Raw genomic sequence first — 72,089 nt, 5'->3', positions numbered from 1 at the left:
TCAGAATGAAGGAATCCAAAAATGTACATTGAGAGATGTAGATGAGGATTTTACATGGGGTGGAGAAAAAAAACTGGCCTGAGTGGAGAGAAAGAGAGAAAGAGAAATACTCGAGGGAAGAGTAATTGAAAAGCCTGAGCATCTGGAGGTATATTTGAGGAGAGCTTAAGAGTAATTGAAAAAATTTCAGGCAAATGGATTAAACAATTATGGTAACATTTTAGGGGGAAAAGTCTTTAGTTTTGAATGTCATCAACCTCAGAAATGAAAAAACTAGAATAGGAGAAAGAGTGAAAGAAATTGTAAAGATATTAAAGAATTGAGGTTTATCCACATTTATTCAGTCAGCTCCTAAGGTAACAGCTTGAGTCTTTCTGCAGGGTCAGTTCAGTTTACACTTGGTGATACAGAATGCATCTGCCAAAAACACTGGAGAATGAATGAAAAGATAGATGAATGAAAAGGAAGAAAAATATTCTGGAGCGGTTATACAGGAAGAATCTACAGTATTTGTCCAGATACTGGATGTACAGATTTGAAGAACAATGGGAGGAAGGTACTGGAATTCTTAAGCCTGGGGTGGCAGACAGAAGAAATTCTGGCCTGGTTCAGTGGCCCACACCTGAAATGCTAGCACTCTGGGAGGCTGAAGCAGGTGGATTGCTTGAGCTCAGGATTTCCAGACCATCTGAGCAAGAGAGAGACCCATCTCTACTAAAAATAGAAAAACTAGCAAGAGTTGTGGTCCGTGCCTGGGGAAGCTAAGGCAAGAGGATTGCTCAATCCCAAGAGTTTGAGGTTACTGTGAGCTAAGACGCCAGGCATTCTACACCAGGGTGACAAAGTGAGATTCTGTCTCAAAAATAAAAAAAAAAAAGACTCTGAATCAATGTCTGATGAAAGGAAGAATAAATCCACTCCTTTACAGGTATTTCTAATGAGAATGAAAGAATGTATAAATGAGTGGGTGAGTGTGGAGAAAACAGGTGGTAAGACTATGTGTTATGGTAAAGCAAAAGCTCAGGCTTTTCATGTTAGGAAGATTTTTTTTCATACCCTGCTTTTGCTCTTTACAGCTGTGTGATCTGAGGAAAATAATTGAACTCCTCAGAGATTCAGTGTCATTTGTAAAGTTGGGATGGTGATACTTAGGTTAATTGAAAAGCTATTATCAACCAACTCAGGTAAAAATACATTCAGTATAACTGCTAACAAATAATGCTGAAAAAGTCCTTGCATGTAGAGTATTATGTACCTTTAAAGAAATGTCTCTCAACATCTTATGTTGTTACAGCTCTGATTCTATTAATTTCCTCATTCAGTTGGTAGCAACAGGCTTCTTTGTGAACGTGAAAACAAATTAGATGGAGAAATAGAATATGAATATGTATTAAGGTCCAATTTTTCAGGCCAAATGAATTTGTACAAACGACTCTAGTAGAGGATTTATCTGGGATTCTTTTTTATTCCTTTTGAATCTTTCTTAGTCTGAATTTCAAGAACCTAATTATTGTCTTCTTCCCTCTTAGAGACTCAGGAAATGCCAAGAGAGGACATCCTAGCAACTGCCAGCCTGCAGATGCCGCTCTTTATTCAGATTTTAAGGGGAGCAATTACACTATCCTTTCCACAGAGAGCAAGTTCTAAGAAGCTAATCTTCAGAAAGCTATCTCTGGGATTATTTTGATACCATGTAAATGAGAAATGAGCATATCATCTTCCTTCTACCACTGAAAAGAAAAGAAAATTGAGGAAACAATTTCCTACAACCCAATCAGATATGTTATTATTTTATCACTGGTGCCACAAAGAATGAGGTGTTTTGAAGGATAGTTGACTTTCCTAAAAAGACTACTGTGCTGTTTACACTGTTGGGATTCTCAGTGTGACCACTATCTCCTCTTCCTCCCTCACACTGTTCATTTTCAGTTTTCAGGCTCACAGAACATTAAAGATTTGTGCTCTTCATAGTGTAAGCATCCTCACAAGCTTCACTAGTCAAATCCTGAAGCCCACTTCATCCTGGTGCTCCCTAGAAGGAACAGAAGATAGGGGTACTACTTTAGGGCCTCAGCTGTGGAAAGCAGAAAGAAACTGGAAATCAAGGACATGTGCAGAAGGAAATGGTTATAGGAAAATGCTTGCAAAGGGCACTAGGCTCTTCATTCTGCTCTAGTTTTACCCAACATTCAAATTACAGCTATGATAGAATTATAAAGGGGAGTCCTAAAAATCTGTGGTCCCTTATGCCTTTTTTGTTATTCAAAAATTAAAAAATTTTGCTGGGAAAATTCAATTCAAATTCAATTCAAATTCTGTAAAATTCAAACTATTGGTTAAAGCTCAAAAAGAGAAAAATGAATTAACAGGTATAGAAATTAATATTTTGGAAGTGTGATAGGATAATTGGGTTATTAACTTTTATTTGACTTACCTGTTCCTTATCGTTATCTATTATGTATGTTTCAAGGTGGTAATTGTATTTTATGACTTAACTCTAGGCACTGAGGATAAAGTGAGGCCCAACAGTGATTTGAGTCTAAAGAACCTCACATTCCAAAGGAGAGAGAAAATTTAAAAGAATAAAACTTTGTAAGGCACCTTCTAAAACACACAGTGTTTATCAGGGATATGCCCACGTGATGGGCAGAAATCATGACTAAGTGGCTTTAGTTAGGGAGAGAGCCTCTCAAATAAAGTGACATTTCATTTGGTGACTAGTGCCAAGAAATCAGCACCTTATTAAGTCTGAGACTAGCCTAGAGGATATATTAGTCAGGAGCTGGCAGCTGTAGAAAGGGCCCTGTGGACAGTTGAAAAATCAACCTGCATAGAATCCCAGTTACCACAGAGCCAAAAACGGAAGAGTTATCACTTGCCATTTTTGAAGACCAGCCCCAAATTATGCCATGAGTTCCCTCTCAGTGGCTGGCAGAGATGACAGGATGAGGGAAAAATGAAAAGTGAAGGCACTAAAGAAAGTTTTACAAAGAGCAGCTGGGTCTGTCCACCTTCAAACATGAGGACCATGGATAGCCCCTTGCTCCAGGCTAGCAATGTTTTTATTGCATACACCATTATTTTAATCAGCAATCTAATGGGGAAAGGCTAGCCCTTATGTCATGATTCTTGCTGGGCTTGAATTTTCTAACCAAACTATTTCTTTAAAATTAGACTGATTTACCTTTTTACTATTATTGCTTTAAGTTATTTATGATCTTAACACAAACAGAGCATGGGACAGGGAACATAGTTTAGGAGTATGTCAAAGCAGACCCCAATTAGGCCACACACACAAATTTTCACGGGAGTGGAAATTAACACTCAAGAAGCCTTGTGCTCAGAAAGACTGATTGCTACTGACCACACTAAGGTGATGAAAGAGATATTTTTATCCTTATCTTGTCCTGAGAGACCCTTTCTCTCTTCAATGACGTTTAAATGTTCTACTTTTGTAGAGGAAGGGACACCATGCTTGCAAAGGACAGTTACTGATTCTTATCACATTAAAAGGAAACGCTGAGAACAGGACAGTCTCCTGGCAAGCCTAGAGACGTTTTGCAACTTGAGGGCAATCCCCCAAGTAACTCAGTGTTCCAAATGAGATAAAATTGGTCACTCACTAGTAAGCCTGCGTTAAACACTGATGCTTAGTACTTCTTCATGGGGGTTGTGGGGAAAGAACAGGTGAGGAAAGAGCATGTGGCAATCCTTATGCATGCAGCCCTCATATGTAATTACCTTAACTCTCCACACCTGTTGTGTATAACCTTAATAAATAGCCATTGCACGGGGGGCTCTGGACTACCCTGCACTCAATGTTAGCCCACCTCCCGCAAGCTTGTATTTCTAATCTGTGTCGTGCCTGGTTCCTTCCTGCGGTGACCTCCTTAGGGGTCACTACATACTTTCCCTAACTCCCCAAAAGCACTCACTTCTCCCTGAGAGGGTAGCCCAGTCTAGGTGAGCCTTGCCTGCTCAGTGACCTGGCAGGGGAGTTGTGCCGGGGGAGGGGTGAAGTTTCAGCAAGATATAGCCTCTTCATCTTAAAGGGGCCAGGCTTCCAGGCAGTGAATTTTGCACCAGATTTCGGGTTTCTCTAATTCACTTCTCTCCTGTCTCTGTTCACTTTTGATGATCATCTGCAATCATTTTCTTAATTCATTTCCTGGCCTACTTATAACAAACAAGCTTAAAATCAATATTCAATTATTAAATCATTACTAGCAATGCAAGCACATCAAGATATGACTCTTCCCTTAAGTACTCATATGTGCATCACACCCTGCACCTCTAGGCTCACCAAATCTTGGGTTTACTGAAGGACTAGCCATTTACAGTCTTTAAGAAAATCATCCATAGGATGCATGCATCTAAGAGGCTTTAGCTCAAGTTGAAGGAGAGAAAAGTTTGCCAGTGAATGGTTAAGGTTTGTCCCACTACTCAACACAGCAAAATCACAACCCTGTCTCTCTCCTCTTCACATTTCTGGCTCTCATTAAGTTCTGATAAACAATGAGGATTAAATACACTTACAGCATTAACTGCCAGGATTTTCCCCATATTGTAATAAAATTTCAGCTATCTCTGAAAAGAGGAAAACAATTCATCTCAGGCTCTACATGAGGAAATTTAAAACCATTCTGGTGGTTTCATAAATTTACACCCATTTCTGAAGGTTTTGATCTGGGCTGTCATTACAGGTTCTGTGGTGTTAGGGTCCTAGACTCAACTGAGGGCAGAGCATCTCCAACATAAGCTCAGGCAAAAGCACGATGAAAACCTGTTATTTCTGTCAGAGAATGACTGGAAAATGAAGACCTATAGTATTTTGCCATGAAAACAATCTAGTTCTGACACAATTTCACTTTCTTGAAATGGCAGAAGGAAAGCAAAAGGCCTAGTAGGGTAGTAGGATATATATTTGACATTATAGCCATGTTATCTTGCTTTTAAAATGGGGCTGGAAAGTGGCCAGAAACTTCTAACCCCCTGAACCCCTTTTGGAGTGGGGAACCTGACTGTGGTCCCTGATAGGCTGATGCCCCTTTTTGACAGCAAGAAGTAGCCAAGTGAGGTCATTGTCCATCCACTTTTTCCTTCAAGCTTTCTCAAGCATAGCTCCCTAGCGATGGGAGGAAAGCCCGGCCTGCTGAACAATGAAGTCTAGAAAACCTATAGGAACATTCACCACTCAGCAGTTCTTGCCAAAAATGGTAGAAGAATGTGGGCATGAGCTAACCCAGGTGACCAATAGAAAAGGACAATAATGACCAATAGAAAAGAGCAATAATTCCTGGAGGAATTGCAGAGACACCAATGAAAGATTCCCGACTAATTTCAAACACAGAAAGAGGGTATTTATGCCTCTGCACTGCCTTTGCACCTCCATCTCTCTCACCTCTTATACTTCATGAGAGGGACCCACTTCAACCCTCTTTGGAAGTACTTTCTCTTTGTTCTTAAATAAAATCTCTTTGTTACACTGAAAAGAATAAAAATGGAACTAGGATTGTAACTTAAATCTTGAAATTGAGTCATATAGGTGGAAGAGGTGGGGTGGGTCCATAGGATCTTACATCTGCCCTATGGTCCACCAAAATATGGCCCTGGTCATTTTATAGGATTTGATCCCTCCCCTTACCCAACAAAGGAAAGATAAGATTGGCATAAGCAGACTCTAGGATGCTGGGACAAGGGTAAGAGAGAAGAAAAAAAAGAATTTTAAGATGCCATTGAAGATGTATGGAAAACAGAGCGTCTACTCAGCATTTAATTTTAAGGAAAGTAAACAGACACATTAATGCTCTGGGTGTCAGAATTCCTTCCCATCCTACTCACCTACATGAATTTTGAGTCAGATATAATGGGGAGGGTTTTTCCTCCAAGATGAAAGAAATAACTTTTAGTTCATTTCCTTTAAGAGGCCAATAGACAAGAATTCTGGGTCATATGTTGTTCAAATTGAAGGGCAGATGTATTTCTCTGGACTTGAAATGTGAACAAGAAAACAAGATTTTTCTCTCCACTGTGGATATTCTAGTCAGATTTGTTGCTTAACCCTCTTGACCTCCTGAGTATTGGTCTCAGCATTGGTCTGTACTCAAATGATGCCACTCCATGGCAAGGCTTCCTATTTTTCCAATATAGCATTCCACTTCTCAGCCCCATTTAGGGCTCTTTTCTCACCCAGAGACTATGTGAAACCTTTGAAGGAAACTAGTATACTAGTATACTAACCAGGAAGAGAACCCTAATAGGTTCTGACCTCCATCTGTAAATCCATTAGTCGCCCCCTAAGGAGCACCTATGACACAACTTTATGTGAGAAGCCAGCAATTCACAGGGAGAAGACAACTGAAGCAAAGGGTAGTGCTTACTGAGCAGTTCCTACTGCTGCTCAGACTCTTCTCTGGGTTCTGTGAATCCACTCAGAGAACTACACAATCCTCATTTTGAACGTGAAGAAGAAACAAGGGAAGGATTTACTGCCTCCCACCCCCAGTCTTCATAAAAGCTGAAAGTGCCAGTTGGACACTCCAACACCTTTACCGCTTACAGATTGTCCCACTGTTGACATGGTCACATAAATTCATAGGTATTTTCTTGTTTTCTTCCTGTTTGTTTCTGTCCACGCCTCCCAGGGAGGGTGTGATTTCATAAGGGCAGGTTTTATTTACTCTCCAATGGCTGCACCTCAGTCTCTAAACAAGATTTGTGCTCTAGAAATAGTTGTTGGATGATCAAGAGAATGAATTACTTTGTCTACCCATAATTTTTGTTGGGTGACCTTGAGAGCCAGAAGTTAGAATAGAAATTTCTCCTGCTTCCTTTGTCAGCTGGAGAGGAAGAGCAATTGTCTAACACAACAGTTTATGGCATAATCAAAATCTCCCTACTGTCAGGGCCCAGGACTGGCCAGGTCTCGGGCCCAGCTTAGGTAGGTTCTGGACACGGACCACTAAGCTACCTTGCTCAGGAACAGTTTCTCTTAGGTGCCTGAGGGCTATCTACTTTAGCTAGAGAGAGAGAGAGACAGTATCTTAGAGAGAGTAACAGTCTTCTTAAACAGATAGATCTTAGTCTTTAGCAGAGCTTGGTAATCTTCAGCAGAGAGACGCCGTGCTGGCGTTCTGCAGGCAGGAGAGGAGACAGAGTCAGAGTAAGCGCGTCCGTGATAGAATGCGCAAGCTTTTTGACTGCCTCCTCCTCCAGCTTAATATAAGGCTGAGCTCGTGCTTCTCAACACCACAGGTGTAGAGACTGCCGATTCACCAATGTTCTCATCTCTCAAGCTCTCTCATGGTAGTTAGAACCAAATCTCTCTCCATGCCCTTTTCACCAAGGTGTTCCATTACAGGTATTTCCTATAACTCTCACTCCTCCTAGCCATAGGCTATACGGGCTGCTACATTTCCCCTTTTTATATACAAACAAAATAACTTTTAATGTGGTAAGGGCGGTTCTTCCTGTTACCTAGCTCTTTTCTTTCTAGGCAAAAGATGGTAATTATCAGAGTTCAGAATTCCAGGTATGGGAATACCTCTTTAAGTGAGGAAGCCCAAGACAGATGTAAACTATTAGCCCTGCTAGAGGAAAATGATTGTGATGTTAATTCCCTTAAAGGTCTTTTTAAATGGAGAAAACTGAAATCTTTCCTGATAGAATTTAATCATTTCTTTAACTGTAGGAACTTTCCTTTGATATTTACTTAATGGACAAACAAAAAATAACACTTTCCTTGCAATCTTTGCAAGCAGAGGATTTTTCTCTCGCTATTCCAAAGGTTTTGCTACTCGAGGTACTGAAATCCACCCTTCACAGATCGCAAAAGACTGTTACTCGTGGATTAACGGTCCACACTTGGCAGTTCCTCTCATGGAACTGTTACTCGTGGTCCAAAAAGTACCACTCTTCACAATTCCTTGATAGCAGAGTTTTTTTCTACTTTCAAGCTGCTTTTCCAGCGAAATTTTTGCTAATTGATTCCAGACTCCTTTTTTTCAAATGGAGTTTCCTAGCACAGAGGTGGTCTAACTTGTACTCTTCCCTCCCTTTGTCCTCACCTCTCATAATCTTCCAAAGGCTTCACTTGCTTCCGAGTGACACTTCCCCTTTGGGCCATGTCTAGTCTCCTTAGCTGGACCCGGTTGTAGTGCACAGACACTGATGAGAGGTCGGTTACCCCTTCACCACGCAGGATTACCTAATATTTCACAAACATTTAATCTAATTATTCTCCATTGTCATCCATTGGTCTGGATTAATTTCACGTTTTACACTAAGGCACCACAGGTCTAACCAAGCTGGCAGAGTGTTCCCACGGCATAGAATTGAATTATACTGTTTTTTCTGAGAATGGTTTGAAATGAAAATATTAAATTGTTTTTTCTTTGATTTACCAGTGGGTCCTGATTCTAGCCCAACTGATAATTTCCCTACAGTAAAGGTGTTCCATCTTCTATCAAGTTGATAACAGCATTTGTTTGGCCCCATGAAAGCTTTTTTTATAGTTGGGACATACACCTGGAGGTTTACATGCTTTTTGTTCCTTTTCTTTAGCATTCTTCTTCTCCCTTTTAAACTCTTTTCTCTTATGGTCTAGCTTCCCACATTTATGGCATTTGATGTTAACTGGGGGATTTACCCTCTGATCTTCCAGCTGCCCAATTTGAGTTGTCATGTCAATATAGCATTTATCTGCTTCTAAGATTCATCTGATTTCTCAACTGTATTTCAACTGCTGTATCTCATTTACCATGATTTTTCTCTACTGGTTTTTTCTTTTGGCCTTTTACTTTTTACAATCTTTCCCTTTCAATTCTTAGAGCCTTTGGCTGCCTTAAAGAGACAGGAGCTCTTTAGCTGTTTTTTTACTCTGGAGTCTTGTTTTACAAAACTTTACTCCCACCAGCCTCAATCTACCTCAATTCTTTTCTTTTTAAACAAAACTCTTAACTGCCAAAAAGGGATTCCGGGCATTGGTCTCTCAAAAGCTGCTTCCTGCTGGCATTGGGCAAAGGTATTAGGGGAAGGCAGTTAGAAGTTCTCTTCCCTAACTTAATAAACTCTTACAACCTATTCCCAAACTTTTCTCTTTGTTGTTTTACTGAAGGCTTTTCTCACCCCTGAGGCTAAAGGCTTGTTTACTAAAGATTCTTATCTCCTTGGTCTAGCCATTCTCTTTCCCTCTTGTTTAGAGGCTTTTTTCTGTTTTTCTCCAGCCATGTCACAGAAGGGGCTAAAGGATTTTACCACCTTTTTCCCCACAGAAGTAGTAGTTAGAATTTGGAAAGAGAAAACATAGGAAAGAAGAGGAAAAACCGAATGAGAAAGGCCTGCCGTTGGCTGTCTTTCTTAAATATTTCCTTTCTAAGCATTTCTATTTCTCTTTTTTTTCTTATTTTGCTAAAGCTTATTTCCCCCTCGGTCCATGTTCACTGAATCCTGCTCAAAGCACCATTTGTCAGTGGCGTTCACTATCCCGCTTCTGACACCACTTGTCAGGGCCCAGGCCTGGCCAGGTCTCGGCCGGGCTTAGGTAGGTTCTGGACACGGACCACTAAGCTACCTTGCTCAGGAGCAGTTTCTCTTAGGTGCCTGAGGGCTATCTACTTTAGCTGGAGAGAGAGAGACAGAGTATCTTAGAGAGAGTAAAGGTCTTCTTAGAACAGATAGATCCTAAGTCTTTAGCAGAGCTTGGTAATCTTCAGCAGAGAGACGCCATGCTGGCGTTCTGCAGGCAGGAGAGGAGACAGAGTCAGAGTAAGCGCGTCCGTGATAGAATGCGCAAGCTTTTTGACTGCCTCCTCCTCCAGCCTAATATAAGGCTGAGCTCGTGCTTCTCAACACCACAGGTGTAGAGACTGCCAATTCACCAATGTTCTCATCTCTCGAGCTCTCTCATGGTAGTTAGAACCAAATCTCTCTCCATGCCCTTTTCACCAAGGTGTTCCATTACAGGTATTTCCTATAACTCACTCCTCCTAGCCATAGGCTATACGAGCTGTTACACCTTACCACTCAATTCCACTGGGAAGCCAAAACAAAATCCAAAAAACCTAGTGATTTCTTTGTTTTGGCTAGATTTCTCTACTTTCCACTAAATGGCAGAATTTGCATTGTGCAGTTTCATTGAGCAGACATTTAATTTGTTTTGTAGAAAGAGTGATCAAAAGGCTGCTCTTTCTGAGGTCCGAAATCAAGACTTGCAGATTATAAAACTGATGCACTCCAGCTGTACTAAGAGAGAGAGAATGTACATATCTTTTGCATTTATCCTATTGAAGGTTGTCACTGCTATATCCATTCCGAGCCTTCAAAGGAAGTGACTAACGTAGCTTGGAAATTATTTTGTATAACAGCCAGTGCTATGCCCAAACGATTCCACACCAGGATTGGTGGAGTCCTCACCTTTCCAGTATTCACCTAATTATAGACCATATCAGTTGCAGGAATCAAGGACAATTATACCTGACTTTGGCTGCTCTTTTCTCTCCTGTGGCCCAACCACCTGGCTTTGCCCTGCCTCAGAAATCTTAGGAAGACCCTTCCATGGTCTCCTTTGCTGACAATAAGCATAATAGGTATTTAGTTAATACTATTTCGCTGACTGACCAACTGAATGAATGAGTGAAGAAATACTTCTCAGATTTGTCTTTTGTCTGTGCCATTCTGTCTTTCTATCTCTACTTGCATCTACATGGCTGGAGGCATTCCCTCTACAAGAACAAACAAATAAACAAACCATAAATAGTATTTACCATAATAACCTCACTTTCTGTGTATTTTTTAAACAATCTTGTGTGTCATTAATTCTACTAAGAGATTGACCTATTTTACTCTGATAACATAAGTAGATATTCATTATAAGAAAAGAAAGTTATAGGGAAAAATCCCTATGAACATAATAAAGACAAAAATTATTTTTAAATATTAACAAATTGGCTAGGCACGGTGGCTCATGCTTGTAATTCTAGCACTCTGGGAAGCCGAGACAGATGGATTGCCTGAGCTCACAAGTTCAAGACCAGCCTGAGCAAAAAGCGAGACCCTGTCTCTACTAAAAATAGAAAAACTGAGGCAAGAGGATCACTTGAGCCCAAGAGTTGGAGGTTGCTGTGAGCTATAACGCTGTGGTACTCTACTTAGGGTGACAGCTTGAGACTGTCTCAAATAAAAAAAAATTAACAAATTGAATTCAGCATTATCTACATTGTGGGGAAGGAATACTCACTACTCGGACAAAAGTTCAACAATTTTGGGAGGACAGCTAGTGAGAAAACACAGGTGAGAACCAAATGGTGTGATCACAGCAGTCCTCCTCCTTACAGTCCTGGATGCTTTAAGACCAGTGTTCCTGAGAAACAACAGAATAGCTAATTCCCTCACCTAGTCCTGGCCAGAATCAGAGACAAACCCTTGGTACAAAAATCAGCACTTCTGCAGAGGGAGGAACTTTGAGATTAGTCTCTGGTATAAAGATCAGTCGTCCTACAAAAGAGAATGACTCTCCTAAAAACCCCTCCACACACACACGTACACACACATTCCAACTACACTAACAAGGCTAATAAAATCTCTTGAAATTGTGTGAGAGTGAGCTGACTATTGGTCAGATTCCTCTATGCTCTTTCCCTCCTATTAAAACCTCTCCTTAATTTCTGACCAGCCTCCTCTTCTTTTGCAGACCATTACCCCATCTCTATCCTTGAACTTTGCAATATAATGCCCCATGAATTACAAAAAGTTATCTCAGAAAGGAAAGATTAGTTTATCACTGGAAAGCAAATCACATGTAATATATCACATTAATTTGACCAAAAATATATACGTATAATAATCTCATTAGATGCACAAAAAATATTTGACCAAATTCATTGCCCATTAATGATCTTTTAAAAATTCTCTGGGGCAGCGCCTGTGGCTCAGTGGGTAGGGCACCAGCCACATACACCGAGGGTAGCAGGTTCAAACCCGCAGCGGCCAAGCTGCAACAACAAAAAAATAGCCGGGCATTGTGGCGGGCACCTGTAGTCCCAGCTACTCGGGAGGCTGAGGCAAGAGAATTGCCTTAAGCCCAAGAGCTGGAGGTTGCTGTGAGCTGTGACGTCACAGCACTCCACCAAGGGCAGTAAAGTGAGACTCTGTCTCTAAAAACAGACAAAAATTCTCAGTAAACAATGAACAAAAGAAAACTTTTTCTGATAAGTAATGGGAACTTAAGAAATTTATATAACCAACAAATTATTTACTGAAAGAAACTAGAGAAAACTTAAACAATTGTCATTTGCTATATTTACGTATTGCAAAATTCAGTATTATTAATATGTCAGTTTTTTCTTTAAATTGATCTATAGATTCAATGAAATCACAATCAATATCACAGCAGGTTTTTTTTTTGAAATTGAAAATATGGTCCTAAAGGACCTATAATAACCAGAATAATTAAAAAAAAAAAAAAAGAAGACTTATACCACATAATTTCAAGGCTTATTGTAAAGCTACGGTAATCAAAATTGTGTGGTTATTCTCTCAAGGATGGCTTTATAGATTAATGGCATATAATAGAGAGTTCAGAAGTTGACTTACATATTAGGTCAATTAATTTATGACAAAGATAAATGTAATTTAATGGGGGGGAGTCTTTTTAACAAATGGCCCTAAATAACTGAATATGGGAAAAAGGATTCTCTTTCCTTATCTCACATATTATATGAAACATAAACCAAAATAGCTTATATACATAATGCTTAATACTAAAATATCAAATCTGTAGAAGAAACCAAGAAAATATGTATGTACACATTTGAGGTAGGCAAAACTGTCCTAGAAGGAACTCAAAAAGTGTAAGCCCTTTAAAAAAAAAAATTGGATTTTTTAATTTTTTTAAATGTGTGCTCTCCAAAAGACAATATTCTCTGAAAGAAATAAGAAGGCAAAACACAGACTTGAAAAAATTTTTCATCTATTTTTATATGTACACATATTTGTTATATACACACATATAACAAAGGACTTATATGGAAACTATGAAACATATTCCTACAACTCAGTGATATGAATGGAGTCATAAGAATATGTGCAAAAAAATAGAGCACATATTTTACAAAATAAGAGGTCCACATGGCTAGTAAGCACATTAAAAGATGTCCAACAACAATCAGTACAAAACTGCAAATTAAATCTAAATGCAAATTAATACTACATATCAACTGGAACAGCAAAGTTAAAATGACTGCCAACATCAAGTGCTAACAGTACATGAAGAAAATGACACTCTCATACAATGATAGTGGTAATGTAAATTTGAGCAATTAGTTTGAAAAAATATTTGGTAGTTTCTTACAAAGGTAGACCTATGCTTAACATATTATTTAGCAATGCTCTTTACACTAGTAAAATAAAATCATATGTTCACTAAAACCTTCTATATGAATTTTTAAGATAGCTTTATTCATACTAGCCAAATGTCTACTAGCAGCTAAATGAATAATAATTTTTCTGGCATACCCATATATATACAATGAAATAGTCAGCAATAAAATAAAGAAACAATTAATACATGTGACAACATGGATAAAGCTTCAAGATATACTGAGTGAAGAAAACAGACATTAAATAGTAAAAACTGTGTGAAATTCAAAAACAGACAAAACTCTACATCCAACTGATCTTTGACAAAGCAAACAACAATGTACACTGGGGGAAAGAAGCCCTATTCAATTAATAGTACTGGGAAAATTGATTCGCCACATGCACAAAAATTAATTCAAGATGGATAAAAGACTTAAATGTAAAGCATGAAACCTAAGAATTCTAGAAAAAAAATGTAGTCTAGCTATTGGCCTAGACAAATGTATGAGTAAGGCTTCAATGGTAATTACAGCAACAACAAAAATAAATAAATAAAATTAAAAAGTTTCTGCATAGCTAAAAAAAATAATCAACAGCATAAATAGACAATCTACAGAACGGGAGAAAAAATTCACAAACTATACATTCAATAAAGGACTAATGTCCAGAATCAACAAATAACAAGAAAAAAACAAACGACCCCATTAAAAAGAGGGCAAAAAACATGAGCGCAAAAGAAAATAGACAAATAGGGACGGCACCTATGACTCAAAGGAGTAAGGTGCCCATGCCCAGAGGTGGTGGGTTCAAACCTGGCCCCAGCCAAAAATAGCAACAACAACAACAAAAAATAGACAAATAGCCAAGAAACATATGAAGAAATGCTCAATGTCACTAATCATCAGGGAAATGTAAATTAAACTCTTACTCCTATTAGAATGGCTCTTATTAAAAAGTTCAAAAACAATAGATGCTGGCGTAGATGCAGAGAGAACACATGCTTGTATACTGTTGATAGGACTACAGATTAGTACAATATCCATGGAAACCAATATGGAGAGCTACCATTTGATCTAGCAATCCCAGTACTGGGTATTTATCCAAAGGAAAGGAAGTCATTTTATCAAAAAGATGCCTGGACTTGAATGTCCATTGCAGCACAATCCACAATCAACCAAGGTGCCCATCAATTTATGAATGGATTAATAAAATGTGGAGTACTATTCATCTGTAAAAAGATAAATTAATGCCTTCTGTAGCAATTTAAAAGGAATTGGATATCACTATCTGAAATGAAGTATCTCAAGAATGCAAAAACTAACACCGTATGTACTCTCTAATAAATTAGAACTGACCAATGGGCACACATGTGTGCAGAAAGATTAAAAGTCATTGGAAATCAAGGGGGGGGCAGACAGGAGGAGAGGAGGGGCAAAAAATCTACGTAATGGGTACAATGAACACCAGTCAGGTGTTGGGCACATCTACAGCCCTGACTTAAGCATTGCAAAAGCACTCCATGTAACAACACATATGTACCCCCTTCACATTTTGAAATAACTTTAAAAAGCTGAAAAAGAAAAAAAGAACAGAGAAAACTCATGGACACAAATCGGTTTAGCAGGTTCATGAAACTGTGGTGCGGGTGTGCTGGGGGAGATTAAATAGTAAAGGATTCTAAGAGAAATCTTTGAAATAATGAATGCTTGGGGTTGAGTTGTGTTCCCTCCCAAAATATGCTGAAGCCCTAACTTCCCGGACCACAGAATATGATCTTATTTTGAAACAGATTCTTTACAAAGGTAATCAAGTTAAAATGAAGTCACTAGGATGGGCCCCTAATCCAATATGACTGGTGTTTTTATAAAAAAGGGAAAATATGGACACAGAGATATATATGGTCAAGAAGAAAGACAAAATGAAAACACAGAGAGAGGACATGGCCTTTGATTGTAGTGATGCATCTACAGAGGAACTCCAAGAATTGCTGGAAAACACAGAAGTGGATTCTTAGAGCCAGCAGAGAAATATTGATTTCAATAAATGTTTGTTGGTTTAAGTCATCCAGTTTGGAGCATTTTGTTATGCCAGCCCAGGAAACTAATACAATGGAAATGCTTTAGTAAAGTTGATTTTTAAAACCTAGTCATCACAATGCCCAGCAGTGTAAAATAAATTAACATAAATGAGTTCCTTGGCCTACTTACTTCTGAAAATAAATAAATAAATAAAACAATTTCTAAATTCAAAGATCAGAAATTCAATAGAGAAGCACTGCACTCTGGACTCAAAGAGGAAATAGGTAACAACAGATTTTAGCTTCCCTAAATGGAGAAAAAATTAGTAACACAAATACTAGATAAAATATAACTTATTTGAGGGCACAATAAATCAAAGGATATCTGGATTTATATCCAAATTTGTAGCATAGGTTAGAGGTGTTATTTAAAAGTGAGGCATTTAACAGAGCATTTGGGTAACCGCTAATTAGGGACTGTACTTGCTTCTCTTTCATCTTACCAGGAGAATGAAATCAAAGTAGACTTAGAGCTTTCCTAGTGAAATCTTTTCTCATTCTCCTTTCTCCCCTTGCCTCCAGCTTAGAGCAGAGGATGAGCACTGTCTTTCAGCCTGAGGCTATCTCTGAAAAGCCTGGCTGTACCCTGATGAAAAAGTTTCCAGAGGTCTGAGAAATCTGGAAACTGGGCTCGGCTCCTGTAGCTCAGCAGCTAGAGTGCCAGCCACATACACTGGGTTTGAACCCAGCCCAGGTCTGCTAAACAACAATGACAACAACAACAACAACAACAACAACAAAATAGCCAGGCATTGTGGCTGGGCCCTGTAGTCCCAGCTACTTGGGAGGCTGAGGCAAGAGAATCACTTAAGCCCAAAAGTTTGAGGTTGCTGTGACCTGTGATGCTACATGACATAGTGAGACTCTGTCTCAAAAAAAAATAAAAATAAAAATAAAAATAAAAATAAACCAGAAAAAGGCACTTGTGAAAGAGGATTAGCTCAAGTGGCAGAGCCAAACGCATTCAAGAGATAGTAGGATCCATGACAGAATTCTCTCCAGCTTTTGTCTCCTCCCTATCCCTGGGCTATCAATGGTATTTGGTAAATACTTTCACCTGATTCACCTCTCTTTATTTAGTTCAGTCACCGTACTCTGTATTTCTGTTGTAGGTTAAAGAAAAATTATATACAGTATTACATACAGCAACAGTAAAGGAAGAGATTAGTCACAAATTACTTTTAAAAATACAGGTTTTGGGGTTTCCACCCAAAGTCAATAAATTTTTTTGTTGTTGAAAAACCAAACTTTTAGGTACAAAGTATGAGAACCAGCCTTGAAATTTTGTCAGGAGGCACAAGCAGAAGAGCCTGAAAATGTGTTGACCTTTTACTTTTATTCACATTGACAATCTGTGGTCAGGTAAAGGATGAAAATTTGTCTACTGTCAGATTATCTAAGACTTGGCCAGTTATTAAGAAGAAATAACAGGAAAGAGAGATTAGAGAAAGGATGGGCGAAGGTGGGAACTAGCATTTACTCTGGTGGTAAAATACGTTCTCACTAAGGAAGGTAGCTTCAATCCTTCAATTCACCTCTCTGCAGAACTATTCTGAGAAGAGTTTTGTGCTCAAAATAAATTACATCATAGATTTTCCTCCAACTTCCAATAAAAGCCATATAAAAATATGCATTTTTGAAATGGCAACACTATCCCCTGCTCAAAGAAACTGCATGAGGTTTTGCATTAATTACACATCACGTGACCAGAGCAGCGCTAAAATGCTGAAGACATCATTTGACCTTTGTATGGGCTGGCTTCAGAAGCCCATGGGTCACTAGGGATACCACCAAGGTCTTCCCCTCTTCTCATCCTTATCCCTTTCTATCACTTAAATCTCTGTTCAGCACCACTTGACTCTCCTTAGTATTGTCTTATATTAATAATAATACAAAAACAATTATATTGATTAAATGTTTTTCTATTTCATCTCCTTATTTGTAAATGATCCCCCCAAATGGTATAAATAATAAAGTATGTTGTCAAATTTGTGTCCCACGTGAGCAGCCTCTCACTTCCTTGGGGTATGCACTCTTCATAAACCAGGACCATGAAGGAAAGCCTTGAAAATGTCCCAAACCACTTGTAGTTCCATGAAGGCGTGCACCCACTGAGCACTCTGAGGACAGTATCCTCTCACTCTTTCCGAACCACATTTGGAACTACGAAGGAATTTCTGTGGGTTTGGATGGCCTTGGCTCAAGCTTCTCATCCTTTGTCTAGTCTTTACTCCCTCTTTTGAGGCTTCTAAATTTCCTATTTAGCATGTCTTCATTCACCAAATATTAGTTAAGCAAAATCCCTACTTGATGCTAGTTATACTCAGAGAAACTAACTCTGTTCCTATCTTAAATGAAAATTGTCGGGAGCCAAATGACGCCAGATGGCTGCCCATCCCCACTGTCTGGAGTATGCTAACCTTTATCAGATAAGGAGCTGCTTTTTCCTTATCAGACAAGGAGCTGTTCTTCCCAGAGAAGCCATAAAATGTTTCAGACACATCGTTTACATTCCCAGCAGGAGATTGATGCAAGCTCTAACTCCTGCATTCCTCTGCCCCCCACCTCTTGTCTTCTCTGAATGCTATAAAAACTGATCTGTTACCCCCATTAAATGAGGGCTTGACAAGAAATCTGCCTGGCCTCCTTCTCTTTCTCGCCTATTCTCTTACAGGCTGGGTCCCCCTCGCCCCCCGAATAACCGTGTCCCGCAGGACGGGACAGAAAATTCCACTAGGGTGAGAAGCAGATTTAGAATCTGCTACAAACTATGAGATAATTGAGCTAATGTAGCCTCTACTAGGATAACAAGGAGAAGCTGACCTGGGGAACTGATGTAGACAGGCATTAAGAAGGACCCAAGAAGAGTGTGGTGCCCAACAGACCAAGATAAATGGGGGATGGGAGAGATGGCAAGAGAAGCATCCAAAGAGCAGACAGCATATAGTCTCCAGCTGTTTCTCCCTTTTGTCTGGGAGATCCTTAGGGTCTGTAGTGATAATATTCCATATGGAAAATGAAGACTATAGACAATTTCTAGGTGTTTTTCCTATATTCATATGTGTGCAACATCTTAAATAGGGCCTACCAGGGGTCCTCAGACTTTTTAAACAGGGGGCCAGTTCACTGTCCTTCAGATCGTTGGAGGGCCGGATTGTGGCCCTGGGACCAATCGGCTGCTAAGCAGGACAGGCAACAGTGGCAAAAATGCAGGGTGGCTGGATAAATGTCCTCGGTGGGCCACATATGGCCGGCAGGAGGTAGTTTTAGGACGCCTGGGCCCTAGACCACAACAATTGCTAAGTAATATTATTTGCTGTTGTTGCAGTTTCTGTAACAGAACTGTTGGCCTCATCCACTGTGCCTTGTACTCAATAAGTGCTTCAGCAATGAATCCACAGATTGAGATTAAAATTCTCAAGCTTCCTATTCCTCAGCCCTCCAAGGTTCTCCATCATTCCCTAAGTACTACAGGAGGAAAGTGCTATGTGTGGCCTCAGGAACTGTGTGTTCTCTGGGAAATCCAAGAATTCTCCACTAGGGTCAAGTGTATCTGGGAAGCACACTGAGGCTTAGATCAAAGATGAGACAGAGGCAAGAAGGTCAAGATCTTTAAATGGAGTACTTGGATCAGAGCTAATGCCCGTAGTAGACAAAACACTAAGGTCGAAAGTGTTGATTCTCTATCCAGTATTGGAAAGGAATATGGAAAATATCCAACCCTCTTATCTGTTAAATTTAGGAAGGAGAAGGAGTTAAAACTTTGACCATTCTTCAGGACAAGGGGAAGTTATTATTTCAGGTTCAATATCTCAACAGATACTCAGGACTGGGAAGGATGGACACCATTGTTTGGTTCTCTACCTTTCCTTACAGCTATTCTTCAGTCCAACGGAGGCAAAGCATTTATTTTCACTTAGGTCAAATGGGCTCTTAAAAATTCTTTCCCAGCCTCTCCTCTTCTCCTTACCATGGGCAACTGGTTTGAGCCTTAGAGGAGAATTAGGTTTTCCAAAACGGGTCTTCTCTGAAAGGCAATGTTAGGAATAGGCTTGCCTGAGACCTGGTCCGCGGGTGCTGTGCATTTGGCTTGAGGCTCTGGGACTGGGAGAAGCTGACTTCCACTATTGGGCGACCATGCAGGTAAGGAGCAAGTGAAGATCACGATCTGGAACAGGGTGGAATAGCTGTGAAATAACTGCCAAGTTCTGGGTGGTGCTTCTACATCAGGAATATGCTCTCTTCCGTAGATCAAAAAAGTGACATTGGGATGTGGGGAGAAAAGTCTCCACTGGGCCTTTCTTTGGCGATCCCTATTCACACTCCAGGTTCAAAGAGCTTTGCGCACTAAGGTAGTTTCTGAAAAGTTCCTTCCTTAATCTTTTGTCCTACCTGGGGCTGGATGGCCCCCAAGCTCCTGGCAACACCCAATAACCGGGAAAGAAGGTGAGGTATGGCATAGCTGCACTCAGTTTCATGGCAGGGAATTAGCTCAAGTGGTAGAGCACCCACTTACTGTGTGAGAGGTAGTGGGATCAATACCTACATTCTCCTATTTCTTGTTTACCTTCTTTCTCTTTGTACCTTTGATTCTTTCTCCTGTTGACAACCGGGGAGCTTCTTACTCCGGAAAAGGTCAAAAAAACCTTAGCCCCTCTATAGTACCCGTCTTACCACTCCCCCCTGAAATCATTGCAGCAGCTTCCAGCCTCCCTTCCTTTCCACTCTTGCCCCAGGTTGGCCCTTGTATGAGATGAGGTAATCACATCTCAACCCTGATTCTCTGTCTTAGGCAAGCCCAACTAAAATGATGCCCACATGATCTCTCTCTGCTCTATCTTCTTCACAAATATTGTCACCTCCAGAAAGTATCTTATTTTATGGATTTACGCGGTACAAATGAAGTTTTGTTTATGTGGATATATTGCGTAGTGGTGAAGTCTGGGGATTTTTGGATACCCGTCAAGCAAATAACTATACCCAATAGGTAATTTTTCACCTCCATCCTCTTCCCATCTAGATACTGGCATATTTTTATATTTATCTCTACTATAAAGTTCAAGGGCATTGTGGCGGGCGTCTGTAGTCCCAGCTACTCTGGAGGCTGAGGCAAGAGAATTGCCTAAGCCCGGGAGCTGGAGGTTGATGTAAGCTGTGATGCCATGGCACTCTACGGACAGCAATAAAGTGAGACTCTGTCTCTACAAAAAAAGAGAGAGAGAGAGAGAGACATGCATGGACATCTTTTCTTTCCAACCATCCCTCCAGTTTACAACTTAGAGCAGTCCACTTGCATGAGATAGTTCTGCTTTCGTAAAAGGCACTTCAATGAAGTCCTCAAAAGTTTACAATTCGTTGGGAACTGTATTCTTTCTTATTTAAGGGATGCATTTTTTGAAATGTTATGTTCCTTTTTTTTCCATGTGAATTGGCTTTTCCCTGGATTTATAAAGCACCATTTAGGTTTTGAATTCTTCGATCTCCTTCAAGTTTCCATCAGTCTTTCTCTAGAGTGTGAACATTCTCTGGTTATGTACTTGGGTCATTTGTCATCTCAAGGTACTTTTGAAATTTCTGTGACCATTCAAACAATGTACATAAATATTTCTGTAAATGTAACCCCTTTCCACAAGGACATTCAGAACTACTACTTTATATCAGTGTTATGCAGTAAAAAAATATGCATTGTATATAATTTTACATGTTCTAGCAGCCACATTAATAAAACAGACACAAGTGGAAATTAATATCAAGACCATATTTTATTTAACACAATGTATCCAAAATATCAATTCAACAGTAATCGATATAAAAACTGTTAATGAGATATTTTACATTCTCTTTTTCATACTGTTTTTCATCTCTTTTTCATACTGTACTGGAAATACAATGTATATTTTATATATTTAGCACAATGTATATTTTACATATTTAGCACATCTCATTTCATACTAGCCACATTCCAACACATGTCACTAGTGGCCACAGTATTGAATAGTACAGCCCTATACAGTTGACTTCTCCTGGCTTCAACCACATTTACTCTTTTATTCTAGAGGGCCACCTTTCCTGAATTCCAGCCTTCATTCCTGATACCCTCTGCACTTGCACTCCATGAATATTTCAGGACATGATGATAGCCCATTAATTTTTTTCATCAAACCTGCTGTAAAGAGTGTCTAATCTTAGAGAAAGACACCACTGTCTGTGGAATTGCCCAAGCCAGAGACCTAACAACTTCATATCCTTTATTATTATCTTCATTCATTTTTTTTACTAAATTCCATCAACTCTGCTTCTCTAAATTAGAAACATGACTAGCCTCTTTTTATTTTTCCCTTTCAGTAACCTAAGCCAATTTTGCCTCAAGGCCTTTGCATAACCGTTCCTCCTGCTTAGAAGCCTCAGAATTCTTCAACATATCTGACTTGTCACATTATTTAGCCACATTTCAAAATCAGCTCCTCAGAGCTTTTTCTTGAATCATATAAAATGATTTACTTACATCATATCCAAAATGATTGGTTATTTTGTTTTTATTTTTATTTTTGGTCTCCCCTTATAAAAATGTAAGGCTTATTCTCCCAGATAGTGGCTGAATCCCCATGATTAATATTACTAGATGATATAGTGCTCCAAAAGCTCAAAGCTAAAGTAGGCTCTTACTGAATGTGTGCTAAAGTGACAAATGAATCCAACACAATTGTCAGTGGTCTGTAAATCTATTCAGAGTCTCTGCCTACTGCATAGTCATCACTGCTGTTTTCAAACATGAAAATTTGGTCCTATTAAAGTCCAGTATAAAATTATTTGGTGACTACATTTTGCCTACAAGGGAGTTTTTAGAACTTATCAATATCTGAAATTTTGTCTACCCACCCCTCTATGCGAGTTAGCCCCTATTAGTTCCCCTTTGATCTCTATGATTTCACTCCTGTGGACTTTGCACTTGCCTCAAATACTCTTTTCTAAGTTAGTTATTTGGCTTCCCATCCAATTAGATTACAAAATGTAATTTCAGAGGGATTTCTACCTTGAAAAGAGGTAGAAAAGAAAGGGGGAAAAATAGGTGCAAATAAATTTTCTTCTATATTTTATATTTTCTGACTAGAACAAAGTGCAACTTCAAGTTATTACTGTACAAAGATTCAGTTTCTAAGAGACCACGATGGAAAAGAAAGCCAGAGACCTCAAACTTCCTCACTCAGACTCAGTTGAAATTGCCAAGGCTGCAAGGGTGTTGACAACATACCATTAACAGCACGGCAAGTCAGTTTTACTCTTTTCTTTAGCCATATTGCATTTCATTCGATTTTTATTTCTCTTTACTTTTGACCCTTAAGAGTTTGGGAATTCTTCCTTGAGTCAGTACATGTGTCCTAGATTCTGTCCACTCTTAGCTGAGACATTTTTCTCCATACATACCCTCCACCCGAGGTCCTCGCCTGACCAGGCAGTCTGCACTCATCATAGACAGGGCTTGGCACACACTCAGCCCCTAGGTCCTTTCCTTTCAGGACCTGACACTGGGTCCACTCTGAGTCACTATCAGGAGCTGGACTAGCCCAGGTGGAGATGAGGCATTCCAAGTTCCTAGCCTTACCAGGCTCCTGCAGATATAGGCCAAGTGACAGGAAAAGTGGTGTAAGTCCAGGAGAAAGAAAATCAACCATCTTGACCATCAGGGAGGGAATTGCAAAGCACCAGCAGCAACTCAAAGAAAGTTCTGACACCCAGTAGAATTTATAGAAAATAAATTCATGAAGGAGAAAGAAGGGAAGTGCTGGGCAGTCTGCCATTAACTAGGTATTATACCTTCTTACCCGGAATCCCATCCTCACCAGCCCTGACTCTATTTCAACTGTAATGCCAATTCTGAGCAATAGTCCTAGAAACTCTGCAAAACTATGAAAAGAAAGAGCCCAATCTCACATGCTGCACACAGAGCCCAAATTAGTGTTTCTTCGTTTGTTTTAGAGGTTCCTTAAGATAAGGAAATGAGAAAATTAACACAAATGCTATGCCCCCTTCATTTTAAGGCCACGGAGTGAAGTCAGAATCTGAATAACTGCCAAACAGAATTCTTTGGGCAAGAGTGTGGAGACAGTCGCTTGCTTTGTTGTTTCAATCACAATTTATAGCTCCTAATTTCATGGTAGGAAGCATGCCACATCTGGAGGAGACTACAGCAAGAATTGGAAGATTGATGAGCACCAATATCCCAGAATGTTCTGCTATTGTATCTTAAAAAGGTTTTGATTATCAACTGATTATTGATGCGGTGGCTGTCTAGGAGGTGAGGCTGTGTGGCATTTTCCAGGCTCTATGTTTGTACCACTATTCCTAGTACACCTAGCCATGTACATGTGGAAAAATTTTCTATATATATAAAGAAAAGTGTTCATTTATATGTGATTGCAGAGAAGCATTTTTTAAAGTTTAAAATTGCAACTAAATATTCCATCCTTTAGATGTAAAAGGGAATGAGATATTTTTTGTTTTTAGGTTGCTGAATAAAATGATTGTTACAAAGAAATTAACATTCATTTTTAATTTTTGATGCTACAGAATCCACTTGGAAACAGTGCCCATGCAGTTTCTGGAAAGCCTTTTTTAGGCTCCTGCTTCCTAATCTATTTACTGCAACAATGCCCTGTGCTCCATACTCTCCCTTGTCCAGTTCATCCATGAATAGACCATTAGCTCCCTAGATCAACAGCCATGGGCTTTATCTTGAAATCTGGAGGTTTGCACAAACCTACCTCAACTTAAGTTATCTTAGAGCATTATGATGGTTTCCTTTTCTTTCCTCCACCCAAGACTCTCATTTTCAGTAGTTCTCTTGGCAATCTTCTTGGGGAAATCCCATACTTACTGAATGAATAACTAATAAGCTTTCTAAGTGACTCAAACAAAAGAGTAGTTAACTGAGCTTTGGTAACTGAGACAGTCTGACAGAAATTTGATCTAGGATGTCTCTTCTTCAAGAGATGAGACTAGGAGAAGATGTGAGGGTATTACCTGTAGACTGAGTGGCAGGTGTGGAGATGAACAGGTATTTATGGAAGGGCAGGCAGATTGGCAGAGCCAGAGCTCATCCTGATTACAGCTCAGGGGCTGCATGGAATGTCATATTGACTAACTTCTGCCATCTCCCTTAAATCCTTGCATCCCAACAGACGCTGATCTTTCCTTACATATGGCTTTTGAGCTGTGGGTTGGTGAGGAAGTGACTGCTAGATATGAAGTTTCCATGGCTTCATACAGGTTCTTCATACAGAACCTGTAAGCAGTTATTGAAGTACTTGGGTTTCCACCACCTTGCCCTCAGGCCATTAGAGCCCACTGGGCACTATGAGGCTGTCTGGATCTATTCTGAGACCTCAGTCCACATAGTTTCTCATATTCTAGCTTCTCTAAGTTCCCATCATCAGCTTTTCTAGTTTACCAGGTTAAATCTCCACATAAATCTAGTTCCAAGTAAGGGAGAGATCCTCCTGTCCATTAAATAAACTTCTCTCAGCAACCAGTGCTCAGGCACGGATGCAAATCCACTCTCTTGGTATTTTTGAAAAGAAGAAATTACATCTCAACTACAAATATGTGTAGCTAACTCAGGATCCTCTGATGATCTTATCTGTAAAGGAAGTATGGTTATTGTCTGCACTTGAGACAAATAGAAGGAGAATAAGCTTTTTTACAGACACCGCCCTCTTTGACGCTGAAACTCAAGAGGTTGTGAGATTGACACGCTGCCCACTGGGCCAAGAGGAAGACGAAGCACGCTGCTGGTCCGATTCTACAAGGACTCATTTCTTTCTCCAGGCAGGCTACCTTATGATTTTCCAGTTTTCTTAGCTCTGGGTCACTAGCTCTCCAAGATATTTCCAAACTAAGCCTTCTTAGTCTTCTTAATGGAGAGATAATTAGAAATTAGTCTCTCCAAGATATTTCCAAACTAAGCCTTCTTAGTCTTCTTTAGTCCCTCTCTCAAAAGAACTTCACACAGGAAACCAAGGTGTACCCACTGAACACCTGTGCCTGACCTCATTTTCTATTGATCTGGATCTTCCTTACTCTCAGATATTTTAATAGGTATTTCACCGTCCAGTGTCTCCTCTATTAGAATAGTAGCTTCTCACTAAAAAGTAGTTGAATTATTATTATTAATAATAATTATAAGTATTTATTTGCCTAATGATAGATCATCAGAATATATGAAGCAAAAAATTATATAATTGATCAGAGAAATACATTTCTACAATAATTTTTGAGAGTTCAATATCTCACTTTCAATAATGGATAGATAAGTGAGAAAATAAAGGACTTAGTTAATACAATAAACCAACTACATCTGACAGACATATACAGACCACCCTCCCAAACAGCAACAGCAAACACATTCTTCTCAGTGCCCCTGGGACATTTTTCATGATAGACCCTATGTTAGGCTATAAATTAAGTCCTAATAGAAGACTTAATTCAAAAGTATTTGAATTATTGAAGTTTCCAAACATGCTTGCAGTCTACAGTTACCCTGTTTTAATTTAAATCTGCATTTCCACTTATGTCACCTGAGGTAGTCCCCTTAAAATATCACAAATTGATTTTATGACAAGTTCTCTTATTTTCTTCACCTCTGCATCTCCAAAAATTCTATTAAAGATTTTATTGGCGTCATTTCATTTAATCCAATTTAATCTCCACAAATCCATATATCATTATTCCCATTTTACCGTGAAACTAAGATTCAGTAGAACTAAACACACAGCTGGGGCGGTGCCTGTGGCTCAAAAGAATAGGGCATGGGTCCCCTATGCTGGAGGTGGTGGGTTCAAAACCAGCCCCAGCCAAAAAAAAAAAAAAAAAAGAACTAACACACAGCTAATAAGTGGCAAAGCTTGACACAGAAAGCAGGTTTTGCTTTACTAAAAGTGTGATGTTGGGTGGTACCTGTGGCTCAGTGAGTAGGACGCTGGCCCCATAAACCCGGCCCCATCCAAACTTCAACAAAAAATAGCCAGGTGTGGTAGCAGGTGCCTGTGGTCTAGGCTACTCGGGAGGCTGAGGCAAGAGAATTGCCTGAGCCCAAGAACTGGAGGTTGCTGTGAGCTGCGACACCACAGCACTCTACCGAGGGTGACAAAGTGAGACATTGTCTCTAAAAAAAAAAAAGTGTGGTGTTTCTCCACTGTAGATCATGTTCTCTCCACCATTCTTCTCCAGATAACCACACTCACTTGCTAAGCAAACATTTACAGAATTTTGTATTCTTTAGTCCATCCAGCATAAACTTGGCACTTGTGTTCAAAAGTGCCAAGGCAACCTTGACCTTTTGTCCTTCAAATCTTCACAAATAACTTAAATCATCAATACTCAAATTGGGGTGCCCAGACCCATGGAGGTTCTGACATGCCTTCAAGGAGTCTGTGAGGCTAACAGTATTTTCATAGTAATATCAAGAGTTTACTTGCAATGAAAAAAGCTGATAGTGCAAAAACAACAATGGGTAGAAAATCGTCGGTGACAATGCAGTGACACTATGAGGTGACTGTGTCCATAACTGCCGCACAAAATGGGGGGAGGGTGTTAGTTACTTAATAATGTCATTAATGGGATAGTGAGTAAAAAAGAAAAAAAAGAACGTCATTGATGAAGCAGTACAAAAGATAGTGTTATTAAGTCTCAATTCTTAAGTACATGTCTTTTTAATATTCTGTAAGAATAAATGGAAAGTACAGATGAAGCACTTCAGCTGTGAATCAAAATAAGATGGTTGTTTCTAAGAAAAGCACTCAAGGGATTTTTGAGTTGTGAGCTGTTTTTTTTTTTTTTTATCTTTCATTTGGAGGAACAAGTACCAGTCTACACTAAATATAATGCTATTTTATATTTAGACTTTGGTTATTGGCAGAAATTTCACAAAAACAGAAAAAGGGACTGTCACTTCAAAGGAAGTTGAAAGTATTTGTCTTCAATGAAAAAATAATAGATTTCAAATGAAAAACGTTTAGAAAACTTCATGAGCTGGCAGTATACCCATCATTAGAGACTTTTCTGATGAGATTAGATGATTTTAATGAATATTCTTTTTTGTTTCTTCAACTGTATACTGAAATGTTTCAATATTTAAATGAGCTAATTAACATTAGTGGATCAATATAACAAATATGTCACAAAATCACACAGCGTAAGAGATTCATTTAAAGTTCATGATGTGGCTTTCGATTTCACGTTGCAACCAACCCTAAAGAAACTTCCACTTGTCAAGTTTGGGTGTAAACCAAAGAATGTCCACAATTACCTGAAAAGGCTATGAAAATATGACTTACTTTTTTCCAATTGCTTATCTTTGTGAAGCTAGACTTTCTTCATAGGCTTAAACCAAAATTTTATATCTTAACAATTTGAATGTGGAAGCAGATATAAAAATCTAGCTGTCATTAAAGAGAGTTAAAACCATATAGTTATTTTTCATAATTTTTTTCTTATAGTTACTTTTCAACACATAGTGGGTTGATCATTGTTTTAGAAAAAATTAACAATAAACATTTTCACTTTTCAGTTTTTAATTTTTAATATGATAAATGCTGATAGATAATACATAAAGATCTTTGGGTTTTATAATAATTTTTAAGAGTACAAAAAGTTCTGACATCAAAAAGCATGAGCAGAGCTACTACAGATTATTTCTGTACAAGCTTGCCTGAATCTCTCTTCTTTTTCATTCCATAATTCATTCTACTCATAATTATTGGGGAGATGTTCTTTTTCAGATATTGTACTAGGCTTTGAGGATTGAGCTATACTGACCTCAGGAGCTGACAGGGTAAACAAAGTCCCAGTTTCCAGACTCTCAAAATTCATCTTACAGTAAATAAATTCTTCTAATTATTTCATTGTGATAATGTAACTCTTCTGGTCTGTATTACTTTGCTAGAGCTGACATAATAATATGTCACAGATGGAGTGATTTAACAGGAAATTTTCTCAGATTTGGGGGCTAGACATCCCAAAATGAAGGTCTCAGCAGGTTTGGTTTCTTTTGAGGCCTTCCTCCTTGACCTGCAGATGGCCACCTTCTTGCTGTGTCCTCACATTGTTTTTTCCCTATTGGTGCACGTTTCTCTCTCTCTCTCTCTCTCCCTCTCAGACACACACACACACGCACGCACGCACGCACGCACGCACACATTCTCTCTCTTTTTCTCTCTGGTCTCCTTCTGTCTCTCTGGTCTCCCTCACCTTCTTATAAGGACACCAGTAAGATGGGATTAGGGCCTTCTCTTGTAGTCATTTTTAACTTAACCACCTCTTTAAAGGCCCTATCTCCAAATACAGTGCCATTCTGAGATATTGGGGATTAGGGTTTCAATGCATGAATTTGACCGAGAGTGGGGACAGGGCTTAATTCAGCTATAGCATGCTCAGAACTGTTTACATTTTCAACTCTCCATTTCCAATAGGCTTTGCTACTGAAAAGCACTACTGGATTTCATGAAATTTTAAAGCCCCCTTATTAAACAGCCCATCTAGTTTTCCTCATCTAGGAATTCCCACCGCTATCCTTGGTCTATTTTCTCATCGTTTCTACTCATCTCCATTCTTTAAAGCCCATTACTTACACCTTCATTCTTAAATGATCTTGGTTTTTTATTTTTTCTCTCTCTGAACTGCATGACTCACTGTCAGTAAATAATGATTTTGCCTTTACAGCATTCAGTATCAATGTGCAATATCTTTCATTAATACCATCCATATCGGGGCGGCACCCATGGCTCACTGAATAGGACACTAGCTCCACATACTGAGGGTGGTGGGTTCAAACCCGACCCCAGTCAAACTGCAAACAAAATTGGCCGGGCGTTGTGGTGGGTGCCTGTAGTCCCAGCTACTTGGGAGACTAAGGAGACTAAGAAAATCACCTAAGCCCGAAAGTGGGAGGTTGCTGTGAGCTACGATGCCACAGCACTCTACTGAGGGTGACAAAGTGAGACTCTGTCTCTAAAAAAAAAATACCATCCATATAGTAGTCACTATATCCATAAGAAAGTGTAGCCGTTAGGAATTACAATCAATCCTTACATATGCATACACTATTTATTTTATCTAAAGAAGTTCCTGGCTCTGAGTCCCAATCTGAAGACAGTGGTAAAATTCAATAGCTATCTTCTTCTTCACTCAGTTTCATGCCCAGCTTGTGGGATCCAATTCAGGTTCTAGGAAAAGGAGAGAGGGATGTAATGCTAAACTTGTTCCTATTTCTATCTGCCTGTTTTTTCCTGCTGGAAGTTCTGCATCATCCATGCCACAGGTGATTAATGCTGTACACAACTTTTGACACACCTAAAAATGGCACACATTCAGGATAAGTCTGAGATGCATAGGATTGTGTGTGATGTACACAAGGGAAGATCCAAGAGGTCTCACACAGCAGTAAGTCCTGCTTCTTCTGCTATGATGTTGGAACAATTTACAAGCTCACCACAGAAGTCCCCCAAACAATGTGCGTGTGAGACAGGAGTTAGCATAACAAGCGTACAATGCATTCTTAAAACAGTGAAATGAAAAGTTTTCATTCCAAGATTACATGCACTGTGACATGAGATCTTACCTCCATAAGAATTTGTCAGGACAATGGATAGGACAAAGAAGTGTGGTTGAGTTTTCCCCATGTTCTCCTGACATAACACGCCTTGTCTCCTATCTATCTCCTGGGACCTTACAGGGTGTGTGTAGAAACTAGCTACAGTGACAGTACTTTACAAAGAAATTGACATGGTATGTACAGCGATACAGGTGGACACTTGGTCAACATTGCTCAAGCAGTAGTTCACCATAATCAGAAGTGTCTAAACACTGACAGCAAACAACTTTGAGCATCTCTTGTAATTGCAGAAGTTAAAAGTGACTTGTCTTCATCTTTTGCTATCAGCATACTGAGTAGTACAATTTTTCCCTGTTAAAATGTGCATACATTTTTTGGCGCCCTCTGTATTTCAGATGTTAGCCTTTAATCAGATGTGTGATTTGCAAATAATTTCTCTCAATCCCTGGGTTGTCTTGTCACTCTGTTAATTGTTTCCTTTGCTGTGCAGAAGCTTGATGTAATTCCCTTTCTCTATTTTTGCTTTTGTTGCCTTGCTTTTGGAATCCTATCCAAGAAAAAATTGCCCATATCAATGTGAGAAGGTTTTCTCTTATGTTTTCTTTGAGTAGTTTTACAGTTTCCCATATTATGTTTAAGTCTTTTGTACATTCATCCACTTTAAGTTGATTTTAGTATATGGTGTGAGAAAAGGATCCAATTTCATTCTGCATGTGGATGTCCAGTTTTCCTGATACCACTTACTGACATATCCTTTCTCCATTGTGTGTTATTGGTTTCTTTGTTGAAAATCAATTAACTGTAAATACTTGCATTTACTTCTGGGCTTTCTATCTTATTCCATTGATGTATGTGTTTCTATGCCAGTCCTAGGCTGTTTTGATTACTATAGCTTCACACACACACACACACACACACACACACAGAGTATTTTGAAATGAGGAAATGTGATGCCTCTATCTTTGCTCTTTTTGTTCAAGAGTGCTCTGGCTATTTGGTTCTATATTAATTTTAGGATTTTTTTTCTATTTTTATGAAAAATAGTCTTGGAATTTGATAGAGATTATAGTGAATCTATAAATTGCTTTATATAGTTTGGATATAACATTAATTCTTTCAATCCATGGACATGAAATATCTTTCCATTTATTTGTTTCTTCCTAAATTTCTTTCATCAGTGTTTTACAGTTTTTAGTGTACAGATCTTTCACCTCCTGGTTAAATTTACTCCTAAATATTTTTTTGATGCTATCATAAATGGAATTGTTTTCTTTCTTTTTTTTCTTTTCTTTCTTTTTCTTCTATTTAGTTTGTTGTTAGCATATAAAAAATGCTACTGATTTTTATATGTTGATTCTGTAATCTGAAACTCTATTGAATTTGTTTATAGATTCTAACCATTTTTTGGTGACATTTAAAAGTTTTGTTGTTTTTTTTTTTTTTTTTTTTTGAGATAGAGTCTACCCTCCATCGAGTGCCACAGCGTCACAACTCACAGCAACCTCAAACTCTTGGGCGTAAGCAGTTGTCTTACCTCAGTCTCCCAAGTCGCTGGGACTACAGGCACCTGCCACAAAGCCCAGCTATTTTTGTTGTTGTTTAGCTGGCCTGGGCCAGGTTCAAACCCACTAACCACTGTCCTATGGGCACTGAGCCCTAAAGGTTTTCTATATACAAGATTACATCATCCCCACATGGAAGCCAAAATAAACTTTAAGTCAGAAACTATAACAATAGACAAAGAAAGTCATTATATAATGACAAAAAGTTCAATTCACCAAGCAGTTACACAATTGTAAATATATATGCATGCAACATCAGAACACCTAAATATATAAACCAAATACTAATAAATCTGATGGGAGAGATATACTGTAATGCAGTAGTAGGAGACTTTGATATTCCACTCTCCACCTTGGACATACCATCTAGACAGAAAATCAGGAAGAAAACACTATAGATTTAACAAAATGCGCCTAACAAGAAATTAACAAAACATCCAACAGCAACAGAATATATATATCTTCTTAAGTGCACATAGAAATTCTCCGGGATAGATATGTTAGGCCATAAAGTAATTCTTAACAAATTTAAGAAGATTAAAATAATATCAATTATCTTTTATGATCACAATGGTATAAATCTAGAAATAAGGAGAAATCTTGGAAAACTTGAAAAGGCTCTCACTCCATCCTTCCTTTCTCTCAAAAGCAACTGGTTTGCCAACTCTCCCACAGACTCGCACTATTTTCATTGAACACAGTACTGGAAGCAATTAGAGAAAGAAAAAGAAATCAAACTTATTATGATTTTTTGACACATGTAGCTTAGAAATGCTTATCTTTGGGTCAAAATATCTTGCTTACTTTAATTATGACCTGAACATGTTATATATTACAATGTTATCTCTTACTTAACAATTGGCTTTGTGTGACACATAATATTTTATGTCATCAGTTTTCTTTTCTTTCTTCTACTTCAGGATTGACTAGGTAAAATTTTCATCATTTAACTTACACATTGTAAAAGTAATTAATTTGTATGTGTATCTCCTATAAACAGCATATATGGTTGAATTTTTTAAAAGAGTAATCCTGCTTAAAAGTCATTGTTTTTTATAGAAGGAGTTAAATTCATTTATATTAATTATAAATAATGTTATTTTTGCACTTGGTTTTAGCATTTTACAATGTCTTTCTTCATTCTTGGCTATAGTTGTATTGATATTTTTATATTTTCTTAGGGTTTTTGTCTATTATTTGGAAATTATAAGCTCTATGTCTGTCATTTCATTCATTAATCTATATATTTTAATGCAACTAGTTAAGATAGTACAGTGTTATTTTAAACTGTTTCTAAATAAAAGAAAACCTTTATGCCTTCTTCAAACATTTATGTCATTTTTGTCCAAAATTATGTCAATTGAAAATAAAAATTACATTAAATTAAATCAAAATGGGAAAAAGTTTTATAGCATTTTTATTTGCCCTTACCTACCCACCTCTGGCTCAGCAGCAGTCTTGAAGACAGAAATTTGTGTTCCTAGTATGGGAGCCTAGTCCCTAATTCTGGAGGGAGCAAAATAGACTTTGCTTTCAAATTCCTGTGTAGGTCTATTCAAACATGTCTGGGGACTGTCTGAAAGACTGATGCAAAGTGCTCATCTCTGTTTCATCTAACAGAACTGGCATAATAGTGGCAGCCATTGTTTGAAAACAGTGTGAGGCAGACAAACAAACTGAAGACACCTGAAGTGGAAAGCTATTGTTGAGATGTACAATAGTCTTCCTAGGAGGAAAAGTGATGGAATTTCTTTGAGAAATTCTAGCAATCAAAACTGTATACAGGGAAATTTAGAAAGCTAGTATATGCCCAGGAGAAGATACATACTCAGAGGAGATCTGATGAGACCTTAAGCTTTCATCTTGGGCTGACTGCCAAAAGCTCACTACTACTAATGTGGCCAAGTGTTAAAGAAGAGCCCCAGCACAGAGTTGATCTGCAAAGACTAAAGAAGGTGGAGGTTTTGATTTTTTTTTTTTTAGAGCTCCTGGCATTCAAGAAAACCTCTATCAAAATGCTAGATGAACACAAACAAGCAAATAAACAGAGACATCAGTGACCACATACAATAAGGAATACAATCTCTGCAAAAAACAGTTGGGAAAAGAATGGACTACTAGAAACTTTGACAATCAAAACAAGAAACAAACAAATACAGAAAACCTGGGGGAAAGGGAGAATCTGATTTCCAGTGTTATCACATTAAAATATCTAAATGTCAAGTTCTTCAATAAAGAATCACTGGCATACAAAGAAACAGAAAGTATGATCCATTCAAAGGAACAAAATTGCTTGATAGCAACAGCCCTGAAGAAGCCTAGACATTGTACTTAAATAAAGACTTCAAAACAACCGTCTTTATGCTCCAAGGAAAGCATTTAATTTAAAGGAAATATAAGCAAATAACTAAAGGAAATCTGGAAATGATGTGTGAACAAATGAGAATATCAATGAAGAAATAGCATTTCCATAGGGGAACCAAACAGAAATACCAGAGCTGAAAAGTAAAATGATTGAAATGACAAAATCATATTCAATAGTGGATTGAATTCAGCAGCACATTAAGTAGGCAGAAGACATATACATATTTTTCATTTTAAAAATACATGTAAAAAACAAAGCTATCATAACAGCCATAAACTGCCTATCTCAGATGTCCTCAAACTACAGCCCATGGGCCACATGCAGCCTGCCTAGGACATTTATCTGGCCCGCCGGGTGCTTTTGCCACCGCTGCCGCCAGTCCTGTTTAGCACCCAACTCGTCCCGGGGCCCACATTCCGGCCCTCCAACGGTCTGAGGGACAGTGAACTGGCCCCCTTTTAAAAAGTTTGAGGACCCCTGGCCTATCTCTTTTTGTAAAGTCTCCTCTCTTCCCTTCATCTTCAGACAGAAGAACCCAATTCCTCCAAAGTGCTTACTGCACTCTGCATATATCTCCCCTCTAGTCTTATCTCTTATGTGCAGGCATAGCAAATCAGAGCCCATTCTGATTGATTGACAGTGGATTTTGTATTAAAAGGGAACCTGAGCCTAAGTTTTTGTTGAGTGGAAAAAAAAATCACCACTGATAGGTGCTGGCTATGAATATGGGAAAGAGATTAGTAATTTTACCCATAGATTTTCGACCCCTGAACTAGGTATACAACTACTTCATTTCACTTATGATTTTTAAAGGGTAAGAACCAACTTTTTTATCTTCCCCTTCCAGTTCCCAACTAGATTATATGACAGAATGAAAACTGCATGAATTTTAAAGATACAGTGAGACCACTAAATTACTATTACAACAAATTAATTCAACACCTGTTCATTCTCCTTTTACTTGGGTGTACTACAGTGAGAAAATCGGAGACACCCTGGGAAATCAGTAGGTGAAGAACAACAATGCTATTCTATTGGAAGTGCTGAACCATTAACACAGTGATTTGTTTTTAAAAATATATTATTGGCATTGTGTTGTTTTTTGTTTCTTTGTTTTTGAGATAGAGTCTCAGTCTGTCGCCCTGGGTGCCAGCTTAGCTCATAGCAACCTAAACTCTTGGTCTCACGCAATCCTCTTGCCTCAGGCTCCTGAGTAGCTGGGACTACAGGCACTTGCCACAAAGCCTGGCTACTTTTTCTATTTTTAATAGAGACTAGGTCTTGCTCTTGCTCAGGTTGGTCTCAACTTCTGAACTCAAGCTATCCACCCACCGTGGCCTCCCAGAGTTCTGGGATTACAGGCACGAGCCACTGGGCTCTGCTGGTTGTTTTCTCTGGATCAAATCAGACAGAGGACATTTTTGTGAGAAGGTAACTCTTCTGAATCATGTTCTTCTGAATGGCTAATAAAACAGATTAGGAACCTGATAAATGAGACACCTGTGACTAATTGCACTGTTTTCCTCTAAATTTCTACAAGTAAAGATTTGTGAACAAGACCAAAGCAATACAGATACATTTCCCTTCCTCAGATCTCAGATTCATTCTCCTGTTCAAGGCTAATTCCTCTCCACTACTGCAGACCCAAGCTCCTCCTATCTTTTGAGGGACCTCTCTACATTTTTTTTTTCTGAGATAGAGTCTCACTATGTTGCCCTCGGTAGAGTGCCATGGCATCACAGCTCACAGTAACCTCAAACTCTTGGGCTTAAGCGATTCTCTTGCCTCAGCCTCCCAAGTTCAGGTGCTAGGACTACAGGCACCCACCACAACAAACACCCAGCTATTTTTGTTGTTGTTGCAGTTGTCTTTGTTTAGCTGGCCCGGGCTGGGTTCCAACTCGCCAGCCTCAGTGTATGTGCCTGGCACCGTATCCATTGTGCTACAGTAGGGTGACCAGACATCTCGATTTTGGAGGGACAGTCTTGCTTTTCAACAATTTGTCCCGGGTCCCACAGTATTTTAAAAAAGTCACAATTTTTGGAAAGAATGCATGAAGGAGCTGGAGAACAAGAAGGGAATAAACGGTTTTCAGCTGCCATGTGGCTATTTTGCCAGAATATGAGTTTTATATTATTTTTGTTAATTTTATAATTTTTTTTTTTTTTTTGAGAAAGAGCCTCAAGCTGTCCCCCTGGGTAGAGTGCTGGTGGCATCACAGCTCACAGTAACCTCCAGCTCCTGGGCTCAAGCGAGTCTCCTGCCTCTGCCTCCCAAGTAGCTGGGACCACAGGCACCCGCCACAACGCCTGGCTATTTTTTGGTTGCAGCCATGGTTGTTTGGTGGGCCGGGGCTGGATTCGAACCCACTACCTTAGGTGCATGTGGCTGGCACCTTAGCCACTTGAGCCACAGGCACCAAGCCATAATTTTATAATGTTAAACTATAATAACAAATAATTGCTGGGAAGTGATTATCGAGAACTGCTTATCAAAGTTTGCGTTGTTGTCAGGCCCTGCCCCGCCCCCCACCCCCACCATGTTGTCCCACCTTACAGATGTTAAAATCTGGTCACCCTATGCTACAGGCACCAAGCCAGGGCCTCTCTATATTAATAAATGCTCCCTTTCTGAATCCTCATCCTCTTTCTCTATTGACATTTTCTCTTTAAGCTTTTTCATAAATTTCTTCCCCGCGAAGCCCTAGGCCCTGCTACTTATCCATGGTAGAGATAGCCTTTCTTTGCTCATCTTCATAGACAAGCCTGTGTAAAGAACAGAATACTGCTGTGCTCCCCTTTTCCCTTTCCACCACACTGCACAAAAGCTTCCCCCCCTGACAATGAAAACAACGTCTTGATTTTCAGAGAGGCAATATAGGATAGCGGTAATAAGTACAGACTCAGAAGCTACACTGCCTGGGCTTAAATCCCCACTCTGCCTCTATTAGCAGCATGTTCACTCAAATTATTTAACCTCCTCTTTCCTAATTTTACTCATAGAACAGGTTACTGTGAGGATTAAACTGCACAGGGTTGCTGCATGATTAAATGAGCTAATAGATACAGTGTTTGTAACAGTGCATTAAACAGCAAATACCATGTAAATATTTATCCAATATTCATTGGTGTTTATCTTTTCTGATATCTGTAATATTTGGCACTTCTAACAACAATCTTTTAATTTAAACTCTCCTCCTTTTGTTGTCACGATCTATTTTTGTTTCCCTAATAATTTGCTAGCTGCTCCTTCTTATTCTTTATCCTCGCTTCCATATTTAAAAGTAAAATAATATTTTTCTAAATACTACATATATTAAATTTGGGAATAATTGCACCATTTACATGCTTACCATGTTACAGCTTCCCATTTCTTACAGGAAATAGTCCACTAAGCTGAAATCAAATGTATATCTCTATGATTTACATCCTGTCTTCCATTCTGGTGTCATGTTCAGCCAACTCTATTCCTTCATGCCTCACCTCTGACAGTCTTTTCTAACCCTTTCTCAAACAAAGTCTTAACTAAGTGCACTATCTCTATCCTCCAGATTACTTTATGCAACTTCTACCTCTACCACACCTTATTACACCTTCAGTCTCTGTACTAAACTCAGTCTTACCTATAAATTCATAATATACAGCATAGTGTCAGAAGAACTGGAGGTGCTAAATAAATGTTCAACTGAATAAAACAATGAATAAAAAGAGACTTTGCCCAGGCCAATGTTTCTTAAAAGAAAAGGTTGAAGAGTTCAACTTAACACTTTTCAAAATTTTTGTTATGGTTTCATGCCCATAGCTCAGTGAGTAGGGCACTGGCCACATGCACCATATGTGTCAGTGGGTTCGAGGCTGGCCCAGGCCTGCCAAGCAACAATGACAACTGCAACCAAAAAATAGCCAGGTGTTGTGGCAGGCGCCTGTAGTCCCAGCTACTTGGGAGGCGGAGGGTTAAGAGAATCTCTTAAGCCCAAGAGTTTGAGGTTGCTGTGAGCTGTGATGCCACAGCTTTGTACTGAGGGCAACATAATAAGACTGTCTCAAAATAAATAATAAATAAATAAAATCTTTTTTATATGCAGTGCAGCATCAGAATGCAGTCTGCTTTTTATTCCAGTACTTTTCCACAGTATACTCACCACTACTGAGGTAACCATAAATATAGTAGTTGCAAGCACAGGATTTGGTAACCAGACTGTTCATATTTCAGGTTCACCAGTTACTAAATATGTAATTTTGAGCAAGCTACTTAATCTCTCTGTGCATCACTTTCCTCCTAAGATGTTAAAATACATCTTAAAAGAAATTCTGTTACAATTGAATGAGAGAATACATATAAAGTGATCAAGACAGTGTTTGGTACTTACTGTACACACAAAGAAATCATTGAAAATTATTTTAAATATTAAGATAACCCTGGATGGAATGTTTTGTTTGGAAGTTTCTTTAAAAACAAACATGAAACTAGAATAAACTGCAACTTCTCTACAGGAAAATTCTGAAAGTAAGACAGTGATTAATCTTGAACATGTAACCCTGATGATGCTCTCACTGCTCTCTATCCCTAGCACTTGGTTTACAGTTTTAAGTCCTTAGCCACGATGCCCAGGCTTCTATATTCCCAGTATTCATCCTTCCTCTTTAATATCTCAGGGCTTTTAAAAACTTTTTCTCATCAAACAACTGAACCAGGAGAATATACATTGTTGAATTGTGAGGGAAATCCCAGTTCTGCTTCAGTCCACACGGAAGTGATTACTCTTAGCTGATTGCAGCTCAGAAACACAGAGGTTGCCGGGGAAAAAAAACTGTATACACGTTTTAACAGAGGAAAAAACTTTTAAATTTGTAATACTCAAGTCACTTTTGATTTCTGCAATTACAAGATGTGTTCAACATGACTTGTATTCATCTTTCGTTATTTATATGTATTATTACAATTTTAATAGTTTTTTTTCTTTCTTAAAATGTGTATACTTTGGCACCCTCTGTGTAATCAGAAACGACTGAAGAACCACCAGCACTATTTTCTCCGGTTGCTGTTTTCTCCGCCTACACAAGGCCACTATTACCCCCCCACCCCTTCAAAGCATTTCGTCCATCTTGCTGGCCCCATCTTCGCGGGTGACAGCGTTTCTCCTGTGCTTGGGCATCCTCCAACACTTCCAGATCTTCTGAGTGCTTTTCTCAGGGTTAGTGGCATCTATCTCTGTTACCCTACTCCTAACCTGAGTTCTTTTTTAAAAGAATTGGGGTAATTGTCATATAAACTGCAAAGGTGCTGAGGTTGTTTCTTCTTAGACAAAGTGGCAGCGAAGGCCTCCCTTCAACCCCGGTCTTCCACTGAGTTAGTACAGCCTTCTCTGCACCAAATCGCCAACCGCCCAGTGGGCGCAAGCGTCCCCAAGCCCCGCCTCCTTTGGTAGGTCCGGCCCCCATTGGCCCAGAGGCCGGGGGTGGAGCGCCCTAGTCTTCTGAGCGGGGCGATCATGTGACTTGCGGGGGTGGGGCTGCATCGGCTTCTCCGGAGCCAGGCTGAAAGGGTTTGCGTATCTGGCCTTGTCGGCCCCTACAGCGCCCAGTGGGCGGCCTGGACCCAGCTCCCCTGGCCTAGCCGCGCGAAAAGAGTTGCTTCTGGCTCTCCTCGGTTTGCTTTCCTTCCCTTCCTGAAGCTGGGTCCTTAACGTCCACCACTGCGGAGTCTGCGGCCGCCGGAGTTGAATGTCCTGCAGAGTAACCGGAAGTACTGTGCCCAGGCCTAGGGGCGGCGCCGGCGGCTGCCTGGGTAAGCACGGCCCGCGGGGCCTGGGAGGGGCGCGGTCTGGGGGGATTGGGGCATGGATGCGGGCGGGGGCGCAGCAGAACCGGAGACCCCTGGCCCTAAACGAGTGAGGACTGCTGCTGTTCCTCTACACCGAGTGTGGTCTGGGCCCCACTGACGGCGGACGGAAGACTGAAAGACGTCAATGAAAAGTTGAAAGAAGAGAAGCTTAGTACGGTCATTTTTGGTGATAACTGTTAACACTGCCAGGCACTTTTCTAAGCAATATGTATCAATATGTACATATCGGGAAAAAACAAACAAGGACGTTGAATGTTGTTTCCATTCCACCTTCGATGCAGTGATTAGTTATGTTGAATCTGTATGCAGAAGGCTCTGGTTTAATGATTTCATAACCATATCTTTTTGGAAAACTGAATCACATGTAAATATTATATACACTTACCACGTGCACCTTGAGGTTCAAAGTGGTAGATGAATGGGTCTTTTACCTTAGAAATTGAGATATTACCAACAGAAACAATAGAAGGAGGATGAGGGTTTTGCTGTGAAGTTAAGTGACTAAGTTAAACTTATTATCTAGAAGAATTCTTGATATTTTATCTAGAGTTCATTGGGAAAGAACTGATTGCAATTAGGCAGGTAGTACTTGCAGGAGAGACAATTTAAACAAAGATGAGTTGAGGTAAAAAATGGCTAAAGGATGCTGTCTAGACTGAAGATGAAATGGGACCAAATATTTATATGGTCAGCTCTAGAAAAATTATAAATGTCACAAAGTCATCTTCTACATACTGCTTTTTTCTCTAGGAGAGGGAAGAATTGAGTAGAATAGTTCTGGACTAGAGACCTTGTGAAGGCAAAAGGAAGACAATCTTGAGTCTTTCTTGTTATGGTAAGTTGTTTATGTTTTTGTGTTTCCGTATATGTTCTATGTTCATATATAAGTGTGAGAATGAGGAGTGGAGGGCAGAAAGGAACCAGAGAAGATACGTATAAAGAGACTTGCCCTTTCTTAGCTCCCAAGATAGCAGAGTGTTAAACTGGGTCCTATCCTAACAATTTAAGTGTTTTTTCCTACTCCTTTCCAGCATGCTTATGTGCATATTGACAATAGATTTGCAGTAATTGCTGCTTTTTTTTTTTGAGACGGAGTCTCACTTTGTCGCCCTTTGGTAGAGTGCTGTGGTGTCATAGCTCAAAGCAACCTCAGACTCTTGGGCTTAAGCGATTTGCCTTAGCCTCCCAAGCAGCTGGGACTTAAGGGGCCCACCATAATGGCTATTTTTTTAGAGACAAGGTCTCACTCTGGCTCAGGCTGGTCTGGAACCTGTAAGCTCAGGCAGTCCACCTGCCTAGGCCTCCCAAGTGTTAGGATTACAGGCATGAGCCCCCGCACCCAGACCTAACACTGTTAAAGAATTATTTGAGGAAGTAGTTATTCATTGGAAACACAGACTTATTTGTTTTTGTTTGTATTGCTTTTTATGCTTTTCTCTCCCATCTTGTCTATTTAGTTTATTCATTTACTGAATAACATAAATGTAACATAGATCTAAAAGTAAAAATGCATGTGTTTATACAAAAACATTCTTGGAGACATCTGACTCTTCCTCCTCCACCCTGTCAAACCAATTCCCATTTCCTGTCCTTTCGATCTCATTTTCACCTATTTTGTGATACTAACCAAACTCATAAGTTACTTGTTTATCTTTTCATAATTTCTTTTGCCAAATGAATAAATACTTGTATTATTTTTTACTTCTACTTTCTTACACAAAGTGTAACATACTTTTTTACACTATGCTTTTTAAAATTTACAATTTCTCTGGCCAAATATGATGGCTCACATCTATAATCCTAGCACTTTGAGAGGCCAAAGCGGGAGGATCACTTGAGCCCAGGAATTTATGACCAGCCTAAGCAACATAGCCATACCCCATTTCTACAAAAAAATACAAAAATTAGCTGGACATAGTGGCACACTTGTGTAGTCCCAGCTACTTGGGAGGCTGAGACAGAATAATGATACCATTGCACTCTAGCCCAGGTAACACAGTGAGAGCCTGTCCTAAAAAAATAATTTAGAATTTCTCCTAGAAATCACTGACCATCAGTTCATATAAATTTTCCCCATTCTCTTTTACAGCTGCATAGTAACTCTGTTTTATGTAGTTATACCATAATGGCTCCTATATATCACCATTTAAGTCATTTTATATATTTACCCATTATAAACATTACTGTAATGAATAATTTGATGTATACATCTTTTCATATTATTGGAGATACATCTTTAGAGTCCATTTCTAGAAATGGGATTGGTGAGTCAAAGGTAACTATACATCTAGTTTTGTTATGTATTTCCACATTTCCTTCCAGAGAGCTTGTACCAATTTGCATTCCCTCTAGCGACATATGAGTATATTTGTCTTCCTACAGTGGTGACAACAAAATGCACTGTTACACATTTTAATGTATGCCAATTTGGTGAAAAACAGTATTTTGTACATTTACTAAAAATAATTTCACTTTTTAATAGATTATTGTTTGGGGGCACTTTTAGATTCACAGCAAAATTAAGCAAAGAGTACAAAGAGTTCCCATATGTCTCCTGCCACCCTCTTTCCCCTCCAACCTGCACAGAGTCCCCCTCTGTCAGATCTGCATATTGCACTAGATTGGTACATTTCTTTCTTTCTTTTTTTTTTTTATTAAATGAGAACTATGTACATTAATGCAATTCTGGGGTACAGTGTGGTGTTTTCACATACGATTGGTACATTTCTTACAATCAGTGAACCAAGGTTCATCATTATCACACAAACTATATAGTTTACATTAGGGTTCATTCTTTATGTGTGCATTCTATGGGTTTTGACAAATATATGATATTTACCATTTATAGTATGCAGTATAGTTTCACTGTCTGAAAAGTCCATCGTACACCACCTATTTAATTCCTTCCTTCTTACCCCTGACAACCATTGATCTTTTTTTACTGATTCCATGGTTTTACCTTTTCTAGAATATCATGTTGTAGGAATCTTACAGTATGTAACTTTTCTCAGGTTGTAATATGTATTTAAAGTTCTTTCATGTCTTTTCATGGCTTGATAGCTCATTTCTTTTTCTTTTTTATTTATTTATTTATTTATTTATTTTGGCCAGGGCCAGGTTTGAACTCACGGCCTCGGTATCTGGGGCCAGCACCCTATTCCTTTGAGCCACAGGCACTGCCCCTCATTTCTTTTTAGTACTGAAAAATATTCTATTGTCTGAATGTACCACTGTTTATTCATTCACCTGTTGAAAGGAAGGATATCTTGTTGCCTCCAAGTTTTGACAATGATGTGTAAAGCAGCTGTAAACATTTGAGTGCAGCTTTTTGTGTAGGCATGAGTTTTCAGCTTATTTGAGTTAATAACAAGGAGTGTGATTGCTGGATTATGTGGTAAGAGCATGTTTAGTTTTATAAGAAACTACCAAGCTTTCCAAAGTGACTGTACTATTTCACATTTCTACCAGCAGTAAATGAGAATTCCTGTTGCCTAACATCCTCACCAGCATTTGATGTTGTCAGTATTTGGATTTTGGCCATTCTAATGAATGTGAGTAATATTTTGTTTTAATTTGTATTTCCCTTATGACATATAACATTGAGCATCTTTTCATATGTTTCTTTGCCATCTGTACATGCTTATTTGACACCTAGTAAGGTATTTTTCATTACTTGCCCATTTTTTAATCCATTTTGTTTTCTTGTTGAGTTTTAATAATATATATGTGTGTATAAATGTATACATACAACACACATGTAGTATGTTTGGAAAATTTTGTACATTTGGAATAAGTCTCTTTGTCAGATGTGTTTTCTTTTTTTTTTTTTTCCTTCAGTTTTTGGCCAGGACTGGGTTTAGAACCCGCCACCTCCAGCATATGGGGCCAGCACCCTATACCTTAGAGCCACAGGCGCTGCCCAGATGTGTTTTCTGTAAATGTTTTCTCTTAGTCTATCGCTTGTTGTCTCATTCTCTTGACAATGTCTTTTGCAGAGCAGAAGTTTTTACTTTTAATATAGTCGAGCTTCTCATTTTCCTTCCATGGATTGTGGCTTTAGCTGTTGTATCTATATATCATCACCATACTCAAGGTCATCTAGATTTTTTCCTATATTCTGTGAGTTTTGTATTTTACATTTAGGTCAGTGATCCTCTTGGTTTTTAAAATGTATTTATTTTGATTGACAAGTAAAATTTCAATGTATTTTTGGTGTAAAACATGATGTTTTGATATATGTATACATTGTGGGATGGCCAAATCAAGCTGTTAAACATGAATTACCTCACATACCATTTTTTTAGTTGTGAGAATACACTTAAACTCTCTTAGCAATTTTTAAATACACAATATATTGTTATTAACTGTAGTAAGTATGATGTGCAGCAGATCTCTTTAATTTATTCTTCCCATTTAACTGAAATTTTGTGTCCTTTGACCAACATTTCCTCAGGGTGGGAAATCTGCCTCCTCAAGGATACATGTGGCCCTCCAGATCCCCAAGTACATCCCCTCAGCAAATCCCAATATTATTGAAAGGATTTCTTCTGCAAAGTTTGGATTCAGTCAAAAAGCCACACTTAGGGATCCAGAAGGCCACATATATCCCCAAGGCTGCAGGTTCCTTACCTCCAGTACTCTGTTAGGAGTTAGATTTTTTTATACTCGTGTTTGAGATTATGCTAGTATTTCTTTCTGTGCTTGTTTTATCTCACTTTATATAATTTCTTCAGGTTCGTTCATGTTGATGCAAATGACAGGATTTCCTTCTTTTTTAAGACTGAATAGTATTCTGTTGTGTACATATAATAATTTTATTTATTAGTTCTTTCATTGTATAATCTATTGAGTTGATTTTTGTGAAGAGTGTAAGTTCTATGTCTGTATTCATTTTTCCTTATGTGGATGTCCAGTTATTCCAGCACCACTTGTTGAAAAGAACAATCTTTTTGCCTTATCATCACCTTGTTCCTTTGTGAAAGATCAGGTACCTATATTCATGTGGGTGTATTTTGGGCCTCTATATGATGTTCCATTTATTTGTTCTTTCATCAGTACCATACTTTCTCAATTACAGTAGCTTTGACCGTGTACCCTCAAGTCTTGAAGCCAAGTGGCATTAATCCTCCAATTTTATTCTTCTTCAGTATTGTGTTGGATGTTCTGGGTCTTTTGCCTTACTATATAAATTTTAGCATCAGTATTTCAGTATCCATAAAATAAATTGCTTTGTTTTTGATTGGGATTGTGTTGTCAAGAACTCACTTCTTGACAGTATTGGGTCTTCCTATCCATGAACATTTAGTTCTTTAGTTCTCTATTTAGTTCTTTTTTAATTCTTTTACCAGAGTTTTGTAGTTTTCTTTACATAAATTTATAGACATATTTGGTTAGATTTAGACCTAAATATAGGCAATCCTTAGATTACAGACAAGACATGTTCCTGAAACATCTTTAGGTCAGATTTATATGTAACTTGGATCCCTGATGAACAGAGTACATATGGTAATAATTTTAGTAACAGACTCGGCACCCGTAGCTCAGTGGTTAGGGCATCAGCCACATACACTGGGGCTGGCAAGTTCAAACCCAGTTTGGGCCTACTAAACAACAATGACAACTATAACAACAGCAAAAAAAATAGCCGGGCGTTGTGGCAGGCGCCTATAATCCCAGCTACTTGGGATGCTGAGGCAAGAGAATTGCTTAAACCCAAGAATTTGAGGTTACTGTGAGTGTAACAACACCTTGGCACTCTAAAGAGGGCAACAAAATGAGACTCTGTCTCAAAAAAAATAATAAAATACATAGAGTAACAACAACAATACTATGCAGTGATAATAATACAGTATAGTACTTTAATAATAATAATACCTCTGTACCGTCATAAGATACAGAAATTATTGTGCTTTTTCTTCTATTGCGCAGAATGCAAAAACTCATACAAAAAGTTAGATAAGTGGGAGCAGCACCTGTGGCTCAGTGGGTAGGTCGCCAGCCCCATATACCGAGGGTAGCGGGTTCAAACCTGTCCCCGGCCAAACTGCAACAAAAAAATAGCCAGGCATTGTGGCGGGCACCTGTATTCCCAGCTACTTGGGAAGCTGAGGCAAGAGAATTACCCAAGAGCTAGAGGTTGCTGTGAGCTGTGATGCGACAGCACTCTACTGTGAGTCATAAAGTGAGGCTCTGTCTCTAAAAAAAAAAAAAGTTAGGTAACTAATAGGAGAAATTTCAAACAAGAATGTTACAGGTTACAGGTTACCATTCACCTAATGTTGCATCAGTGTCTTGCATACTGAAAGGGGCATTTTTGATTTGCAAAAAGTAAGCTAACATTAATCAAGAAATGGCTGGAGAGGACAGATTGAGTGCTAGAGAATTAGGATTTGATTCTATTAGTGGAGAAGGGGAGCTTACAATTTCTTGAAAAAGGTATCTAGGGTTGTTTGTACAGCCTTTTTCTTTTTTACATCATAACTGGCCTTATAGCAACTGATGTTCTTGCTAACTGCACAGTAAACTACCCAGGGTTAGGAAATTGCTTAAGCTTAGCAAATCCTGCTCCAGTGAAAGGCTGCAGCTTCTTTTGTTGTAAACTTCGCTCTGGATATTCTCATTCTTCATGTCCTTATGTTTCAGCTCCTTCTCTATAAGACTGGCCATTAGTGTAAAGAACCAAACATTTGTACCCTCATAATATTGTGCAATAAAAATAATAAATTATAACTGAAAAAAGATGCTATGCTGATGAACTGCTTACGCCACACGGATTTGTTTACATGCGCAAAAGAAACTAGTTCCCAAATTGTTAATTTTATTATTTAATTATTAAATTATCCTTAGGAGGAGCTGTGAGAGCCCATTTGTAATTATAGAACTCCAGAAGTTGGGTCATTCTAACTTGGAAACTGCCTGTATTTCTTACATTTCTCCTATGTTTTCTTCTTTTTTTTATTTTTTAGTATTTTATTTTGGGGCGGGTGCTAACGTAAATGGTATTGTTTTTTAATTTCAAATGTCACTTGTTCTTTACTAGTATAGAGGAAAGTGATTGATTTGTATATTACCCTTGCATCTTGAGACCTTACTGTAATTACTAGCTCCAAAACGTTTTTTTATTGATTCTTTCAGATGTTTACCTACACAATCTAGGTTATATTCAAAGACAGTTTTATTTCTGCTTTCTACTGTGTATACCTTTTATTCCTTTCTCTTCTTGCATTATTTATGACTTTGAGTATGATGTTGAAAAGTAGTGGTAAAAGGGGATAGTTTGGCCTTGTTGCTGCTCTTTGTTAGAAAGCTTGTAGTTTCTCATCATTAAGTATAATGTTAGCTGTAGTTTTCTTATAGATGTTCTTTGTCAGCTTGAGGAAGTTCCTCTCTCTTCCTAGTTATTTCATGTCTTTTAACTTGCATTTCTTTAATTATGAGTGAGATTGAACATCTTTTCATATATTTAAAGGACATTTTTACTCAATATCTTTTTTTACTCATATATCTTTTGTTATGTGAGAATTATTCTTTTTCCTGTTTTTCTATCAGGTTTTTATTGTTTTCCCTCTTATTTTTAAGAGATTTTTATGTGCTAGGTATATTATCCCTTTATCTCAAATATTGTTACAAACATTTTCTCTCAACTTATCCATTGGCCTTTGACTTTATTTTTTTAACATAGAAAATGTGTTTATTTTTAGTAAAATAACCTTATGCCATAGATAGAAAAGCTTTTGGGGGCCGGGCACAGTGGGTCACACCTGTAATCCTAGCATTCTGGGAGCCTGAGGAGGGTGGATTGCCTGAACTAAGGAGTTTAATAGTAACCTGAGCAAGAACATGACCTCTTCTCTTAAAATAGCTGGGCTTTATAGCCAGGTGTTGTGGTGGGCACTTGTAGTCCCAGCTACTCAGGAGGCTGAGACAAGAGCATTTCTTGAGCTTGAGAGTTTGAGGTTGCTGTGAGCTATGATGCCACAGCATTCTACCGAAGGTGACAAAAATGAGAGTATGACTCAAAAAGAAAAGCTTTTTGTGCCCTGGTTAAAGTAGAATTTAATGTTATTGAATTAAAAAATGCCTAACAGCCAGGCATAGTGGCTCGCACTTGTAATCCCAGCTACCTAGAAGGCAGAGGTAGGAGGATGGCTTTGAAGCCAAGGAGTTCAAGACCAAGCTAAGCAATGTGGTGAGACACCCCCTGCCCCAAATCTCTGGAAAAAAAAAATTAGCCTGGAATGATGGTGTAGACCTGTAGTAGTGACTACTTGGGAGGCTGAAGTAAGAGAATCTCTTGAGCACAGAAACATAGCTGCAGTAAGCTATGATTCAGCCACTGCATTCACTTCAGCATGAGCAAAGAGCAAGAACCTGTCTCTTAAAAAAAATAAAAGTGCCTAAGGCTATGAATATTCTTTTGATCCCTGCTTTAAATTTATTCCATAGATCCTAATATGTAATATTTTCAATTATGAATATTTAGAAAGTTTTATAGATGTTTTGTTTCTGAAACTGAAAGTTAATAGTTTATTTTTCCTCATTTGAGAAGACCTTTTGTTATGTTATTTTCATTAAATTTCTAGTTTTATTATATAGTGTTTCATACAATATGCTTGTTTATAGAATGTTATGATGACCTAATACATGACACATTTTTTTAAAGAAGTCGTGTGCTTCAGAAGAAAGAGTATTCATTATTTGTAGATGTTCAAGGTGTAAGGTACAATATATATTGAATGTTTTAATGAGATTATTTAGGCCTTTTGCATCATTGTTTTTTTATTTTTATCAGTTCTTTATTTAGGTAATAAGTTGGTTATGCTCACTGCATTGTATGAAACATCACAATATCATGTTGGAAAGTATTATCAGTACAGAGTTGGATCAGAGTAGATAGTTGAACAATAAACCATTTTGCATTCTCCATTCCCAATCTTTTAACAACCCCCCACATGCACCAGTAAAGGGACAAATAGCTTTTAACATCATCATATAAAGCACTTTAACTTATAAGGCTAAAATCTAAAGAATAAATAAAATATATTGTGGCAATAATTCCTTATAGACCAAAAACCAGGTATACAATAAATCAAATGATCAGGAAAGCAATCTGTATTTGAATGTGTGACTCTCCAAAAACAGCTTCAGGAAAATGTTACAGAAAATACCATGAATTCCCTTTCACACAGGACTAGATGACTCATTTTAACTACACATAAGGCAATTACATCCTGCTGAAACACAATTCGAACATACAGGAAAATGTTTACAAAGCATCCACAACATCTAAACCATGTGCAAATGGATACATTCATTACTTCTCCTGCCCCAGTAACTTCTTTTAGATAAATACTCTTTATGTTTAGCATTAATTGAACTTAATACATGCAAAACTCAGAAGAATTCAACATTATTGTAAAAATAGAATTAAACTAGCAATCTTCAAGTACCTTACGTGACAGCCACTCTGTATCATCCCCAATGTAATAAAACATACTAAACCCATGAAAATATCTCTGTAATGGTTCCTTAGATCTAAAATAGATAATTTTAAATATATTTATAGTAATTTCAGTGTGGTATTCTGAGCTTTTAAAATAACATAAACGATTAAAAATAATACCAAATTACATTAAACTTGTATCTTAAAAGCTGAAATATTAAAACTATAGAAACCCACATGTACAACAAAAATCACAATTTACGTTATAAAGGCAAATCTCATTTTAAAAAATTTGCAAATGTCAAAGCAAATTCTAAATAGTCATAAATTAATCCATTTGGCTTTTTTTGTTTTGGGGGGGTTTTGAGACAGAGTCTCAAGCCGTCACCCTGGGTTTCCCCATTATAAGATTTTTTTTTCCTCATATGTTTTGGCTGCTGTGTAATGTACATAGATAATTATGACAGTTATAAGCTTTCTTGTAATTTAAAAAGTGCTCTTTGTATGTTTAGTGCCTTTTTGTTTGAGCTCTATTTTGCCTGATGTCAGAATCACAAGCCCTCTTTTTATTGTTTTTTATTTCCTGGTACTCCCTTTCCTATCTGTTTTTAGCCTCTCTGAGTCACTTTGCTTTAAGTATCTCTTGTATTTATCATACAGTTAGGTCTTGCTTTAAGACATGGTGAAAATCTCTTAATTTTAATAGATGTCTTAAATTCGTATTTATTAATATGGTTGATATTTGACTTGCTTATTGTTTTTAATTGCTTTTAAGGGATATGTTAAGAAATTTGAATTTTTGCAGCCACCATGATCCCCTCTGACTTTGTTTTCTTACTGTGTTCTTTATGTTTCTTTCAGAGATATTTTATTTCTTCTTTTCCATATTTAAGTCAATTTTCTGTCCACTAATTTCCTTGGGAAATCAATTTTTTAAAAAATTGGTGGGGTGGCCGGGTGCAGTGGCTCATGCCTGTAATCCCAGCACTCTGGGAGGCTGAGGCTGGTGGATTGCCTGAGCTCATGAGTTCAAGACCAGCCTGAGCTAGAGTGAGATCTCATCTCTAAAAAATAGCCAGGTGTTGTGGTGGGTGCCTGTAGTCCCAGCTACTTGAGAGGCTGAGGCAAGAAGATTGCTTGAACACAAGAGTCTGAGGTTGCTGTAAGCTAAGATGTAATAGTATTCTACTGAGGGTGACCAAGTGAGTGAGACCCTGTCTCAAAAAAAAAAAAAAAATTGGTGTGGAAGCTCATAGATTTTCTGAAAAGTCTCAGCTGACAATTATGTTTTCCTGTTTTCCTCATATCTTCATTTCAGGCTGCATTGAGTTTAAGTCAGAGGATACTGAAGGGAACTAGAAAAAAAAAAAAAAGTAAAATCCCTGCTAATTGGGTGTTGTTTTAAATTCTGGTCTCTATCTGCTTGCTATTTACTGTTCAGAGTTCTCAAATAACTAGGCCCTACATTCTGTCCAGATTTCATAATTGCATACAGTGGGAACAAACAGGTTGGTGTGTGTTTATCTTACCTGGTACTAGAACCATGAAACTTGTCATCTTAATCCTGGCAGCTATGATCTGTGAACTGAGTTCATGTCCCCAGATGTTGTCTGCGTCTAAGTGTTTTTGCTTTTGATCCTTAGTAGCAGAAAAGTTGTTGAGGGAACTGAAAGTCTCAGTAACTGAGAATAAAGCAGGTTAAAGCTTCTGAGAGAAGAAAAATGTCAGTGGTTTCTGACTTCTTTTTGGCCCATAATTGACCATTTCCTGAGTTGTTTTTGTCTGAAATACTGTATAAATCAACTTAGTCTGTTATAAATTTTAAGAAAGCCAAAATTGTGATAATTGCATGGTTTCCAGTGATAGTTAGGTAGTGCTTTTGTTATAGTCGCAAGTATACTTGTAATCCCTACTGTACTTTAGATCAGAGCAACCCTAGTTCCTGGGGGGAAGATGATGCTTTCAGGGTACACTGAAATGTAGCATTTAAAGGCCCTTTCCTTCAATGTTGTTACAATCCTAAAGGAAGTTATGGATTATGCAGTTGGATTATAGATTCTTTTATTGTCCTTTTCTCTAAAGAATCATATGGGATGGTTTAGGACTTCTCTACAGAATTGAATTTAAGGAATTACTTAAGAAAACCCATCTGTTCTTTTTAACTGCAGTTTATTCATTGTTAGGACCTTTAGGTGTAAATGATATATGCTAAATCCTCTCATAACTTTTTATCCTTTTCTTGTCCTTATGTTTTATAGAATGCTATTCCCCTTGAGAAATCAAATTCTAAAGACCAGGAAGTAAATGTTTTCTTCATGTGGATTCTAGGTAAGCTACAGTTAACTACCTTCTCTTTCCCAGACTGCTTCTCTTCAGAGTAGCTCCCATACTCTTTGGGGGTCAGTCTTTTTCTTTGGTCAGAGAAGAGGAGAAGTAGAATTTTAATGAGAATTCATTCATGCACTCAGCAAGTTCTTATTAAGCACCAACTTTGTGCCTGGCTCTACTCTATATACTAGGAAAAGAGCATCTAACAAAACAGACATCCTTGCTTTATTTTAATAATGGACAATAAACTAGTAAGTGGTTTACATAGTATGTTAGATGGCAATAGGTAAAGTAGAGATAAGTAAAGCAGAAAAAGAAGTTAGGGAATGCTGGGACACATTCACAGCTTTAAATAGTCATCAGAGGAATTAGCCATACACATATCTGGAGGGAAAAGTCTACAAGCAGAAGAAAGGAAGAACAGAGGCCTTAAGAGGAATATGTCTAGATGAGGAACAGCTAGGAAGCCATTGTATCTGGATTGGAAGGTGCAAAGAAAAGAATAAGAAGAAAGAGGTCAGAGAGGCAGTAATGGACTGGTGGAACAGCTCAGTTGGGGGCCTCTTGGGCCATTGTAAACTGAGAAATAGTAACAGTAGTTTGGGCCAGGTGGTAGCAGCAGAAACAAGTGAGAAGTGGTTAGATTCTGGATGTGATTTGAAATAGAGCCAACACATTTGTTAACTGCTTGATTGTGCAGTGTGAGAGAAAGAGTGCAGAATGACTCCAAAGTTTCACCCTTAGGAAATGAAGAGTGAATTTGCCATAACTGAGATGAGGTGGAATAGACCTTGAGTTCAGCCCCGGGGTAGGTTCTTTGCTTACTTTCTTTGACTGTAAGGCAAAAACAGATACTTGGTATTTAGTTTTATAAATGCAGTTTAATAAAAGAAAATAGTAACACTCTTTATGATATGTCAGGCATTGAGGGTTCACTGCGACAGTGACAAAGTATACTTTGGTCTTATAGTCTAAAGCGGTCTTTGATACTATGATAGTCACCTGAAAGATGTAACTTGAGCCCCCTGAAAATGTAATTTCTAAGACAGTTCATAGATCATGGAGATATGATAGAGTATTTGAAATATAGGATTTATAATCACCATATTTCACGTAAACATTTTTTGGAAGACTGTTTAACTTCCCTGTTCTTGTTAGCCTTGCCCCACCGTTTTTCCTCATTCTGTCCTATTATGATTGTAATGCTACATTTCTTATGGATCTGTATAAACATGTATTTTATTAAGCTTATCTGTGTTTTCAAAGACGTTTTAACTTCCCTATTGTTGTTAGTCTTGCCCCACCTTTTGTCCCTGTTCTGTCCTTCTGTGATTGTGATGCTACGTATCTTATGGATCTGTCTGTGTCTTGACTCTGAAGAAACTGAACTTTGTCACCCCATTCACTTCTTTCTCCTATCCCCTCAGTTATTTCTAAGTTAACATTTGAAAGCTTGGTACGTATTTTTGTATTTATAAATAAACTTTACTTATCACAAGAGCAGTTTTTATGCCTTTCATAAGGAAAATATAGAAATTATTGAATGAAAATTAGAAAACCATGTTTAGCAAATTGATGAAATAGAATGCATTCTATCATCTCACTTCCCAGAGATAATCATGTTAGTACCATGTCTTCTAGTTTATAGAAAAACTCCGTAGACTATAAATAAAACTATAAAACTAAATGTACCTTGTCAGTGTCACAATCAACCCTCAAAGCCTGCAGTATCATTTTAACTCAGTGTTTTCTCTGCAGTGAGGTGTTCATTTGAATTCTAGTCTGTTATACTTATTAATATACTATATTCAATGAGCTTTAATATTGTTTCCTTTATAAATTAATGTGTAGTCACCAGTCTAATATTGAATTTCTTGAGAATTTAATAAACTAGACTTTTTCCCCTAGAAAAATGCATATACAATGAACAGCATGTTTTAATCAGTTTCAGAAATTTCATAGGTTATGTTAGGAGTCACTGGATGCCAAATAAAAACTTCTAGATTTGAACACTGACTGTGTGTCCTGTATTGTTCTGTGTGCTTGGGAAACAGAAGTGAATGAAACAAACCCCCAACCCCTGTCCTTTAGGAGCTTACATCCTACGGAAAAAAACAAACAGGGAAGGAGAGGAGTGTTGTTTGTGTGAGTCAGCTGGGATGGAGATGTGTTATAATTTAGAATAAGATGTTTGGGGAAAAAGAAAAAAAAAATGGTTGGAAATGGGCTCACTGAGAAAATCACAGTTGAACAAAAACTTTCAGTGAGATGAGGGAGAGAACCTTGAAGATATCTGGAGGCTATCTTCTTTAGCCAGAGTGAGAGAACAAGGACAAAGATCCTGAAATAACAGTAAATCTGTCTTGTTTGAACAAGAGCAAAGACCCAGAGTGGGAATGCAATGAATCTAAGTTGGAGAAGAGCAGAGAAATGAACCAGAATGATAACTAGGAGCAATTTTGGTGGAAGGGGGAGGGAAGGTGAATGTTTGATTAGAATATGTTCCAGAAACCTTGGAAAACAAGTATTAGAGACAATGCACAGATTTGTTTATTTTGAGGAGTTTTAATGTAAAGAGGAACAGAAAAATTGGACAGTAGCTGAAGTTACGGTGGCTGAGAGACATTTTCTTGTTGGCTGTGCTTTTGTTTTTTTAAGAGATAATAGCCAGTTTACTAGTAAGAATGATCCAACATAAAGGGATAAATTGATAATGCAGGAGAGGAAGAACAGAATTGCTGGTGTGGAGTCCTTGTGAAATAATGGGATAAAATCTAGTACACAGATAGGCTATCCTCTGATTGAGCAGGAGCAGTTTGTCATCTGTGGTACCAGATAAGATGGAAAGTACTTGACCACACTTGGGAGAGGTTGATGGATGTGGTAATACAAGCATGTGGAAGGCTTTGTTGGTTCATTTTTTTTTTTTTATACCTTAAACTTTACTAGTTGATTAAACTCAGCATCCTTTAACAAAGATGAATTTTGTCATTTTTAAAAAATAAGTGTGGCTTAATTTAGCAGTGATACCAAGTTAAAATAAGGAACGTAATATCCACATGCAAGGAAAGGCATACATATTGATCTCTTTAGTATGGGCATTAATATTGCATCATTAGAGTTAAAAAAAAAAAACAGTGGAATAATCTATATGCAAAATGCTTACATTTTGTGTATAGTAGTATTTATAATTGTGTAATACACACACTTTGTGTTTTTATTTGTGTATGTATATGTTATATATATATTCATGAATACTATAATATATAATAAATAATCTGCATTAAAATGTTGGTTTATTGTTTTGTGTATGTGTTTTGTTGTTTTGCTTGTTTGCTTTCATTTTCTTAGTAAAATAGGAAGCAAAATTGTTAACTTATATTCTTAGGCAAAAGAAGGGGGTGCTGAATGTATGAGGAGAGGGCCAAACGTATGAAAAGATTACTGAAGAGAGTTAAGTGTGAAGGATGTGGAAAATAGCCTTTCCCCTTTTTTGTTTCTCATGTTTCTTCTTAGTGTATAGTTAATAGTTGATAAATATAGTGACTTCTTACTCCTTCTTAGCATCTCTCTCGAATCAACCCAACTTTTTTTTCTTAGCCGTAGTCTACACTTCTGTACTTCCTGTTGGCCATGACATCTTTAACTCATGTAGTGTGGTAGCCCTAGGAAAAACAGTTTTTGAGTAGACAGATTTGGATCTTTCTCTCTCCATTTTAACCTCCTACTCACTTGAAGTGATTGTGATTTTAATTTTGAGCATTTTTTTTCTTAGTTACAGGAATATAAACAATATTTCTACTTTGTCTCACAGGATTGGAAATACCAAGTAAGGAATTAGTGTATATGATGCTGGAAACTCATGGAAACTTGGAAATATCAAATAAGGAATTAGGATATATGATGCTGGATGCTTATGACTGAAAGGCCTGAAACAGATGTATCTTCCAAATTCTTATCAAGAAAATGACTGTGAAGGCAATGATGGGTCAAGAAGACCAGTGGAAAACTCCTTAGGAGAGAGCCATAGAAAATGTACACTTCAGAAGAGAAATGTAATCAGAGAACTCAAAAAAGGAAAATATATCATGTATGCCTTCGAAAGGGTAAAAAGATTTTTATTCATGTGCATGAGATTACTCAAATAGGTGATCAAATATACCAGTGCCTTGAATGCAAGCAAAACTTCTGTGAAAACTTAGCTCTTATTATGTGTGAGAGAACCTACACTGGGGAGAAACCTTATAGATGTGATATGTGTGAGAAAACCTTTGTGCAAAGCTCAGATCTTATTTCACACCAGAGGATCCACAATTATGAGAAACCTTATAAATGTAGCAAGTGTGAGAAGAGCTTTTGGCACCACTTAGCCCTTTCAGGACACCAGAGAACACATGCAGGTAAAAAATTCTATACATGTGACATTTGTGGCAAGAATTTTGGTCAGAGTTCTGATCTGCTTGTCCACCAGCGAAGCCATACAGGCGAGAAACCCTATCTATGTAGTGAGTGTGATAAATGCTTTAGTAGAAGTACAAACCTCATAAGGCACCGAAGAACTCACACAGGTGAAAAACCATTTAAGTGTCTGGAGTGTGAAAAAGCTTTTAGTGGGAAATCAGATCTTATTAGCCACCAGAGAACTCACACTGGTGAAAGGCCCTACAAATGTAATAAGTGTGAAAAAAGTTACCGACACCGTTCAGCCTTCATTGTACATAAAAGAGTTCATACTGGGGAAAAGCCCTATAAGTGTGGTGCCTGTGAAAAATGCTTTGGCCAGAAATCAGACCTTATTGTACACCAGAGAGTCCACACAGGGGAGAAGCCTTACAAATGTTTGGAATGTATGAGAAGTTTTACTCGGAGCGCCAATCTAATTAGGCACCAGGCAACTCACACTCATACTTTTAAATGCCTTGAATATGAGAAAAACTTCAGCTGTAGCTCAGACCTTATAGTACATCAGAGAATTCACATGGAAGAGAAGCCACACCAGTGGTCTACATGTGAGAGTGGCTTCCTCTTAGGTATGGATTTTGTTGCTCAACAGAAAATGAGAACTCAGACTGAAGAGCTACATTATAAATACAGTGTATGTGATAAGACCTTCCACCAGAGCTCAGCCCTTCTTCAACATCAGACAGTACACATTGGTGAAAAACCATACATCCGTAATATGAGTGAGAAAGATATTGAGCTCAGCCCTCCCCATTCATCAGAAGCTTCTCAGATGTCTTAACCAGACAAATTATAATACCATAAAAATGTATTTACATGTCAGAGAACTCATTAAGATGAAGACTCCTAGGCAAATCTCAGACTTTGCACAGAGCTCAGAATTCACTGGGGACCAGAAAGCCTACAATTGTGGGAAATATGAGAAATGCTTTGCCCAGAGAGCTGCCCTAACAGAATACCTTATCAGTTACTCTAATGACAAACTCTACAGATGCCTGAAGTTTTGGAAAAACTTCATCACTCATAAGAGGAGTCACACAGGTGAGAAACCTTACAAATGCAGTGAGATTAGACAGCTTAGCAAAGTTCTGTCCACCTCATTGTAAGAGAATTCACACCAGAGAACAACTTCTAAAATGCCTTCTGTGTCAACAGTGCTTCAGACAATATGCACATCTCATTGGACTTCAGAAAAGCTACCCTGGGGAGAAAGTCCACTAAGTGTGAAAAAAGCTAAACAGAACTCTTTCTGACCCATCAGAGAAGCCATGCTGGTGAAAAATTGTATATTTGTCTCGAGTGTGGCAAAAGCATTAGTTGGAGAGCCTTAGTGGGATTTGCACCTCCCCCTCAAAGAAAAAGTCTGAGGAAAGACTTTTAACAAGTGTCTGAATGAAAAAACTTGTTAGTGATCAGCTCTTGTGGTACATCAGGGAACTCACATAAGTGAAAAACCCTGTAAATACCTTGAGTCTGAAAAAAGCTTTGCTAGAAGCTCCTATCTTATTGGGCCCCAAAGAACCCATTCTACTAAGAAGTTTGTTCTAGTGATAGAGTCAATTGTGAGTGAGAATTGTGTACATAAAATATGTACGAGAAGAACTGTTCTCATAGTTGACCCATATAGTAGAGAGGACTTGAAGTGAACTCAGTATGGAAATAGATTTTGTAGATACCCAGAAGCTTGTTCTGGGAGGAGGTAGGGCAGGTCAGAGTAGACCTGATGGGTAACTCAGGTAAAGATGCTTTTCTTTTATCTGAACCACTTAATTATTGCTTTACTTTCACTTTTTTAAATTCAGAAATCCAATAAAGGGAAGGACTATAACCTTGTGATAGAAGGTGTGACATGTGTTACTGTTGGGGGAAAGGAGTATATTGACTATGCCTCTTTTCGTTTTTTTTTTTTGTCCTTTGCTAGAATGTAATTAGTGTATCAGTGGTAACATGGTAATTTTTTGCAGAACAAAAAGACTAGGGAGAAGTTATCCTAGATCAAAACTCAGAATAGTTTCCCTTTTGCAGGACCAGCCACATAAAGAGGCAAAATACTCAGCTTTTTACTTAGTATGAGTTGAAGTAAATCCTCAAAAGTTTCCTTTTCCCCAAAATATCTTTCAGGTTATAACTGGTATTTGAAATTTTGATTTTAGAGATTTTTTTTCAATTCAAATGCAAATTCCAGAATAATGATGATAATGTTCTTAGCATCTGTATTTTTGTGACTTCACCTATCATCTCTTTCGGTGATAGACACCCACAATAAGCTCCTAGCAAAATGGCTAGGGAAAGATTGAAATAAAGTTTAAGCCTGAGTGGGCACAGTAAGAAACATATGATGATGCACTATTAGTAGAAAAACAAAACTTTATTATTATTACTTTTTGAGTGACTCCAAACTTGGTATTCTTTTCACTCCATCATCTTGCCATTTATAGCAGTTCAAGCCCCCTAATGATACATCTTTCATTTATTTCAGTTCTGTCGAGGAAAGACAGAATGCCTTTTAATCACAGGGAAAGGATTGCAATCACCACAGTACAAGGTGTATATTCTAAATGCTACAAGGGAAAAGTAGTTGACAGAGTGATAAGAAATTTAAAGATAAGCACTTGTCTTCAGTTTAATTGGGATAATTATGATGGTCTTTAACATTCTCTAGAATTCTAATAATTCTAGGGATCTATCAGTGGTCACTTCTTAGTTTTTTTCTTCCCTCAAATTAAAAGACATTTCATACAAGTTATTTAGATTCCTACAGTATTCAGAACTCTGTAGATTGGGTGAATAAATATTTTATTAGTTTGAATTCTCTGGTTTGGGTTTGATTTATCCTAGCAGATCCCTAAACTCCAGAGAGTACTGGCATTTGGATTCATGGAGTTGAGCAACTGCTACACTGCTACTTTGTGTATAGCTCTAAGGTTTGATCCTAATAATTCATTATTGATGATCATGATAATCTTAGGGCCAGTGAATATTAGCTTCTAGCGATAATAAGGAATCTGATTCTAGGATACTATTTTCTTTTAGAAAACAGATCCTGGAAGTTTATTTGATCTGATGTGTTTCAGTAATTTTTAAAAATAGCTCTCGTACCATGAAAAGTTGCCCAGTATGATAAACCGCACAAGATGTATTATTTTTCTCTTTAGTGAAAGTCATGCCTATCAATGGTATATGTTTCACAGTTGTAATACTTAAAATAGTATTGGGTGTAAGGCATGGTGGTGAGGAAACTTAGTCCTATGGCTACTTGTTAATCATTAGAGAGAACTTGGAGAAGGGAACAAAGTTGGTACCATTAGCAGGGCAGTGACTTGCCCCCTCCTTCAACTAATCTTATTGGTAATTGTTTCTAGTCTTTAATTAACGATGGACCATCCCTCAAACAGAGAACTTTGGGGGTATGAAATAGGTCTGAGGGTTTTTAACCATGGAAGAAAAAGGTGTTGGTATTATTCATATGTTAATAGCATGACCTGAGGTTGGAGAGGACCACTTGGGAGCCTGTACCCAAAACTAGAAGGTAACTTCTGGGAAGGATGGAGGTTCCCATTAAGCAGTGCCAACCTAAATCTACCTCAGGTAAGTAGTTAAAGTAACTTTTTCAAGATTTCAGACCAAACAAGACAACTTGTATTCTGTTGATGTATTCCTATACTTTAATGTTTTTGTTTGCCCTTAATTCTTAAATAAACATTTGTTCTGAAAAATTTCATTTTTGTCTCCACTGTACTAAGAAAAATAGCATTTCCCTTTCATTTGCATTAGAATAAAGCGAACAGTCATGTGATGTTTAGGCCTGGTTGTAGAGATAGCCCCTGGACCATTTCTGGAATTCCAGGATTTTTTGATGCTGAGGCAGAGAGGAATGGAAACTTGAAAGGAATACTGTTTATGCTCTGCTGTGAACATTGGATTCATTTGGAGTCACCCCACTGTATTACATAAATAGCACAAGGAGGGGGTAATAGTTTGAACTGACCATATCTGGGGCCCTGCTAAAATTCAATAGTAACAAAACCGTCTGTGGTTTAGTTTTTGTGAATAACTGACAACCCCAGAAGTAATCCTCTTGCCCTAACATTTGTTCTTAAAATGTATCTCCCAGTGAAGAAATCAAGGCTCTTTGGTGAAATGACTGGTAGCAGATTTGGGGCAGGAAATGTTTAAGGTGACTGTGGAGCATATGATCATGCCAAATAGCAAGGAAGTTTTCAAAGACTACAGAAGGTTTTAAAGTGACTGAGAAACCAATGTGCAGAAGCTGGAGATGAACAGGTTAAACAGCAATAAGGATAATAATGACAGTGGGTTGAAATGCATCAAAAACCATGTATTCATAATAAGCAAAATAATTGGGCAGGTTAGAAGGATATTAGGAAACTAAAACATTTTGAGGATCAGTAAATGAGAGGAACTCTTTTAACATTTGTCCTACCCTTTCTATACAAATTGTACCACTGAAAATACATAGTTGAACAAAATGTATCTTCTTCGAAATCTTCCAACCAAAAGTGTAGAAGAAATTAAGATAAATTTTAGTAAATTAATGTTTCTTATGTACCTGGATTTTGTGGCCGGAAAATTTCTACAGAGTTCACTAAGTTTTAAAATTCATAAAGTGTTCAGGTTTAAATAAATCAAAGAATCTAGACATAGTTAATACCATCCATCAAGTTTGTTGTTAAAAAATCTATTGGTGACAACCAACATTTAACATATGATCCAGACCCCCTAACCCTCCCTTGTACTGGTTCCTGCTGATCCCCTGACCCTGTAGGCCTGTTGAGTCTATCCAGTACTTAGAATTGTTTTGCCAATAATTATGCTAACCTATCCCACTGCCTGGACCGTTCTCTCTTATTTAGGTCTCAAGTATCACCTCAGAGAGTCCCTTTTAGGCATAATTGTTCTACCATTATCACATCAACTAGTTTTAATTCTTTGTATACTCTTAGAAGCTTATATTTATTTAATTCGCTTTCTGCCTACTTCTCTATAATGTGCACTCCATGAGAGCAGAGTATGTCTGATTTGACTGCTACTATATGTCCAACACCATGAATTGTTCTAGAATGCCATCAGTACTTATTAAATACTGACTGCTGCTCAGAATTCAAAGATGGCCCACAAGATTCCCACCACTGGTGTAGGTATACACACACTGTATCATCTTCTCTTGGGTATGGGTGGGACCAGTGAATATGAGTCACCCCTTGATTAGGTTATATGACAAAGGTGATGGGATGGTTACTCCATTATATTGTGAGAACTAGACCAGCTCCATTTTGTTGTTTACTGCATAAGTTCTGTTCCTAAGCCCCTAGCCCTCAGGGCCACACCCTGCAGTCTTTATCATTCCATTCCTGGTTACTCAACTATAGCTATCAATAATGCCACCTCGGGCAGCAGAGCCATAAGTTCCCTTTTCCTTGTTAACTGAGTCACCCTACCACAATAAACAATGAGTTTCTATTACCCTGACAGGTAATTTCCCTCCAGCCACCTAATCAAGCTGCCACGACCCTAGCCCCCCCCCCCCCGTTAAGAAATCCCCCATCCCTCACCTGTACCAGTCCAAATCCTCCTTTACTAGTGAAGTCACTAACCACCAATCAAAAGTGCACTCGTACCCTTCTCCCTTTTTTGCTTTCTGTACCCCATAAAAACTACACACACCCCGGGGCTCTTCCTTGGTGTATACACTAGGAGAGTCCAAACCCAGGTTTGAATAAAACCTCACCTCTTGCCTCTTACATCGGAGTGTGTCTCGGACTGTTTGCTGGGGCTACTTGGGAGTGTATTTTGGGGCATAACAATATTATATTGTAACACTGCACTGTAACAGACTGGCGATTTCTCCTTAAGCCTTGCAGAACTAAAAATTTCCTTGTATGGAGAGGCCCATGTAGTAAGCACCTAAGGGAATCCTCCATGAACTGAGGTTGTCCTGTGTAGACAGCATGAAAATGGATATTTCAATCCTACAGTTGCAAAGAATTCTGCCAATAACCAGTGAATTTGGAAAGGTTCCTAAGTATCACTCAGATAAGGTACAGTCCCTGTCAATACTTTGATTTGAGCCTTGTACCACTCTTGAGCAGAGGACCACCTAGCCCACGGAAATTATGAAATACTAAATGTGTATTGTCCTAGGCAGCTAAATTTGTGATGATTTTGTATACAGCACTAGACAAGCAATACATTGACTAAATAAACAACTCCTTTGTCTTGTTGCTTTTTTCCCTCATAGGGGTAGAATGCCAGAAAATCTGCCTTCTCACTGCACATTAAGACATTGGGGGGGGGGGAGTGTCTTGTCTCTTTCATTACTTCCTAGTTCACTCTTTCTTTCATTTAGTTTTGGTTTTGTTCCCATTTTCTTAACTTAAAAATGTTTACACCTAGAGAGTAAAGTTCATGTAGGTTCACTACTTACTCATTTTTGTCCCATTTGCTTTATACTGTGTGTGTGATGTGTATATATATTTCTGAATATTAAACATTGTTTATGGGCTAGGCATAGTGGCTCACACCTATAATCCTAGCACTCTGGGAAGCCAAGACTGTAAGATCACTTGAGCTTAGAAGTTTGAGACAAGCTTGAACATGAGCAAGAGCAAGACCTCGTCTCTATTTGAAAAAATCATCTGGGCACTGTGGCAGGTACCCAGACTTGGGATACTAAGGGAGGAGTATTGCCTAAACCCAGGACTTTGAGGTTGCTGTGATCTAGGCTGATGCCATGGTATTCTAGCCTGGGCAACAGAGTGCGACTATGTCTCAAAAAAATAAATAATAGTTTATAGCTGGGCTCAATAGTTCATGCCTATAATCCTAGAAATACGGGAGGCCAAGCCAGAAGGACTACTTGAGACCAGGTTTTGAGACCCACCTGAGCACATAGCAAGACCTCTTCTCTACAAAAAGTGCTTTTAAATTACCCAGGCATGGTGGTACACACCTATAGTCCCAGGTATGTGGAAGGTTGAGGTTAGAGGATTGCTTGTGTCCAGGAGGTTGAGATTTCAGTAAGTAGGATCACATACCAGTACTTCAGATTGGGCAACAGAGCAAGACCCTGTCTCAAAAATACAACAAAATAAAAATTAGTTTGCAGTGATCCTGACCCTTCACTTTTAAATGCTTCAACATGTATCTCATTACTGTGTAATGTTCATTGCACATTACTGCATTTAAAGTACGTAATGTCATGTACGTCACTTTGATTCATATCAGGACACATTTGGTGTCTATTTATCCCATTATTGATAATGCTAACTTTAAGCACTTGGTGAAGGGTGTATATACCAGTTATTTCCTTGGTAAAAATACCTTTTCCCTTTGTTATTAATAAATGATATGTGATATGATACTTTCTGCATGGCTTTAACATCCATGATGATCCTTGACTGAGGGTATTATTTTGGTGGTTACAAAATGGGTATTTCCCATTATAAAGATAATCTTTAAAAAGTAACTTTCTTTGTATCCCCCTGCCTCTTTCCTATCACTATGGATTTATGGATTTTTATTTTGACATGTTACTCCATTACCATTGTTCTTTCTGATGTACAAATTATGCTAAATATGACCCATAGAAATGTTTGCAAGCCAACTCCTGTGTTGTCTTGATGTGTCCCTACAAATCCATAAGCACTTGTTTGCTTTCTAGCACAACATAATATCCGAGTTTGCTTTTACTTTTCCTGCTCCAGCCTTGGATTTAGCCATTTCTTCAAGTATCCCTAGTTCCTTTTAGTGGGAAATAGTGATGCTAGAGTGCTAGGTTTACTCACCATTACTGGGGGTCATCACTTTTAGGCCCTGTCATGAGTTCATCACATAATCCAATTTGAATCCAACCTCTCCAAAGTTCTTCCTCACTTTTCTCTTTTCCATGTTTCTATCTTTCTTCTCCATAGTGAGGACCTGATTTCCAACAATATTAATATATTAATGTTGTAATAAAATAGTTTTAGAATTACTATACAAAAAAACAACCAGTGTATCGACTGTTGATTATAAAGCCTATGTATTAAGACTATAAAGAACTTACATACATTGAAGTAAAATTAAGATTTGTTATAGTTCTGTTTGTCCTTAGACTATATCCCAATACAGGAATAGAGTCGGACTACTGTGTCGAAAAGCAACTTCAATGAATTCTTTTTTCTGTTTAATCATTGCTTTGATATGCAGTTAGGTTCATTTGTTTCATTTTTACTAAGTATAAAGATTTCCTTGTTTTTATGTGAGTGTATAAAACATTTTCATGATTCAAAAGCCAAAACAATGAAATCTCATCTCTATCCCTATCTCTATTATCCTTTATCCCTATCTCCTATGATCCACCCTACCTATTCCTACCATCCCCAAAGATGATAGGTACATCCTTCATTTTTTTGCAAATATAGGCTAATATACATGCATATATGCATACATATGCAGTTTGGTGCATGTGTGCATGTCTATATTCTTCCTACTTTCCTTGCAGGATGCACACTACATATATTTGTACTTTGCTTTGTTCACTTTATATATTTTGAAAGTCTTTCAATATTAGTTCATAAAAAATGTTGTCTTTTTTTTTTAACTATTGAATAATCTGTTGTATTACTACCTCAAGATTTACTCAACTAATCTCTTGTGGGTGAGCCTGTAGAATATTACCAGTAGTTTGCTATTAACAGTAATACCACTGTTGGTGGAAAGTTCTGTAAGAGAATGGAGAGAGCCTCGCCCCAGGTGTAAGTCCGTGCCTAAAATAGTATGAAAGCTTGAAACAGACTACTGCTCATGGGATGGCAAGTAGCAATCATCTTTATTTCCAAAAGCTTTTTATAATCAGTAAGTCACATACACCACATTAATCAATAATCTATAATTAACATTCTCTATTCTGATTCCAACCTTAAATGAAAACACCAAATCTAAAAAACTAACATAGCTACTTAAAAACAACTACATTATATCTTAAGCAACCATGCATTCTAAACTTTTATTTCTATAAAGTTCAATAGATGAAGCAAGGGGGTGATTTATTCTTACAAGCACTTAATTTAGTTATAGGAAATTAAGCTTAACAGTTCTGTTTTTCTTGCAGCCTTGGAAGCCACCCGCTGTGAGATGTGGTGAAAAATGATTTATCACACACATAACCTTGGAATTGTTCCCCTGCACAGAGGGCTATTAACCCGACCTGCTTGGGTGAACAACAGTGCAATCAGAGTTCCATGCAGAAAGTTCTTCCTGTTCTGCAGGTTTTGGTTTGCCTGATTATCCAAGGCAGCTTAAGCTTCTGACAAGGCTTACAATACTTCGCAAAACTGCTTTTGCCCAAGTTCCTAGTTTTTATTAAAAGAGTGCATGTAAGGTGGGAGATTAAATTATCCCACATACCACAGTGTTTTTTGTTTTGTTTTGTTTTTTTTTCTTATTTGCAGGGATATAACTTCAGGGTAAATTCTTAGAGGTGGGTTAAAAGTAAGTGCACATACAGTGTTGCTGGTAAAGTCTCTTCCACAAGGGTTGTACTACTGTACAGTACCACCAGCAATGTATGAAAGTGTGAGAGCTCATCTCTAAAAAATAGCTGGGCTGGGCCAGATGCAATGGCTCACATCTATAATCCTAGTACTTGGGAGGCTGAGGTAGGTAGATTGCCTGAGCTCACAGGTTCGAGACTAGCCTGAGCCAGAGCAAGACCTTGCCTCTAAAAACATCCAGGCGTTGTGGCAGGTGCATGTATTCCCAGCTACTTGGGAGGCTAAGGCAAGAGAATTGCTTGAGCTCAAAAGTTTGAGGTTGCTGTAAGTATGACATACCACTCCATCAAGGCCAACAAAGTGAGACTCTGTCTTAAAAATAATAATAATTAAAAATAAATAAATAAAATGAAAAATAGCCGGGCATTGTGGTGGGTGCCTATAGCCTCAACTACTTGGGAGGCTGAGGCAGGAGGATTGTTCAAGCCCAGGAGTTTGAAGTTGCTGTGAGCTATGATGCCATAGCACTCTACCAAGGGTGACAGAGTAAGACTCCTTCTCCAAAAAAAAAAAAAAAAAAAAAAATACATATATATATATATGTATGTGTATATATATATATATATAGTTGACATTTTAATCTTTTATTGCATCTGAATTTTAAATCATTATTTTTCTTGGACAGTGACTGACCACTCATGCTTCTGCTCTCTTTGAGACAAAAGAGCTCTGTGGGAAAAGCATGAATACCTAAAGCAAAATGAGTGTTCTTTTAAGAAATCTACAATCAAGGTGGCAGGAGGATAATATTCCTAGTGAAGACTGTAGGCCTAAGGAAAAAATCCTTCCTGTTTCTTTCAGATTCTGGCATTGTCTGATATTCCCTGGCTTATGGAAGCATAACCTCAATTTCTGGCTCCCCATTTTCAGATGACTTAACCTTGTGCCTGTTTCTCCTCTTCAATAAAGACAGTTATCATTGGATTCAGGTTCCACCCTGTGTTAATCCAGGATGATCTTATCTTGAGATCCTTCACTTAATTACATCTGCAAAGACCTTTTTCCACATAAGGTCACATTCACAGGTTCTAGAAGTTAGGACTTAGACATAGGTTTTGGGGGAGGGGTCACCATTCAACTCATTATACAATGGTTCTATGCCTAGATATTCCATAAAAGGTATAGAACTGACTTCACTGTCATCTACCATAAGCCTGAGGGAATTCCTCCGTGTTTACCAACATTTCTTTAAGATATTTTTCCTCCAGCTATGTGTTCAATCATCATAACTATCAACTTCACAATATCTACTCCACCTTCTGTGATTAGCCTATGCAATTCTGACAAACCCATTATTTTGTCACTTATTTTGTTTTGGAATGGACATTGGCTATAATTGTAATCAAGAAGTATGAGAGAACATCTGTGGAATGGAGATTATGTTTAGTTCTTATAAAGCATTCTTCTTTCTATTTTCCTTTGGCCACTGGACGTTGCTGTGTTTGGATGTGATGTTTAGATCTTCTGGAGCCAGCTTGTGGACAAAACTGATTCATTGAGGATGGCAGAGCAGAGTGATCCAAAGAACCATAAGTTTCATCTCTGAGCTGCTGAATCTTGCAGACCTGGAATATGTTCTATTTGAGGGATTGTGGCTATGTGGACTAAGAAATTTTCTTACTGTTTTATTTATTGAGTTGGAGTTTTTAATTAGCAGAAGTCTAGAGTATTCCCATGGCTACATCATGAATCCCCTTCTTTTTACCTTCTCTTTCAAACCCTCTCTTCTTTCTTATTTCTTAGGAACATCATTGATTATCCATTGACAATTTCTGCCTTCTAATTGGAATGTATAGGTAATTTACATTTAATGCAATTATTTAAATAAGTTTACCATCATATTTATTTTTCATGTTCCTTCTGGTTTTTTCTTCCATTTTTTTCTTCATCCCTGCCATCTTTTGGATTAATAAGAAAATTTATTAAATAATTTTCTGTATTGGTTGTAGCCATAACTATTTTAATTTTTCTTTAGTGGTTACTCTAAAGCTAACAACATGCATCTTCAAAATATATACAGAGACAGTATCGTATCACTTCTCACATGTGACACGTGACACTTGTATCAGATACATGTAATACATTACATGTATACATTCCATTCACCTTCTCCCTCTTTCCTTTGAATTACTGCTGCTCTTCCCTGCCCCCATTTTATATATTTTTTCTATAGAAAGTCAAGTTTCTTTTAAGAAAAATTGAAGGGATAATAACAAAATATATATTATCTGTGTTCTCTACTTGTCATTGCCCAGTCTCTTCGCTCCTTTGTTTAAACCTGAATTTTCATCTAATAGATTTCTCTTCAGCTTAACAAATATCTTTTAGCATTTGTTGTTATTCAGTCTTCTAACAACATGTTCTCTCTGCTTTTATTTATCTTAAAACATCTTTGTTTTACTCACATTTTAAATGATTTTTTTTTTTTTTTTGGCTAGGTTGACAGCTTTTCTTTCACTTTCTTTTAAGCATTGTATTGTTGCTTCCATTGTTTCTAACAAGCAGTTATTCTTATCATTGTTTTCTGCATAGTTAGTGTAATATATTAATCTTGTTTTTGCTTTCAAAATTTCCTTTTTAACTTTGGTTTTCATTAGTTTTGCATGATGTACTTGTAGTTTTGCTTATATTTATATTGATGAGAGTTTACTGGATTTCTTGGATCTGTAAAACATTCTTAATCAAATGGAAAGATCTGTAAAACATTCTTAATCAAAACATTCTTAACTATGGAAAAGTGTAGCCACTATTTCATCAAATATTTTTTGGCCAAATTCTGTCTTCTCCCCCTGGGACTCCAGTTACATATACATTAAACCATTTGATATTGTTCTTCAGGTATCTGATATTCTGATTACTTTAATTTCTTTTTCTCTGTTCTTTAGATTGAATAATTTCTACTGATCTATTTTCAGAGTTCACTTATTCTTTCCTCTGCTATCTCTAATCTTCTGTTAAGCCTATTCATTAAATTTTTAATTATTATTTTCAAAGCTGGGACTTCAATTTTTTGCTTCTTTAATAAGATAGATTCCTGGGCCAGGCATGGTGGCTCATCCCTATAATCCTAGCACTCTGGGAAGCTGAGGCAGGTATATTGCCTGAACTCATAGGTTCCAAATCAGCATGAGCTAGAGTGAGACCTCATTTCTAAAAATAGCCAAGTGTTGTGGCAGGTGCCTGTAGCCTCAATTGCTTGGGAGGCTCAGGTAAGAGAATCACTTGAGCCTAAAAGTTTGAGGATGCTGTGAGCTATGACGCCATGGTACTCTACCAAGGGCAACAAGGTGAGACTCTGTCTCAAAAAAAAAAAAAAAAAAGGGCGGCACTTGTGGCTCAAAGGAGTAGGGTGCCAGCCCCATTTAACAGAGGTGGCAGGTTCAAACCCAGCCCCGGCCAAAAAAAACTAAAAAAAAGTTAGATTCATTTCTACTTATTAAAACCATTTTACTTTATCATTAAACATTGTAATTACTTGAAAGTTTCTGTCCTCTAGATCCAGTCACTTTCTGTTTCTATTTATTCCCTTTTCCCCCCCTTGATTATGAATTAAATCCTTTTGTGTGTTAAGTGCACATCATTTTATACTGGATTTTGTGAATACTGCTATAAAGACACTGGGCCTTTTTTCTTTTCCTTTTTTTTTTGAGACAGAGTTTCACCATGTTGCCCTGCGTAGAGTGCCGCAGCATCACAACTCACAGCAACCTCAAACTCTTGGGCTTAAGTGATTCTCCTGCCTCAGCCTACCTAGTAGCTGGGACTACAGGTGCCCACCACAATGCCCGGCTCTTTTTTGGTTGCGGTTTTCGTTGTTTAGCAGTCCGGGCTGGGCTTGAAGCCTTAGTGTATGTTGCTGGCGCCCTACTCACTGAGCTACTGGCATCGAACCAGACACTGGGCTCTTTTATTTTCTTCTTTTAGCAGTATAGTTAGTGACTGTCACCTGGAATTGGTATAAGCTTAGGTTTACTCTCTGGTGGGGAAGATCTGAGGAAAAGCTAAGCCTCTGTTACTTGCCAAGATTCAACCTCTAAACTCTGTGTCTTCCATGGATCTTGTTTTAGGCTTTAAAAGAAGAAACCCTGTTAAAGCAGATCTCAAGAAAGGCTAAGATGTGATCATTCCTTAAGATGTTTGGTCTCTCTTGTGTATTGACTGGATATGCAGAATGTAAAAAGTTTTCTCCACTATGGTTGGATCTGATCTCTAACATCTCTGAGCCCTTTTGACCTCTAGTATTTCTGATCTTTCAGCCTCATAGCAGTCACTCACACATGAGAAGCCCAGCCCTCAGCCAGGATATGTGGGAAACACATGCTCTGTACAGATTGCTCCTTTCTGATTCTTTGCCCCACTGAGTGCACCTGCCTCAGCCACTTCAAACTGTCGTCTCTGCCACCTCTACAAGGAAATTTAAAAATACGTTATGGAACACATGTACAGTTTTTTTCCTAGGCTAGATATAGAGAAGGGGAATTGACAGGCAATTGGATATGTATATAATTCTTTAATATAAATGCAGCAAAACTGTACATTACATTAAATATATTTATATATAATTTCAATATGATTAAAATACATTAAATATATTTATATATAATTTCAGTATGATTAAAATTAGATAAAAATAGTTTTTATTGATAATAATGGTGGTTTTAATGTACTGGGCCCCATCCAGAGTGTATTGGAAATACTGGGCACAGCAATCAATGAAGTTCTATGTGGGGCCAGAGGAAGTAGCCATAACTCCAAGTGGGCCAGGCCTTGTCTCTCTTCCCCACCCTCTCCCACCTATAGTCTTCCTAAACTCAGGCTTAGAATCCTGTGTCTCTCAGTGTCACATTCTTGGAGTTGGCTCTTAGACATATAGAGACAAAAGTATAACTACCACCAAATAATACAAATACATTTGGGAGACAGGGGAGGTGAGGAGGGAGATGGAGAGGAATAGGCCTGGCTCAACAGGCCATCCCACCTAGTTTTGCAGGGATTAAGACTGATGCCAGATGGACAAGGTGGCACTGAGACAAGCCACCTTGGCCCTGGACCTGTTGCTGTTGCTGCAAATGGAGGAATTCCACTGGACATCAGCGGGGGAATACACTGGCACCATGCTGTCTCCTCAAGTGGACTTCTGGCAGGTTAATTCCTCCAGTTCATCCCTGATTGGTCTGTTTCCAAAACCTGCTCCTGATTGGTCTGTTTTCAAGACCTGAAAGCTTATTGGACAACTGATCCTAACTCACAAGGACCTGCCGCTAAGTAAGCCCCTAAGCAGAGAGGCCAAACACAGAGACCTCAGAGAGAGAGAGAGAGAGAAAGCAGGAGATCAAAGAGGTTTGGTTCTTTGTGAGAGTTGTAACACTTCTATTATAAAACCTATCTTACTGCTGATCCTGCTCTATAAGGAGGTTTGGTTCTTTGTGAGAGCTGTAATACTTGTATTATAAGACCTATCTTAACTACTGATCCTGCTCTGCAAGGAGGTTTGGTTCTTTGTGAGAGCTGTAACACTTGTATTGTTAAATAAAACCTAACCTACTGCTGATCCTGTGGTCAGTCGCTTCAGTCGCTTCATTTGAACTACTGAGACCAAGAGCCTGGAACTCTGGTATCAAGACCAGACAGAATCTATGGCTGCCTACCACCTAAAGGCAACTGTGCATCCAACTCCTAATCCCTGCAGGGAGCCCCGCCACATGGCTGCCTAGTACCTATGATATAGCAACCCTTGCAGCTATACAGGACCAAACCAGTACCCTCTCCCTCAAGTCCCACTACCACCCAGGTGATGCAAGAGCACAGCCTAGCTGGATGCACAGGACAGGAATTGCAGTTTTAAGAAGTATATTTTTCTTTCTCTGAAAGTCAGACTACAACTGTTCTTAAATCTTCCAGCTTCGTACAAAGGAGGCTTTCTCCTGATTAAAACACAGTGTCTGTGCCTTGTTCTTATCTAAGACTTGCAGTCCAACAGAGGTCCGCCCCCTAACCCAACTTCTGATGACTTGATGACTGAGCTATCTGCAGAAGGTCCCCAGAGAGTCAGGAGTAGGAGGGTGGGAGTGTTAAGTAGGTGTGCTTTTGCCTAGCCCGCCTCACTCCAGCCCCTGCCTTCCTCTTTCCTCCCTCCGCTCTTCACCCCTCCCAGCCAGTCCCTCAAGGCTAGTTCTGCCACCTGAAAAAAGCAGGAGGGGCACACTCCTGCCAGCGGTTCTCTCTTGTGGTTGAGCAGCAGTACTGCTGCCACTGCAAACCAGGGTTTCTACTTGGGATTTCTCTCCACTCCCTCCTTTTCTCTCCCCACCTCCCATGTTCTCCCAGACCGGGGTCTCTCCCAGACCTGGACACTGACTCTAAAAAATAAATACTGTTAGGTTGAAAGATTGGAACTCTAAATCCAGCTCCACTATGTTTTGTTTGTTTGTTTGTTTTTGAGACAGAGCCTCAAGCTGTCCCCCTGGGTAGAGTGCCGTGGCATCACAGCTC

At 38.3% G+C, this 72,089-nt stretch overlaps 1 protein-coding gene across 5 annotated transcripts; it reads left to right on the top strand.

The window, feature by feature from the left end:
* The first annotated feature begins 39,490 nt into the window (after positions 1–39,490).
* ZNF322 (zinc finger protein 322) lies at positions 39,491–59,759 on the top strand. Of its 5 annotated transcripts, none has more exons than XM_023512652.1 (5): positions 39,491–39,755; positions 40,563–40,647; positions 43,284–43,363; positions 51,513–51,582; positions 55,397–59,759. In XM_023512652.1, exon 5 carries the CDS (start codon positions 55,616–55,618, stop codon positions 56,822–56,824), a length of 1,209 nt encoding a protein of 402 aa, XP_023368420.1. In that variant the 5' UTR covers positions 39,491–39,755; positions 40,563–40,647; positions 43,284–43,363; positions 51,513–51,582; positions 55,397–55,615; the 3' UTR covers positions 56,825–59,759. The 5 variants fall into 5 exon arrangements, with proteins under 5 accessions (XP_023368420.1, XP_023368418.1, XP_003788851.1 ...); XM_023512650.1 differs by having other exon boundaries at positions 43,281–43,363; XM_023512651.1 differs by lacking the exon at positions 39,491–39,755 and adding an exon at positions 39,839–39,963 and having other exon boundaries at positions 43,281–43,363.
* The last annotated feature ends 12,330 nt before the right edge of the window (positions 59,760–72,089 follow it).

Source organism: Otolemur garnettii, unplaced genomic scaffold, assembly GCF_000181295.1.
Source record: "Otolemur garnettii isolate 467f Iridium unplaced genomic scaffold, OtoGar3 scaffold00029, whole genome shotgun sequence".
NCBI classification, from domain to species: domain Eukaryota; kingdom Metazoa; phylum Chordata; class Mammalia; order Primates; family Galagidae; genus Otolemur; species Otolemur garnettii.
The sequence above is the reverse complement of the archived record's forward strand: the minus strand, read 5'-3'. Positions and strand labels throughout refer to the sequence as shown.

Bases quoted from the DNA above. Each gene is read 5' to 3' on its own strand.
- ZNF322 (XM_003788803.3), top strand. From the start codon at position 55,616: ATGTACACTTCAGAAGAGAAATGTAATCAGAGAACTCAAAAAAGGAAA.